The 72,089-nt window shown below is 34.2% G+C and overlaps 2 protein-coding genes and 1 pseudogene across 2 annotated transcripts; 2 read left to right on the top strand and 1 right to left on the bottom strand.

The window, feature by feature from the left end:
* The first annotated feature begins 29,494 nt into the window (after positions 1 to 29,494).
* Positions 29,495 to 32,742, top strand: LOC107931617 (probable receptor-like serine/threonine-protein kinase At4g34500). Its single transcript, XM_016863557.2, has 7 exons — positions 29,495 to 30,243; positions 30,711 to 30,815; positions 30,906 to 31,028; positions 31,396 to 31,566; positions 31,665 to 31,794; positions 31,867 to 32,076; positions 32,411 to 32,742. The coding sequence occupies exons 1-7, from the start codon at positions 29,708 to 29,710 to the stop codon at positions 32,516 to 32,518; spliced, it is 1,383 nt and encodes a 460-aa protein (XP_016719046.2). The 5' UTR covers positions 29,495 to 29,707; the 3' UTR covers positions 32,519 to 32,742.
* A 2,403-nt stretch (positions 32,743 to 35,145) lies between these two features.
* On the bottom strand, positions 35,146 to 41,216 carry LOC107931624 (coatomer subunit gamma-like; annotated as a pseudogene).
* Positions 41,217 to 61,545: 20,329 nt separating this feature from the next.
* Positions 61,546 to 64,355, top strand: LOC107931634 (ras-related protein Rab7). The gene is made up of 7 exons (XM_041082511.1): positions 61,546 to 61,779; positions 61,922 to 61,948; positions 62,063 to 62,162; positions 63,091 to 63,237; positions 63,337 to 63,417; positions 63,519 to 63,664; positions 64,095 to 64,355. Exons 1-7 carry the CDS (start codon positions 61,727 to 61,729, stop codon positions 64,159 to 64,161), a joined length of 621 nt encoding a protein of 206 aa, XP_040938445.1. The 5' UTR covers positions 61,546 to 61,726; the 3' UTR covers positions 64,162 to 64,355.
* Positions 64,356 to 72,089: the final 7,734 nt, after the last annotated feature.

Here is a 72,089-nt window from a genome sequence, read left to right as displayed (position 1 = left end):
GCTGTTGAAGCAGCCAATAAAAATATTAAGAGGATCATTGGGAAAATGACTGGGATGTTTAAAGATTGGCACGAGAAGCTTCCATTTGCTTTGTTTGCATATCGCACATCTGTACGAACATCTACGGGAGCAACTCCCTTCTCTCTGGTTTATGGAATGGAAGCTGTGCTACCTATCGAGGTTGAGATCCCTTCTCTACGAGTCTTAATGGAATCAAAGTTAGAAGAAGCAGAATGGGTACAAGCTCGATATGATCAGCTGAACCTCATTGAAGAAAAACGTATCAGGGCAATTTGTCACGGGCAGATGTACCAAAAAAGAATGATAGCAGCCCATGACAAGAAGGTACAACCAAGAGAATTCCATGAAGGAGAACTCGTGCTGAGAAAAATTCTCCCAATACAAAAAGATCTGCGAGGAAAATGGGCACCAAACTGGGAAGGACCGTACGTCGTAAAGAAGGCATTCTCAGATGTGCACAATAAGCAAAGAGGGGCAGCTGTTGTAGGCCAATTTTGGCCCGTTTACAAAATACCCAGGCCCATTAAACCATTTAACCCATCCTCAAACCCAAAACCTAAAATTAACCTAGCCCAACATCCAAGCCCAATCCCAAAACCCTAAACTCCCACTTGCCTCTTCCCACTCTCCCATGCTGTCTGCCACCAGCACTACTCCCACTCTCCCATGCTGTCTGCCACCAGCACCATCACACACTCCACGTCCATGCCCATGCCCTGAAAACAAGCAAAACAGAAGCAAGAATAGAAAATAATAATAAAGTATGTAAAAATTAGGCCATATAAAAGCCACCCAAACAACAAACGAAAAAGGATGAGGATGTACAAAAAGTTTGTATCAAAAACAAAAGAAAAAAGAAAAGCTTAGAAGGTGAACTTCAATTTTTTTCCTCTGTTATCTCAATCTTTCTGTTTATCTTTGCTTTGTTTTATTTTTTTTTCATTAACTTACTTTAAAACGAAAAAGAATCAAGGAAGAAAAGAGTCTTACCGGATCTACCCCGTGGCCGCTCCCCTCTCCGTTCGGCACGGTGAACCGCCGGCGATGATGGGTGTTGAAACCTTAACTGAAGAAAGGAGGAAGAGATAAAAAGGGGGGGTTTGAGAGCAGTTTTTCAGAAAAAAATATATAAAGGTTAAATGGTTTTAAAATAAAAAATTGAAAAGTCAAAACGAAACGGCGCCACTAACTATGATTTCTATGTTTATGCTTTTAGTGATATTTGTCCCCCTGGTCCCTCAACCTCTCCAGTGCTTTGCAATTTAGTGCTTTAGTTACCTTTTTCCTATGATTTTGCAATTTGGCCACCTAATTCTCTGAGGTTTTCAATTTAGCCCCGTACCAAGCACTGCGTCTTAATGATTGGGAATATTTCTGTTTTCGGTCCTCCCATGTTGTGCGCATATTGCAATCTAGTCCTCTCCTCCTTATTTTCTTTTCAAATCTGCACCACAACTTTGTTTTTAGTTTAATTTTAGTCCTGTTTTCGTTTTGTTTTTCGTTTTTTTATCTAGATATCCTTGTTATTTTCATATTATTAATATTATTTATTATTATTATTATTATAGTTATTATTGTACATTAGTGTATATCTTCATGTATGTATATATATATGTAGTAATGTTTCTATTACTTTATTTTAATATTTTTATTATAATGGCTTTTGTGTTTCAATATTATTATTATATATCTTTGTTAGATGTATACATATATATATTACTGTTTTTAATACCTTTATTTTAATATCATTTTATTATATTTACCTTTTGGTATTGTATTACATGGTTATTATTATTATATTTATTAGTGAATGCCGCTTACCCCCGTATATATTTTTAATACGTATTAATAGTCAATTTTTTTAATATATATTATATGAATAATTTATATATAATATTATGTATATATTTTAATATTATCAGTTATATGTCTCTATACTATATGATTTCTAATACTATTATTTATATATATATTTTCTCAGTACCACATTATGTATATATCATGTATATATTTATTTTTACCCATATTGTATTTATTATTAATTTTAATACATTTATTTTATAATCCGTATGTATATACCTTTCTTATTTGTATTATTTGTGTATGTTGCATTATTGATTTTGTATTTATTATTTTCCCTATTGCTACTTATTATATTATTATTTGGTGTATATATATCTTTTACTATTATTAGTATAAATGTATTTTCCTTGTCCATAGTATTCCTAATATTATTGTATATGTTCAATTACACTATGTGTATTTGTATCTAGTATGTATATATTTAGTAATATTGCATATATATGTCTATTAGGCATTATATTTTCATACATCATGTATATATGTCATATATTATATTTTTGCATATTATCTTATGTATATATTACCTTATATTATTACTAAATGTACTTTATATTTGTTTATGTTTGGTTTTTATTTCCCTTTTAAATATTATTATTGTTTTGCTACTGCTCTAGTATTATGTTAATATTTTTCATTTGAAAATGTCATTGTTTGCATATTTGATTTATTTCAAATTCTTATTTCATGAATATTTTTTATGTTTTAATTACTAATCGAGGCAATACACTGATTTAACGTTAAGTCGTAAATTTCATCGCTATGTTGGATGGAATTTGTCGGCTCGTGTTAAAACGGTATATCCTTCTCAAAATCAAAAATTGAAAGTTCTCGTCTTTTAAATTGGATCACGATTGGAATTTAAATTGAACTAGCATTTTTGAAAATTAAGACAGCACATGTTTAAAAGATACCAATTTTGGGCGTCGCGAGGGTGCTCATACCTTCCTCGCGCGTAACTGACTCCCGAGCCCTACTTTTTCTCTGATTTTAACGTAGACCTAAACTCGGCCTTCTTTTTTTTTAAAAAAATAAATTTATTAGGTGTCCGATCAAACCTATAAAAAGGATCGGTGGCGACTCCCCTCTTTATTTCTGTTTTTCAGTTTATGTTTCAAAAAAAAGCAAACTTCAGTTTTCAAGTTCTCAATAAATTGCCACAATTAGCGACCCCAAACCAAATTTTTTTTACGTCGCTACAGCTGGCGACTCCACTGGGGACAGCCTTTTTGAGAGTCGTGTCTGGAATTAAACACGTTTTGTCAAAATTTTCAAATTTCCTTGTTCAAAATAAATATTTGGTCGTGATCCAAAATCTCGTTTTCAAAATTCATCCATTTGTATCGTGTTGTAAATATTTCTTCTAACTTGCTTATTTGGTTGTTTTTCAGTTTTTAATTCTTATGGTTTTAATTTTGGTTTAGTTTCTTTAAGTAAAACGTAAAGGTTTATGAGTTTTTCCCCACACTCCGAGCACTTGCATTTTCGCATAACATGAGCTCTCTACCCGGGCTCCGTCCGTTTAAGTGAAAGTAAACGCTACGCCTTCGTGAGTTAACTCGTCCCTCCGCACAGGCTAGTGAATACTTTCGGGTTACATATGACTTATGCTTTCGTGAGTTAACTTGTCCCTCCGCATAGGCATAAGTAAATGTAATCCCTCGAATTGAACTCGTGAGCCTGTGATGGGTTATGACCGAGGCTTCGTACTAATCTTAGCAGATGATAGTACGAGCAATTCGAGTACCTGTCTAGGACCGAGACTACATATAATGAACCATACGAGCTATCCAATTAGAGCCATGCCGAACCTCTGTCTGCTTATAGTCACCAAAATAAGTACACGGGGAAAGTGCCTTTTGCCCTTCATTTACACTCTTTATACAAAAGATTTGGATTGGGTAGTTTAATTTGTTTCTCAAATTATATTTGTTATGTTTACTAACCAAGTTTGTTTTTATTTTTTATTTTCATCATGCATCATAGGCATCATATTAGGAAGGTGTTGATTAAAGGTTGGTTGCCAAAAAACGGGTTTCTGATGGAGGAATCAATTACACAAATAATTGAGAAAAATACCGTGGTTCGAGACTGGTCTCTAAAAACTCAGAGAGAAAAGGGGGATAGTCTAGTGGAAGGGTGTGTTGCCAATTTGCCCGAACATATAACTATAAATGTTCGCCAAAATAACCTTGAGGATCTGGTTCAAATTTGGAATCAGTGGGATTCAGACATTAAGGGCATTTTCACTGAGAGGTATGGAGACATAGCTCACTTGATCACCATCCATGTAGACGAACAGTTGATTCAAGCCATGGTTCGATTTTGGGACACAGCTTATCAGTGCTTCACCTTCAATCAAGAAGACATGACTCCAACCATAGAAGAGTATGCTGCTTTACTCCGCATCGACAATGTACAATTCGGCAAAATATATGTGAAGGAGCCTAAGCCGATGACCTTTAAGAAAAAGTTAGTAAGACTGACAGACATGACTGATGCATGGGCCGAAAAACAGATAAAAAATAAGAATGAAACCATTTGCATTCCATGGTCTTCCCTACGAGATTTGGCTCTGAACCATCCCGACATGCTGAAAAGGGTAAATCTATTCGCTTTGGCCATTTATGGTTTGGTCATTTTCCCAAAAGTTCTCGGACATCTCGAAGTTACAGTAGTTGATTTCTTCGAGAGGTTAAAACAAGGAGTCAACCCTGTCCCAACTATCCTAGTCGAGACCTTCAGGTCCCTGAGTAGTTGTCGAAGAAAAGGGGAAGGACGATTTATTGGATGCGCGCAGTTGCTCAATGTTTGGATTTTGAGTCACTTCTGGAAGGTAGAGCGCACTCCGTTCCATATGTTTTCTAAAACATTCTCCCCGCTAGAAGCTTACCTCAAGAAAGAATGGCCGAAGGAAGTCACCGAGCAATATTGGGTATCAGTTTTTCAGAATCTTCGCGCCGAGGATATAACATGGAGAGCATCCTAGATCCGTCCTTCAGTTCTGCTATACAAATGTGGAAGCCAAGATTGGGTACCTTTACTCGGTTTATGGGGAGGAGTTGGATATGCTCCGTTATTAGTTCAAAGGCAATTTTCTTCGCGACAATTCCTACCCGCAACTGGAGGATTAGCACAGTTCGAGTTCGCTTTCGCGGGTGAAGGATATATGAAGAGAGTCCGAGACACTGCAAAGTCTTGGAAGGAAATTCATACCATGGAATTAGCCTTGTATGCTGATACCCTTACCCCAGACTACGACATATGGAGGAAACGACGGGTAAATAGTCAGCAAATCTCGTCAACAAACTACAATATCCAGAATCCTTTCTCGGAGGAAATACCGTCCGAGCTGGAAATAGCTAGACAAGAATTCGAACGAGAAAAAGCTAAGATGTTTAGGGACCTTAGTACCCTTCAAGAAGAAAACTATCAGCTGAAGATTGAAGTTCAGGTTGAAAGGTCCAAAACTGAAAAAGTACAAAGAGAAGCCGAGATCGTGAGAAACGACTTAAGGGAGCTTCATTTGGAAAACAAGAAATTAAGAAACACTATAAAGAATAGTGGGTTGGGCAAGTCGACAGCAGAGTGGAAGGAAGAAATTAGCAACATCAAAGGTGGAATGGAATTTTGGAAGGGAAAAGCAAAGAAAGAGGAGGAAAAGGCTGTGCGCGCTGTGACAGAGTTAAGAAGGAAGAACGCCGAGTATGAAATAGTGACTGGAGAATTTGCGAATAGTCAGTCTGAACATCAAGAATTAAAAAGGAAAGCACGAGATCTAGAAAATATGCTGCAATCTCGTCAACAACAATTAGATAACCTCCTGAAGGCTCTAGAGGAAAAGAATGATCAGTACGATAGGGACATTCATGCGTATGAAGGAACTCTCAAAGAAAAAGAAATGTAACTCGACTTCTTGATCAATGAAATTCGCAAAGCGGCTATGCAAGTTGTTCAATTATCAGATGAAGCAGAAGTTCTCAGTTGCCAATTCCCTCCGAGCCAAAGATCGAGCATATCAGAGTTTTTAGAGCAAGTGAAGAAACAAGGCAATGTGGCTAGGAAATTTGTGTAACCGTTGGACAAATGGAAACTTTGTGTAATAGACTATGTTGATAAATGAAATGCCTAAATATGGGGCTGTCTTGAAATCAACACCAAATTCTTGCATGTTTACTCATAACTAACATTTATGCATCATTTATTCTTTGGACATTCATCCATTCATATACTCATTCATTCATTCATCACGTGTACATATCACCATAATCATCCACCGAAACTAAAGAACCGTATAATCCGCAGTTGCAAGATTTCAAATCTGGAACCACGCCATTCCTATAAAACGCGCCGACAAGCTAGAGTAATGGAAGCTGAATTCAATGAAAGAATTGAAAGGATGGAAAGGGCTCAAAAGGAATTACAAGAGCAACTGGCCAAATCGCAACAAGAGACAAGAGACCTAATGGTGAGATCTCGAGAAGAATCACTCGAGCAAAGAGATCAGATGGCTAAAATGATGGAGATGATGACAACTTTGGTCAAAGGAAAAATGCAGAACCCCGATGTTATGGAACCTCAGTCAAGAATTCACCACGATCAAGATCCACTCTATCCCCCAGGATTCACTCCACCGCCCGCATATACAACACAAAGAGGGTATACTCAAGGGGAACCTACAGGCTTGGAACATCGACCTATGCCACCTGCTCCACCCACTAATTTGGGGCAAGGAATATTCGCGTCAAACCCAGGGGCTAGTCCTGCTGATCCACTAGTTCCAGATCTGGATGACCCAGCAGAGGTAGCCAAGTTAAAATTGGATAACCATGACGCAAAATATAGGAGTCTAGAGGAAAGACTCAAAGCAATAGAAGGCACTGAAGTCTTCTCCGCACTAGGTGCCAAGGAACTCAGTTTGGTACCTGATCTAATTTTGCCCCCGAAGTTCAAAGTGCCTGATTTTGAGAAGTATGATGGGACAAGGTGCCCAAAAGCACATCTCATTATGTTCTGTCGAAAAATGACCGGTTATGTGAACGAGGATAAACTACTCATACATTGCTTTCAAGATAGCCTAACAGGGTCAGCTCTTCGGTGGTACAACCAACTCAGTAGAGAAAAGATTCGATCCTGGAAGGACTTGGCGTCAGCATTCTGCGAGCAGTACAAGCATGTGTCAGATCTGGTGCCAGACCGGATGACCTTGCAAATGATGGAGAAAAAGCCATCAGAAACCTTCAGACAGTATGCGCAGAGATGGAGAGACGTCTCAGCCCAAGTGGAACCCCCACTAACAAAAACGGAGATAACCGTTCTCTTTATCAACACCTTAAAGGCGCCGTTTTATGACAAATTAGTGGGAAGTGCCACGAAAGAGTTTGCGAATATTGTAATATCTGGTGAACTCATAGAGAATGCCGTCAAGAGCGGTAGAATGGAAGGCTCAGAAGGTTCAAAAAGGGCAGCACCTATGAAGAAGAAAGAACCAGAAGCCCACATGGTGGGAATGGGAAGCCGTTATGCCTCTAATCCATATCCGAACCAACCCCGACCTCGAAATTATCCACCTCCAAATTTCTATTATCCCCCTCAAAACCCTTACTACCAAGCACCACCTCCTTCTTATCCCGTTTACACCATGAACAACCAAAGACCCATCACCTCATTCCCACAAAACACGATACCCGCTCAAAGCCAACCCAGAAATGAACCAAGACCAGCAAGGCCTAATCCCGAGAGACCGCAGTTTACTCCCATCCCGGTGTCGTATGGGGAATTGTACCCAAAACTTTTGGAGAAACAGTTAATATCCCCCATTACATGGCACCCCTTAAACCTCCATACCCAAAATGGTACGATCCAAACGCTAGTTGTGCATACTATGCTGGGAATCAGGGGCATTCTACGGAGAACTGTCTTGCCTTCAAAAGGAGAGTTCAAGGACTCATTGATGCGGGCATTTTGCGATTTGATGGTACTGGCAGTACAACCGAGAATCTATTCCCAAACCACACCGAAGGGAATGTGAGCGCAGTAGGAGAGGAAAACGAACAGCAAAGTAGAAGATGGGTTTCTGAAATAAGAACACCTCTGCAGAAAATCTGGGAGGTACTAGTTGAAAAAGAGTTGTTCTATCGTCTTGACGGAGTATTCGAAGGAAAAGATGCAAAAGGTCACAGTTTTTGTGAGTTCCATGGCGTTGAAGGGCACGACATTCAGTCATGCGATGAGTTCAGAGGATTACTGCAAAGTATGATGGATAACAAGGAGATTGGGATCTTTTATAAAAGCGAGGAGGCCGATAAAGGAGAAATATGCGCTTCTGACAATCAATCATTAGGTTTCCCATATAGCGCCGACCGACCGTTAATAATTTATTATGACGCAAAGAAAGAGCCGGTGAAGCCAAAAATGATAATCGAAGTACCATCTCCTTTCCCTTATAAGAACAATAAAACAGTACCGTGGAGATACGATGTTAATATTGTCACACCGGAAGTTGGAAATTTCAAAGCCATAACCGAAGATGTGGGAGAGGTAGGTCATTTTACCCGAAGTGGACGGTGCTATTCTAAAGAAATTGAACCGGCAAAGAAAAGTAGTGACTCGAAGCAAAGAGGGAAAGCAGTGATGCACGAAGTCGAAGTCGAGCAAGAAATTCCACCCGTGCAAGAAACTAAAAAGCCTGTGAACGAGGAAGAAGCTCAGGAATTCTTGAAATTTATCAAGCACAGTGAGTATAGTGTGGTGGAACAATTAAGCAAGCAGCCAGCACAAATCTCAGTTTTATCTCTACTCTTAAATTCAGAGCCACACCGGAACGCTTTGCTGAAGGTGTTAAATCAAGCTTACGTAGCTAACAACATATCCGTTGAGAAGCTTGATAGGTGGGTTAACAATCTGAATGCAGACAATTTTATCTCTTTTAGTGATGATGAGATACCGCCAAATGGTAGAGGCTCGGTGAAAGCGCTGTATATCACGACTCGCTGCAAGGGCTACATAATACCAAACGTGCTCATCGATAATGGGTCAGCGTTAAATGTTATGCCATTGGCCACGCTTTCTAGAATACCGATGGATTTGTCCTACTTAAGACCCTGTCATTCCACGGTAAGGGCATTTGACGGGACAATGCGAGAAGTTATGGGAAAGATTGAGATCCCTCTAGAGGTGGGCCCTTACATTTATGATGTCGAGTTCCAAGTCATGAACATTACACCCTCTTATAACTGCCTTTTGGGAAGACCCTAGATCCATTCTGCCGGAGCAGTCCCATCATCCCTCCATCAAAAGGTGAAATTTATCAGGGACGGTTGTTTGGTCACTGTCAAGGGAGAAGAAGACATTGTCGCATCTGTCTCTGCCGATGCACCATACTTGGAAGTGAACAAAGACACATTAGAATGTTCCTTCCGATCCCTTGAATTCGTCAATGCCACTTTTGTTGTTGAGGGAAACAGAATTTCGATGCCAAAACTGTCGAGAAATACTAGAATGGGTGTCAAATTGACCGTAGGAAGGGGAGCTCGAGCGAGAAGAGGTTTAGGGAGATATCTGCAAGGAATAGTCAAGGCTTTAAAGCCAGTGCAGCACAGGGCCCGATACGGTTCGGGGTTCCAGCCTGACATGCGTCAAAAAAGAAGACAGTGGAAAAAAGATCAGGAAAGAAGGATTGCAAGAACTTTGGGCCAAGAACCAGAATGGGAACCAATAGAGTACTCTCCTTTGTCAAAAACATTTACATCTGCGGGAATGATGTACCCTGAACAAGATGGTCCACGAAACACGCTATGGTTAATTGAAAAGGGTTTTCAGAATATCAGTATAAATGTCATTGATAAAGGAGCTGACGCGAGTAAAGACGTCTCAAAGATACGCCCTTGTCCCCCGGGTTTCATGTTGAACAATTGGACTGCCGAGGATCTTTTTGTAGTTTATAAGTCTTCAGAGTAATGCTCAAACGTTAACATTCTGTTATGTCCTTAGATATAATAGAATTTTTTTGTAAGAGTTTGCATTCGCTCTTTATCATTTAAACGAATATCAATAAAGATGCATTTTGTCACGATTTTTTTTCGCATTATTGCTAATTTCATAATCATTTTCTCATTTCATAGCCTATACTCACATTTGCCTCATTGCCATGAAATGACATTTCTTTGTTGATTCCAATACTTGGATGCCCCTCTATAGCTTCCTTTTCCATTCAACTTTCAGGTGCTCAGATATTAACGACATGAATAAGCCCGTTACGAATCTTGAAATTGATTTTGAGAAGGCTGTTTGCTTAGGATAATTTGAAGCCGAAGAAAATGCTGAAGATTATGTCTCGTCTCCTGAATTGTTAAGAATGGTGAAACAAGAGAATAAACAGATTTTGCCTCATGAAGAATCTATGGAAACAATAAATTTGGGCATTGAAGAGAGGAAACAAGAATTGAAGATTGGGACTTCTATTTCAGAGAGTACCAGACATAGTTTGATCATTTTACTCCGCGAATACAAAGATGTTTTCGCATGGTCATACCAGGACATGCCAGGGCTAGATGAAGATTTAGTGGTCCATAAGCTCCCATTAAAGCCTGAATGCAAGCCCATCCAGCAAAAATTAAGACGGATGAGACCCGAAATGCTGTTGAAAATAAAAGAAGAAGTCAAGAAGCAATTGGATGCTGGCTTCCTACAAGCCTCCAAATATCCAGAATGGGTGGCTAACGTAGTCCCGGTACCAAAGAAAGATGGCAAAGTACGAATGTGCGTAGATTACCGTGACCTGAATCGAGCAAGCCTAAAAGATAATTTTCCCTTGCCACATATTGACACGTTGGTGGACAACACAGCAAAACATTCATTGTTTTCTTTCATGGATGGATTCTCGGGGTACAATCAGATCAAAATGGCCCCGGAAGATATGGAGAAAAATACCTTCATAACGATGTGGGGAACATTCTGCTACAAGGTGATGCCTTTTGGGTTAAAGAATGCATGGGCAACATATCAGAGGGCTATGGTGACGTTATTCCATGATATGATGCATAAAGAAATAGAGGTCTATGTCGACGATATAATTGCTAAATCCCGAGGAGAAGAAGAGCATGTAGTGAACCTCAAGAAGTTGTTCGAAAGGCTGAGAAAGTTTCAGCTAAAGCTTAATCCAGCCAAATGTACATTTGGGGCTACCTCAGGAAAGTTGCTAGGCTTCATTGTCAGTGAAAGAGGTATCGAAATTGATCCAGATAAAATAAAAGCCATCCAAGAATTACCACCTTCGCGCACGCAAAAGGAAGTTAGAGGATTTTTAGGGAGATTAAACTACATCGCCCGATTTATCGCTCAACTTACCAACCAATGCGACCCAATCTTTCGGCTTCTTCGAAAACATAACCTGGGAGAATGGAACGAGGAATGCCAGGTGGCCTTTGATAAGATAAAACAATATTTGTCCAGTCCTCCAGTGCTAGTACCGCCAACTCCTAGAAGACCATTGATATTGTTTTTGACTGTGTTCGAAAGTTCAATGGGTTGCGTACTGGGGCAACACGACGAGTCAGGAAAGAAAGAAAAATCGATCTACTACTTCAGCAAAAAGTTCTCTGAATATGAGGCAAAATATTCGTCCATTGAGAAATATTGTTGCGCTCTGGTTTGGGTAGCTCGGAGACTCAGACTATATATGTTGTATCACACGACATGGCTAATTTCAAAGTTGGACCCAATAAAATACATGATGGAATCGCCGGCACTATCAGGAAGAATGGCATGATGGCAGATCCTCCTTTCGGAATATGACATTGCCTATGTAAGTCAGAAGTCGATAAAAGGGAGCGCAATAGCTGACTTCTTAGCAACTCGAACGACAGAGGAATATGAGCCTTTAAGATTCGATTTCCTAGACGAAGACTTAATGTGCATCACAGAAATAGAATCCGAGTCATCAAAAGAGAAGTCATGGAAGATGTGCTTTAATGGTGCGTCAAATGCTTTAGGGCATGGAATTGGAGCAATCTTGGTATCACCAGACGAGAATCATTATCCGTTCACCGCAAGACTGAACTTCTTCTGTACCAATAATATCGCAGAATGTGAGGCCTGTATCATGGGGCTTCGTGCAGCTATCAAACGAAACATCAAGATCTTGGAGGTGTACGGGGACTCAGCCCTAGTGATTTACCAAATCCGTAGAGAGTGGGAAGTGAGGGACTTAAAATTGATTTAGTACAGCGATTTAGTGGCTGGATTGATTAAGGAATTCAAAGAAATAACTTTTCATTACTTCCCACGAGAAGAGAACCAACTGGCTGATGCCCTGGCCACTTTGGCTTCAATGTTCAAAGCAAGTAGAGAAGCAGAAATAATGCCCCTCAAAATGAGCATATACGAGGTTCCTGCACACTGTTGTAGCATTGAGAAAGAAGTAGACGGACGGCCTTGGTTCCATGATATCTTAGAATATATCAAGAATCAAAGGTATCCCGAACAAGCGAATGAGAACGATAAAAGAACAATTAGAAGAATGGCAGCGGGATTTGTTCTTGATTGGGATATCCTGTATAAAAGAGGAAAGGATCAGATGCTTTTGAGATGTGTGGATGATGTTGAAGCCAGAAAGATACTTGAAGATGTCCATGAAGGAATCTGTAGGACACATGCCAATGGTTTCAGTATGGCCAGAAAGATTATGAGACTCGGTTACTACTGGTTGACGATGGAAAGCGACTGCATTAGTTTTGCCAGAAAATGCCACAAATGTCAAATCTACAGCGATAAAATTCATGTAGCCCCTTCGCCCCTTCATGTCATGACTTCTCCGTGGCCTTTTTCTATGTGGGGCATGGATGTCATAGGGCCTATTTTCCCGAAAGCTTCTAATGGACATCGATTCATTTTTGTGGTCATTGATTACTTCACAAAATGGATAGAAGCCGCTTCGTTTGCCAATGTGACCAAGACTGCAGTTTGCAGGTTTTTGAAGAAGGAAATTATTTGTCGATATGGTTTGCCTGAAAGAATCATTTCAGATAACGCCATGAATCTGAATAACAAGATGATGAAGGAAGTATGCGAGCAATTCCAAATAAAGCATCGTAACTCCTCGCCCTATCACCCAAAGATGAACGGGGCTGTTGAAGCAGCCAATAAAAATATTAAGAGGATCATTGGGAAAATGACTGAGACGTTTAAAGATTGGCACGAGAAGCTTCCATTTGCTTTGTTTGCATATCGCACATCTGTACGAACATCTACGGGAGCAACTCCCTTCTCTCTGGTTTATGGAATGGAAGCTGTGCTACCTATCGAGGTTGAGATCCCTTCTCTACGAGTCTTAATGGAATCAAAGTTAGAAGAAGCAGAATGGGTACAAGCTCGATATGATCTGCTGAACCTCATTGAAGAAAAGCTCTATACTATATGATTTCTAATACTATTATTTATATATATATATTTTCTCAGTACCACATTATGTATATATCATGTATATATTTATTTTTACCCAATTGTATTTATTATTAATTTTAATACATTTATTTTATAATCCGTATGTATATACCTTTCTTATTTGTATTATTTGTGTATGTTGCATTATTGATTTTGTATTTATTATTTTCCCTATTGCTACTTATTATATTATTATTTGGTGTATATATATCTTTTACTATTATTAGTATAAATGTATTTTCCTTGTCCATAGTATTCCTAATATTATTGTATATGTTCAATTACACTATGTGTATTTGTATCTAGTATGTATATATTTAGTAATATTGCATATATATGTCTATTAGGCATTATATTTTCATACATCATGTATATATGTCATATATTATATTTTGCATATTATCTTATGTATATATTACCTTATATTTTTATTACTAAATGTACTTTATATTTGTTTATGTTTGGTTTTTATTTCCCTTTTAAATATTATTATTGTTTTGCTACTGCTCTAGTATTATGTTAATATTTTTCATTTGAAAATGTCATTGTTTGCATATTTGATTTATTTCAAATTCTTATTTCATGAATATTTTTTATGTTTTAATTACCAATACACTGATTTAACGTTAAGTCGTAAATTTCATCGCTATGTTAGATGGAATTTGTCGGCTCGTGTTAAAACGGTATATCCTTCTCAAAAGTCAAAAATTGAAAGTTCTCGTCTTTTAAATTGGATCACGATTGGAATTTAAATTGAACTAGCATTTTTGAAAATTAAGACAGCACATGTTTAAAAGATACCAATTTTGGGCGTCGCGAGGGTGCTCATACCTTCCTCGCGCGTAACTGACTCCCGAGCTCTACTTTTTCTCTAATTTTAACGTAGACCTAAACTCGGCCTTCTTTTTTTAAAAAAAAATAAATTTATTAGGTGTCCGATCATACCTACAAAAAGGATCGGTGGCGACTCCCCTCTTTATTTCTGTTTTTCAGTTTATGTTTCAAAAAAAATCAAACTTCAGTTTTCAAGTTCTCAATAAATTGCCACAATTAGCGACCCCAAACCAAATTTTTTTTACGTCGCTACAGGCATCTTTCTTCTTCGGAGTTAACGGCAATCCTGATACAAAATCCATAGTAATTCGATCTCATTTCCATTCGGGAATCATGATAGGCTGAAGTAGACCCGAAGACACCTGATGTTCAGCTTTTACTTGCTGAAAAACCAAGCATCGCGATACAAACTCGAAAATATCTCTTTTCATTTCGTTCCACCAATACAATTTCTTCAAGTCATTGTACATCTTTATACTACCCGGATGCATAGATAAACAACCATTGTGTGATTCGGGCAAGATCCTCCGAATCAACTCATTATTTTTTGGTACACAAATCCGATCTTTAAACATCAGACAACCATCAGGGCCGATTCTAAAGTCTGATCCTGTATTTGCCTCACATTGTTTTCTTTTAGCTTGTAATTCTTTATCACTTCTCTGAGCTTCATAAATCTCTTGTAAAAACATCGATCTTTTCTTCCAATTTCTTGTCTCAGCCTCTGTTTTTTTCTTCTCTTTAATTAGTTCTTCAGCCTTGCAAGCCCGATCAACAAGTACCACAAATTCTTTCAACTCAAGAATACCCACAAATACCTTGATGTCTTCATTAAGTCCATCCTCAAATCATTTGCACATTTTAACCTCTGAAGGGATATATTCTCGAGCATACTTGCTCAATTGAACGAACTCTCTTTCATACTCGGTAACTGCTATGTTGCCTTGCTTCAACTCGAGAAACTCTTTACGCTTCTGGTCTACAAATCTTTCGCTGATATATTTCTTCCGAAATTCTTCTTGAAAGAATTCCCAAGTCACCTTCACTTTCGGCACCACTGAAATTAATGTCTTCCACCAATGATAAGTCGAATCCCTCAGCAATGATATAGCACACTTCAAGTACTCTTCAGGTGTAAAAGATAACTCATCAAATACCCGAATAGAATTTTTGAGCCAAAATTCTGCTTTTTCAATGTCATCATCAACATTTGCCCTGAATTCTTCGGCCCCTTGCTTGCAGATTCGATCAACCAGAGATTTATGGAATTTCATCAGATCCATACCTAAAGGCATCTGGGGTATAGGTTGAGAAATCGGGGGTGGTGGATGAGGTTGTTGAGCAGTGGGGTTCGTACGAACGAACTCTGTATACCATGCATTCATCATTTAGAGAAAGGCTTCTCGAACCCTTTCTTCTCCTCTTTGGACAACAGTAGGAGGTCGATTTTCAGTCGGCACTGCCCCTTCAGTAGGAGCTGGCGCATTGCTCTCTACATCATCAGCCACAGTTGGATCGGGATCCATTTACTATAAAAAAATCATTTAAAAAGGTCAGGAGTCGTCACACTATCACAATATATAAATATGGCATGTATAGCAAAATCCGTACTTACACCACGTTAGTCCGAGAACAGACTAAACCTGCTCTGATACCACCAAATGTAACGCCCCCGTACCCGAGACAGTCGCCGAAGTCAAGCACGAGATGTTAACGGACTTAATTCATTAATTAAACAGCTCAAACAATTTATTTTAGAATTACCAGACAAGCTGGCTAACTGCATCACAGTCGCTAAAAAATCCATATCTCGAGTTACGAAACTCAAAATCCAATTATGTAAATTTTATTTGAAACTAGACTCATATATCTACTTAATAATTGTTTTCTAGAATTTTTTATCTAGCCAATTAGTACAGTTTATTAGTTAAATTCTCCCCTGTTTCAAGGTTCGGCTACTCTGACCCCTGTGTATTACGAACCAGATATCTCCTTGTACAGAGTTTCAATGACTATACCGTTTGTTTCTCATAAAACTAGACTCAATAAGGATTTCATACATGTAATGTACAACTCTAATTGTTTTTTTTAAATTTATGGTGAATTTTTAAAGTCAGAACAGGGGATTCAGAGATCGCTCTGACCCTATTCCACCAAAACTTAAATATCTCATAAAATATAACTCATTTACCTGTTTCGCTTCTTCCATATGAAAATATACTCATCAATCTTTGATTCCATAACTTATTAGTCATTTAATTCCATTTATACTATTTTTAGTGATTTTTCAAATTCACATCACTGCTACTGTCTGATTCTGTTTTGTGGCAAATTTTACCTTTCCAAGGATTTTCATGGTTTAGTTAAGACATAAAGCATACATGTTATCATATATAAACTTGATTAGCCATTCCAATAGCTAATCATTCTCAAACATTTCCATTCCATCCATGGCCATATCGTAAGATTATACACACAAAATGATTGGAATGCTATACATGCCATATTTCCAAAAATTTCAAGTCATTATACCGCGATTGTCCAGTGATAGTGTGAGCATGCCTCCGACCGTCCCGATCTCCAAATTGACTTGTCAAAACTACAAAGAATGAAAAGGAGGGAGTAAGCATAGATGCTTAGTAAGTCCACATGCAAATAACAAATAACTTAACAAAGCAATTATACCAACCAACATTAGCATAATATCACCAAAACATGTATCACATTTCTATTCATCATTCATCATCTTACCATATTATTGTTGTCGTATCAAGTCTCAACCCGAGGGTTAAGTACATACCTGTCCAAAGTGCTCATTCCACAAAACTTACCAATACGTCACTTACATCTTGAGTATTCTTCCATTTCACTAAAATTTTACCCGTTGAACACATCAGAATATAACTCGGATACATGGAAAGTTTGCACATAAGTGCCACATATGTAGCCAAGCTACCATGTAACCCGCCCATAAGCGAACTCGGACTCAACTCAACGAGCTCGGGCGTTCGCATCCATAAGTGAACTTGGACTCAACTCAACGAGTTCGGATGCCTAGTTACACTTCACGAACTCGGACTCAACTCAACGAGTTCGGACGTTCACATCCATAAGTGAACCAAGATTCAACTCAACAAGTTCGGATGTTTGCATCCATAAGTGAACTCGGACTCAACTCAACGAGGTCGGATGCCCAAATATCCGAATCTATTCCTAAGGTTCAACGGGACTTTCCTCATTCGTACTCCTTTACCATTCTCCTTGGAATACCAATGACGATACTTCAGTAGTCTTTCACATTTTTCACATAATTCATAAAATTTTTGCATGTTGTCCAACAATGACCACACAACATAGAATTGCATGATAACGATCATAATATCGTATAAATAACATTAAATGATTTAAAATAACGGTTATATTACAATATTTACATATGAACTTACCTCGATACAAAATGAGAATAGTCGAGCCTATTCCTCGCAAACTTCATTTTTCCCCCGGTCTCGACTCGAATCTCTTTTCTCTTGATAATCAAGGCTTAAAAGTGTTGAAACCCTAGCTATAGTGGAGAGCAAAATTCAGCAGCAACTTATGGAAAAGATGATCATTTTTGTGTTATTTTTCCCATTTTATTTCATTTAATATCCAAATGACCAAAATGCCCTTCTTTACTAAACTTTCAAAAATTCCATCCATGTCCAATTTTTGTCCATAAACTTAGAAATTGGTCAAATTGCTATTTAAGACCTCCTAATTAATATTTCAAAGCAATTTCATACTAGAAACTTCTAGAATGCAAGTTTTGCAACTTATTCAATTTAGTCCCTAACTTCAAATTAAGCACTTTATGCATAAAATTTCTTCACGAAATTTTCACACAATCATGTAATCATATCATAGACCTCAAAATAATCATAAAATAATTATTTCTATCTCGGATTTTATGGTCTCGAAACCACTATTTCGATTAGGCCCTAAATTTGGGTAAATTTGGGTTATCACAAGGGTTCAGGCCAAAAGAAGCTCTTGAGCCAAGCGGTATGGGTGTGTTAAATGGAGCGGAGAAGTTGATCTGGTTGACTATCATTGGTTTAGTTGGATGGGTTGATATGGTTGGCCTTAATTCTGGTTGACGGGATGTTGTCCACACTCACTGCACCAATTGTTGATAAAGTGATACAACAAGGAGATGTGGTGGTTGTTGCGAAGGTCGGTTCAACCAATTGGGGCGAGAGCTGAAGATTACAAAGAATGAAGGTGAGGAAAGTATCAAGGTTGAAAGCTGAAGATAAGTTGACAGAGTATAAGCTTGGTATTCTTGGAGAGTCGATCTTTTCTTCATCATTCTTGGATGTATTTATAGGCGAGGGTCCTATGTAGGATGATGTTAACGTGTTGGACTTGCCCTCTAGTCATTATTACGAAACATGTAGGACAGATTTCTTCGATGAAACGAGAATGTCTATGATAAAACTAGCTCTGTCATTCACTCTAACTTGATGATATAAGACAGTTAAATCCATGTAGTGTTCAATAATCTAGATGACGAATGACTTATGCTTGTCCGGATAGTCTCTTCGAAAGAAAACCTTATGGGTGACCTTTCAATTTGCCGACAATTGACATACCATTTGAATATCTTTTTGATTTACCGACACGAATAAAAGTATTACAATACGTAATGAAATGATTTACGGGGACTCTTGAGTAATAAATATGAGTATATATGTTTGTTATGGTATGATATGGTTTTAGAAGGTTGCAGCCTTGTGATTTTCAATAAACTAACCGTTATGATTGTCATTCTTCTTTTGCTTTCAGCTTTGGACCAATCAGATTTCTTTTTAGTTTGGCAGCATTCGACGCTACTTTTTGATAATATGTATATGAATGTGGTGATACATCCAACGTAAAGTTGCTTTCCCTGTTGTTGCAATTTTATTCAACAAGAAGGCTTCAAGTTTTAGTTTAATTCGAATAAAGACAATCCTGCTCTCTAACTTATTTTATTTTGGTAAAATATCAATTCCAACAAGCCTCATCCATTCAAATGGTTTTCTTTAAACAATTCATTTAATATTTAATTTTTTTATTGATTTAAAAGATTTACAAAAATATCCTTTTGTGTATAAAATAAGTTTATTATTACGAGAATATTTTTATATTTTCAATAAAAAATCTGCATATGATGAAATTTAAACACATGTCTTTAACATTTATAATACCTACTTTGTCACTCCGACAAAAACTTGAGTTAGTATTTGATATATTGACAATTTATTTTTTTTATTTCAAAAACAAATTTAAAAATTTATAATGTTTCTTTTTTTTTTGAAATATTTTAATATACGTTAACTCCTGATCTTGTTTGCGAGTCTAAAAACTCCACTAGCAATATATCAAATATTTTCTTAAAACTTTATTTTAATTTTTTGTATACATTTTAATTTTATTTTACGAACTTTTTCATCAACATCGTCCTTTGTATATATATATATATATTTATATTAAATCTTTGACTAAGTTGGTGTTACAAGCTAACCAGGCTCCAACTTAATTGAGATATTACAAAATTACCCTTTCACATATAAAGTAACAAATATTAATAACAAATATATTTTTGTGTTTTCATTTTTTTAATAAAATAAAGGGTAAACTATAAAGATAGTCATCCAACTATCAAAAATGTTCATTTTAAGCATCCAAAATATAAAAAAAAAATTTAATTTAAGCACGCATGTTACATGATAAAATTTGAGCTTAGGACATATGCATATCAAAATTTTAACTTTGCCATTTCAACCAAAGCATCATTTGGATTTTATATAAAATTTTAATAAATTTACTTATTACATAATTTTTTTTTCCACATAATGGGTGTGCCATAAGTCTAGTATTGATATCGTTAATTGAGTTAGTGTTACAAGTCAACTTGATATCAATTCAAGATTAATGAGTTTTTTTTTTAAATTAAGTTACCGCTCTTGACTCTACCAAGAATTCAGTTGTTAAATAAATATTTTATAACTATATTTTTAATGTTGTTTTTTTTATGAACATGATAAAATTTTGACATTTTGATAACATGTTAAATGATGTAACATAAATTTTGACATTTTGATAACATGTTAAATGACGTAACATAAATTTTGATATTTTGATAACGTGTTAAATGACCTAACATTAGAGGCAAATGCAACGGGGCAGGATTAGACTGCATTTAATATTTTTAATCACATATATTTACGTATTTAAATTTATTTTTACTCACAGTTTAAACTAATTTGTTTTGTTTTAATTTCGTACATATTATATATATATATTATTATTATTAATTTCAAACCATATGCTTAATTATTTATTGAATGATATTATTAAACGAGCACATGTGTTCTAAACACATGACTTCACGCGTTATAGATTTACTAGTATTGATAATGTCATTGATTGAGTTAGTGTCATAAGTTAACTCAATACCTGCTCAAGATCGATGAGAATTTAAAAAAATATATCACTCTAACTATTATTCAATTATTAAATAAATCTTTTATAGCTAGATTTTTAATGTAAGATTTTTCTTTCACAAATATATTACATTATAATTTTTTTCAGTTTTTCTTCTCTCTATTAAACTCTAATTTTAGTTTCTCACTTAAACTTAAATTAGTGTAGGTTATTTTAATATTAGTTACCCACTTAAACTCTAATTAGAGTAAGTTATTTTAATATTATTTGACCTACAAATTTGGCCTATAAATAGACCATTTTCCCACTCTAGAAAGATAACACATAATACATTTAGGTATTAGCTTTTCAAGCTTTTAGAGAATTTAATGTTTAATTCTCATTTTCGGGTTTCGGGGGTTTAGTTTTATCTCCATCTTTATACTCTTAGTTTTGCCGTTATAGTGAAATTATCTTTATTTGTGATTTTTTATCCTTTTCGGAAGAGTTTTTCCACGTAAAATATTTATGTTTGATCTTTTCAATTTCTTTATTATTTTACTTGTTTATTGTTTAATCACCTTTATTTGATATTTATTTAAAAAAATTGAAGTTAATTTAGTGATGGTTGAGTTAATCTTGAGCCAATTAAATTTGAGTATTTTAATTTTTAGATTAAGTAGTTTACGAGCCTAATTAAAGATTCATATTTTCAATTAATATTTCTTTGGAGCATGAATAATTGAATTTAAAAGCAAGCATCGAATATAATCTCATTTTATACTAAATAAATGAATCAATGGTTTTAATTTAGCCAACTCAAATCATTTTAGCATTTTAAATTAAATTCCGGGTGTATTTAGATAGACAATGCGTTTTTCTATGGTAAGTGTAAAAATAATGATGGCAGTAAGATTAAATATTGTAGCAATACTAAAACGTAAAACAAAAAGTAAATTAAACACACCCTACTTCGCCTCACCTCACCGTCCATCGAAACCCCACCTCCATCTTCAAAATGAAAATAGATAGAATTTGACCTAAAGAACTAAACTTCAAACTTTAAATTTCAACCCGAGTCTACACTTCTTAAAATTTGAGTTTAGTTCAAATTATTGGAACAAGTAGACTAACTAAAAAACAAATGAAAAATAAAAAAATCGATTAATTGAATTCACGATTAATTGGACAATTTTTATTCACAAGTAAAAAAAATTCACTATTAATTGAATACAATTTTATTTAATTTATAATTATTTTTAATTTATTATGATGTAAAATTACATATTTTATATTTAAAATAGTGAGAAAATACTATGTAAAAATTATTTCTCAAAATATATTATTCATTATTGATTATATACTTGAATAATAAATTTATTTAGAAATATTTATAAAATATTTAAATTTTACTAAAAAATCATAAAATAAAATTCATTTTATTAAAATAAATTTAAAAAATTAATATGAAAAAATTGAAAATCAAACTGAAGTTAAAAAATTAAAAAAAAACCACTGAATTAAAAATTAAAAGAAAACTCCAGTGAGCTGAACTCAACTCTGGTAAACTACTATTTACAAGAGAATTTAATCTCAGTTTTATGTCTTAAAAATCTCAATCGAAAAAACAAAAATTATGGGATAATTATTTGATATGATTAAAGAATGAAAAAATATGGTTTATGATTTGATAAATAATTTTTCGAATTAATAGCTATAATTTTGGAATAATTGAAAATGGACCACTTTATAACAATAATATTACAACAAAAGGTTAAGCTTTAATAAATTGATTTTATTGTCTTAAATGAAAAAGAAAAGCTTAATTTTATCACCGGCATGCGACACGTGATAATCATGAATTATAATTATTTTTATTATGTTCTCATTATTTCATGAATCAAAAATTTTCAAAATTTCTTCCACGCGTATTTGAGATTCATTCTTAAAAATTTAAATTTAATATTAATTTTATAATTTAAAAATATTTGATTTGGGGTAATTGTATACAATTAAATTTGTTGATACATGCTATCAACGGAGACAGAGAAGGGGAAAAGAGGTGATGGTGTCGAGGAAGATCGGTTCATCCATTTTAAGATTGAGAGTCAGAAAAGTAGAGAGGCTCAAGTAGTGACGAATCCAAGAATACGATTTAGGAGCAAGGGCGAAGTTAGGAATTTTTTTGGGAGGGACAAAATTAAATTATATATTTTTATGACAGTAAAAATGTAATTTCGTCATTTTAATAGCCTATATATTTATAATTTTTAAGGATTAAATTAAATTCTTATCATTTTTAGGGGGCCAAAGTGTAATTTTACTATTACTATTTAAAATTTTATAAATTATAAATAGCCTAAATGAAAATATTTTCATTCTAAGGGGATATGAGCCCCTGCTAGCCCCCTTTAGATTTGTCCTTGGACTCAAGAAGAGCTAATAGAGGGTTTAGTGTATTAGGGCTTTTGAGAGAGGAGAAAAGTCCTTCTACAATGTTGATACCTTTAGATATTTATAGGTAAGTGTGGGTTCCTACCCAACTATGCCACTTAATGGGCCCTAGGTGGCCAATGGAGGGTCCAACCGAATCCAAATTGAGGTAAGGATATAACAATAGCTCCCCCCTATTCAAGAGGTAGGTTATAAAGTGACTGAACCTCGAGATCATCTATAAGCTGCCCCCTGTTGATGGTAGTTGTAGCAAATAAAGTAATGAGACGAAGGGTACAATTATATACTTGACAACCCGAGAATATACGATGCCTTGTGAGGCTATTCGAAATTCATGCGTACCTTTTTTAATAATGAGCTTTCGGATGATAATTCTATTGAAAGTTGACTCGTAGAAATTTTGCTTTGTGATTTAGCGGGTGGTATGCCTATTGGCTCAATAATTCAAAAATGTATAATGTATACTCAAGTGACGTAATTGTCAATTGGAGGAACCAGAGTTATGCAGTGGAGATGTGTTGTATGTATATCGCGGACACTATTATTGAAAATATAAAATAGATGAAGTTCAAGCCATTCATTAGCAATATAAAATGTGAGAGATGCAACCCATTCATTGGTAATATGAAACACAAGAAATGCACACCATCCGTTGGTGATATAAAATGTAATAAATGTGCACTATCCGTGCATAAAAAATGCATAATGCTCGTTAAACCATGAGTGGGAGGATTATTCTCTGTCATAAATAATGGTAGCAAATGTAGCTTTTAGCCTGAGTTTTTGACGAGAAATATTAGATAAGTGCTTATGGAAGGTGGTATTATAATGTTGATCTGAAAATAACTGTTGATCTAGAGAAATAAAGTGCGTGTGCTTTTAGTTATAAAATTTATTTGTTAACTTAACTCTAATCTTTATGAAGATGATATGCCTTACCTTCGTCGAGAGCTAGAACGGTTCATGGAGGGGCCCGAATGTTGAAGATATGTCTCACTTTCATTGAGAGCCTGAATGGTTCATGGAGGGACCCGAGTGTTGAAGATATACCTCACCTTGATCGAGAGCCCAAAAGATTTATGGATGCCTCATCTTTGCCAAGAGCCCAAAGAGTTCATGGAGGGGCCCGAATGCCCTACTCTTAGACGTATGGAGGGAGACTTACGGAATGAACCACAGGTTGGTTGCACTACCGTTGCTCTTGCAGCTTGAAATTACGTGGAGAATAAGGTCTTGCCGCATCGAACCACAACCATCAATCAAGTCTACTCGATTGGATTTACATGATAAAAATCATGTTGAATCACTACCATTGGCCAAACCAACCCGAATTTAGGTGATGAAAATCATGTCAAATCATAGCCGTCGACCAAGTCTACTGGGCTTGGACTTATGTGACGAAAACCATGTCGAATCACTATTGTCGACCCAGCCGGCCTAGATTTATGTGATGAATGTAGATTCATAAGTACAACATGTAGAATTTATATATATGACATAAATATAAACAGTGGATGAGATTCCCTCCCTAACAATATACACTATAGGAACATACACATATATATAAAGGGGTATAACCACCCATGGGAACCCCTCGTGGGTTCTCTTGCCCAAACTCATATAGACATGCACGTACAGGCAAGTATAAATAAGCATACCAAATGTTTACCGTCCGTGGGGTGTAACAATCTGAGGATGTGTGTGAATGGAGACCTTGGGTGGTAGCTGCCCATGGTGTGTACGCGCTCATGTGAGCTTTATGAAATAGAAAGGTACAACAATAATTTTGGATGATTACAACAAAGGTTAGTCGGCAAGGTGCAGCTGCGGAGCACGACCAATCATTATTTGGGTCAAATGTGAAAATACTCCCCCTATAAAGAGTATGTGAGGATCCATTTGAAAGACATTAACAACCATTGGTATCTAATGATGTCAAACCTCTTAATTCATAACACCTCACATCCAATTCATAATATGTAACAAGCACATGCAAACACAATGAGTCACATTGCTACCCCTTCAAAAATAATAAATGAAATGCACATTTTAATATTTCAAAATAATATTTTTAATATTCTAAAATCGATTCCAATGATTTTCTTTTTGTTGAATAAATTCAAAAGAAAATTCAGTCAAATTTATGGGCAGATTTTATGCTGATCATCAATTTGGTCAACGATTAAGAAAAGAATTAGCAATTTCATCAAAATAATTACTATATGTGTTTCTATTACCCCCCATTAAACATAGAGATCATGAACCAAAAGTCTTGCTTATAACAGTAGTAATAGTAAGGCAACTTCATCAATACTCTTTTTTCGATTTTCTTTATAGACATTTTCACAAACATTTTACAAGCAATGCCGAAAAGAAGTGTTAAATGCCCCCACGCGTACACGAAAATCAATGGAACAGGAGAGGTAAAAGTACCAGGGAAACCCTGTAATTAGGGGTAGATTGCATTTAGGTCCCTCTACTGAAGAAATAGACAAATTAGCCCTTATACATTTTAAAACGTGCAAATTAGCCCATTCGTAATTTTTTTTCTGTTAAATAATGATGTGGACATGCTGAAATTTTTTTATGGGTAAACTATAAAAATAGTCACCTAATTATGCTTTTTGTTCTATTTTGGTCACCCAACTATTAAGTTTTTTCAATTTAGTCACTAAAATTTTCGAAATTAAATATTTCAGTCTCCTTTAGCTTATGTGGCCATTTTTTATTGGTCTAACACCAAAATTAGCCTTTTAATGTTTACACACTCTATCAATTGGATCTTAAATATAAAAAATTTCAACAAATTTAGCCCTTAATATTTACAAAATTTGTCATTTTAGTTCTAATTCTAAAAAAATAATAAATTTGACCCTTAATATTTACAAAATCTATCAATTTAGTCCTATCTCTAAAAAATTAAAAGATATTTTAAAAAAATCATTTTTAGTTCTTTATAATCTTCGACTAATCCATGTGAGATATTATAAGAAAAAGAGTATACTCTCTCAAACCACTTGCAACGTAACTCTAAAATTTGGGATAAAACACAAAAAAATTTAAGATCCAAAAGAAAATAAAGGCATTAAAAACGTTATTTGTTTGGGTAGTAATGCAACCAATTATTCCAAATAAGTTCCAAATCAATTGGTTCTGTCCAGTGTGAAGCCTAAATTATAGTAAAAGAAATTGTTGCAAGTGACTTAAAAGAGGGTTATAAAGGACTAGCAATGATTTTTTTAAATATATATACTTTTTAATTTTTAGAGTTAGGACTAAATTGACATATTTTGTAAATATCAAGGGTTGAACTTATTGAATTTTTTAGAATTAGAACTAAAATAAAAATTTTTGTAAACATTAAACTCTAAATTTATTGAATTTTTTATATTTAGGATCAAATTGATAGAATGTGTAAATATTAGAAGGCTAATTTTACTACTAGACCAATAAAAAAAGCCTACATAAGCTTAGAGTAACTAAAATATTTAATTTTGAAAAGTTAAGTGACTAAATTAAAAAAAATAATAATTAAGTGACCAAAATAGAACAAAAAGCATAATTAGATGACCATTTTTATAGTTTATCCATAAAAAATAATTTCAGCATGCCCTCATCATTTAATAAAAAGAAATTTAAGGGAGAAACTAATTTACATATTTTAAAATGTAAAAAAAAAAATTACTCATTTTTCAGAAAATGAATCAAAATGTAATCTGCCTTTAAATATAATGGCTTTACTGATACTTTTACGTAACAGGAGGTTACGAAAACAGAGAGCCTAGCCTTCATTAAATAGCCCTTTGTTCTGTTCTTACTCTTTTTGAACCTTCCACGTTCAAAGGCGGCCAACATTTTCTTCTTCTTTTTTCTCAGTGGCGGCAAGTGCAGTTCTTAGATCATTCCCTATTCTGATAACATTTCTTATGCTTTTAGAAAAATTTGCGTTATCCCAAGTGGAAAACCAGTTCATCTTCAATGGTATTTATAATCCATTTTCTATAATCATAAAACGAAAATGATCAGTATAATTTCCTAATAAAGCTGGAAATTTTCACTAATCAAATATTTTAAATAAAAACTTAAATAAATCATCAGATCATCAATTATGTAAAATTGGCAGAGATCAAAATAAGAATTGAATAAAATTAAATGAGAAACTGTAAATCAAATAATAAAGTGAACACCATCACCAGTAAATAGATTAGAGTTTCGTCATCAGCGTTCAGTCTATGTTTATCATATCATTGTTAACACACGTTATAAATAATGATAGAGGAGGAAAGGGGTGGGGTTGAGGAAGGCCGATTTATCTATTTTAGGGCTTAAAGCTGAAAAAGTAGAAAAATTCAAACATAGATAGTTGAGAGTTTAGTGTATTAGAACTCTTGAGGGTGGAGAAAAATCCTCTACAGTATTGATACATTGGGGTATTTATAGGTAAATGTGAGTTTTTACTCAATTATGTCACTCAGTGGGTCTTAAGTGATCTAATGAAAAATCCAACCAGATCCAAATTATGGTAGGGATATAACAAAAATTATTTTAATCCAATTTAATATTAGATTTGAAATTAGCTTTGCTGATTTAATTTTATGCATGTTCGAAAATATCCATCAATGAGATCTTTGTTTGATGGTAGGTATAAGGTCTTCAAAACTTTAAGATTTTAAGTTTGAATGTTATATTATCTAAGTTCCTCACTATGTGTAGGTTTTACCTAAATTTATAATGATGTAGGTTTGAAATAGAGGCGTAGCTAGAGGGTTGGCAGGGACTCCGATCCCCCTAAAATGAAAATTTTTTTATTCTAAGTCTTTTAAAATTTTAAAAATTTTAAATTAATAAAAGTAAAATTACATTGTGGCCCCTCCTAAAAATGAAAAAGAAATTTGATTTAATCCTTTAAAAATTATAAAGATATAGAGTATTAAAATGGTGAAATTGAATTTTTACTATCATAAAAATTGTAATTTAATTTCTGCTCCTTAAAATAAATTTCTGAATTCACTCCTAGTTCGGATATATATTTGTTATGTATTTGTTTATTTGTGTATTGTAATGATTAACTCTAATTAATTTAGATTAAATTACATCTATGCAAATATATTATACATTTATCCAACTACTTTCATATTAAATAAATATAACATAATGATTAATGTTAGTCGTAGTTATTTGGAGTGTTTATTATAATTATGATTTCATTTGTGGATTGTAATTATACAAACATATTATAAGTATATCTAACTATTTTTATGCTAAATAAATATGTAATAAGTAGACATATCTAAATGATGCAGCGTAGGTAATCTATTAGGTAGCAAGTTTACGTTAAGACATTCACTTTCAATCTGGTCAAGTGTTTTAAAGAAATGGTTATTGTTCAAATCTCCAAAGAATTTTGGTCGGCTTATTTGTGATTTACGTAAAACCCTAATTGGCCATTGCCCCAGGAAATCAAATCTTCTTGTTTTCTTTGATTTCTGTTTCCAAATTAATCACAAACACACCTTTGTATTTATTTCTCATTTTAACATCCTTGGATTTTAACTATAAGAATAAAATATTAGTTTTGCGAGTGAAAAAAATTTATATAAAAATTATATATTAAAATCAAGTGAGAAATTTGATAAAATGATTTTTAAGTTAAAAATTTAAGAAAATAAGTGTAATAAGTTGAAATCCTATTATCATTAAAAAAAATTTAAATTTTATGATAGTTTTGTTTTGCTTAAATTATGTATTTTTTGAATTTTTGATTAAAATAGTAGCAATTAAATCCCTTTGATTAAACTTAATTATTGGTCTTGTACTATGTATATAGTTATAGATTTAATCCACATTCTCTAATTAGATTATTTTTAGACTCTATACTTTTAAAAATTTGAAATTTCAGTTTTAATGCAAATGACAGACGTTAATCCATTAATTGAATTTTTAGTGAGTATACATATGATAATATGTTTGCCATATCAGATTTTGAAAATAACAAAACATAACTTAATAAATTTAATAATTATCTTTGCTAAAGACTTAAATTTTAAAATTTAAAAAGTACAAAAACTAAAAATAACTAAATTAAAAGAACACGGACTAAATTCATAACTTTTGGTAAAGTACAGAGACTAATCGAAAATTTTAACCTATTATTTTACTAAGAAAATATGAAAAAACAAAAATACACTTGTATTAATGTTTACTTATTTATAAAAATAAAAATTATAATTTTTAAAAGAATTGAAGAGATTAATATAATTATAGATATAGATAAATTGAGAAAATGTTGATTCCAAATTCTGGAACTTTAGGCGTTCGATGCCATTTCCAGTCAAGTAGAAGTAAATAGATAGAAAGTCTACAGTGGCATTACCGTAATAAACCCGCATAAGCAAACCCAATTTGGTTACATCTCAACATCTCTCATGTCTACTTCACTCTTTTCCTTTTTCTTTTGTTTTTCTTTTTATCCGTTGAAGCTTGAAAACTCCTCTCTCTGTGTTTGGTTTTTTTTTTTTTTTTTTCCTTTCATTTCTCTTTAAAGCACAAAAACCCCTTAGTTCCCTAACTTTTCCCTTCTCTCTGATCTCTATTTCTGCTAACATTTCCTTCAACTTTCCCTAGAGAATTCCATCCCTCGCCGGAACCAATGCCAGTCACCGGCGAAACCGATGATGGCAACAATAACAACTCTATATCTCACATTCTTTCATACAAAACGCCCCTGTTCAACCTTAAGCTCTACTTAGTAATCTCAATCTTCCTGGTCTTTTTTCTTCTTCTATTCTCTTTTACGATCTTCCTCTGTTGCCGTTTAAACAGAAATGCCCGGAAACGGAAAGTGAAGCATAGCTCAGGTCTGATTCCTTTGGTCTCCAAAGAGATTGTGGCGATCAAGGCGTTGGATCAACATGCCGATTGCTTTAGAGACGAGGGCAAGATCGGAATCCTGGTTCCCAATAAGAGTAACGAAGGTGTCAGCGACGATGCCTCCGGAGCTAGTGACGTGTCGGCGGATGCTCAGAATATCGGGTGGGGTCGATGGTATAGCATGAGGGAGCTGGAGATGGCGACTCATGGATTCGCCGAAGAGAATGTGATCGGTGAAGGTGGTTACGGTATCGTTTTCAAAGGCATTTTGCAAGATGGTTCGGTCGTTGCTGTAAAAAATCTGCTTAATAACAAGTACGTAAAAAGAGCTTCCTTAAGTTATTCTTCTCTCTGTTTGTTTCTGGGGAAAAGACAACAGCAGTTTCTGGTAAACTCATTATATTGTTTATTCTTTTTTTTTTAATTTTTTTTTATACCTTCTAGATCCAAGACAGACTGTTAAAAGATCATGCTTTTGATTTTTTAAATTGCTGTTTTGACTTTAATCTACCTCTTTCAATCTACTTTTTAAAATTGTTAAGTAAAATTAACTACATCTCTTTGTTGCGTGGCGCAGTATTAGGAAAAGTAAAAAAAGAAATGGCTACTTTGTTCTTTATTGCTTTAAAATAAAATAATCAAACTGTTTTTCGTTTTCTTTGCTTTTACTTTGCCTCTCATTTCTTTTAATGTTGACTAGGAAACGGTAAGTAATATAAGATTTGTTTATTAATTTTATTTTAGTTATTGTTTAAGCGAAATCGCTGTTGCATTGTTAACAGGGGCCAAGCAGAAAAGGAGTTCACCGTAGAAGTTGAAGCCATTGGCAAAGTGAGGCATAAGAACTTGGTAGGATTAGTTGGGTACTGCGCTGAAGGTGCTCGAAGGTAAATTTTTTATATGCAACTTGACATAGACAAACCTTTGTATGTTTAAGTGAAAATGAACTGTAAAATACTAAATTACTATTTCTTCAGGATGCTTGTGTATGAATACGTCGACAATGGGAACTTGGAGCAGTGGTTACATGGCGATGTAGGTCCTGTTAGTCCACTTACCTGGGATATAAGAATGAAGATTGCGATAGGAACGGCAAAAGGGTTCGGAGTTCCCTCCCTTTTTTACCTTGCCCAGGCTCATGAAACATTATTTCTATTGCATCTGCCTGGAAAAATAAAAACTTTTACATGTGCAGTTGGATATCATCTTATGTGGGCATTACTTGCGTCCTTTGTGTCTGCTTAGAAATCTTTTTATGCTTAGTATCATATTGATTGAGAAGAAAAAGAAGCTAAAAGCTAAAAGCAGGAGAGGTTTCATCAAAACCTCCTATGCCCTGATTTTGTATCTTCATATTGTAAACTTTCATTAGTCTCTAATCTCAAAGTGGCATCTAGTTTTTGTCGTACTTGCATCCTTTTTCAGGTTTACCCTCCACTAATTATTATGTTATTGGTTACTTTGCAGGTTAGCCTATCTACATGAAGGGCTGGAACCTAAAGTTGTGCATCGGGATGTAAAATCAAGTAATATTCTTCTTGACAAAAAGTGGAACCCAAAAGTATCAGATTTTGGACTAGCCAAGCTCTTAGGATCTGAAGCTAGCTATGTGACGACTCGTGTTATGGGAACATTTGGGTTTGTTCTCTTTTTGTCTATATTTTTGCCAGATGGGAACATAATCATACCCTACTCCATTAGTTCTTATTGTGTTGTATATTGGGTTTTCTTTGCAGTTATGTATCTCCGGAATATGCAAGCACAGGTATGCTTAACGAGGGAAGTGATGTCTATAGTTTTGGAGTTCTACTCATGGAGATAATTACAGGGAGAAGCCCAATTGATTATTCTAGGCCACCTGGAGAGGTAAGAGTGTTTCTCCTGCAATAATACCACTAAAACACCACAATAACACCATCTTTGTCTGATGTATTTCAGATGAACTTAGTTGATTGGTTCAAAGGTATGGTAGCGAGTCATCATGGAGAAGAGATTGTGGACCCATTGATTGAAGTTCAACCCTCACCTAGAGCTTTGAAACGAGCATTGCTTGTTTGTCTCCGCTGTATAGATATGGATGCCAATAAGCGCCCAAAAATGGGGCAGATTGTTCATATGCTTGAGGCAGATGATTTTCCCTTCCGCACTGTAAGTCCCATCGCATGCTTTCTTCACAACCTTGTATAATTCATCCCTGAGTACTGAAATTCTGAAAACATACTGAGTCCTTAATATATGATACCTTTTGATTACACTGAGTGAATGATTTCATGCTGAATTTTATGCACACCGAGCATTTAGGGACATCAGGTGTGCCAGAGGCCAACAGTTGCTGATGGCTGACATGTTTATAAAAACCTTTAAACAGGCTGATGAAGTAATCTAATTGTCTATTACCTTTGGACATGAGATCCCGGTTCCGTTTTCCCCTGATTTCAGCTGTTTTCAGTTAGTTACCTGTTTCCTTTTATTTTGTCTGCAGGAGCACCGACAGGCACAGGAGAGAGATACTGTTCCACCCTCTGTGCCGAAAGTTGGTCATCCGAAGCGTTTCGAGAATGTTGACATAGAGAAATCAAGATGGAGATAAAGTTATTGTTTGTTAAAAGGCATTATGATTGATGGTTCCTGAGGTCAGCTTATGTTGTAGAATAAGTTTTATATGAAAAGATCTTACACACCTGGGATGTGCATACGCATATACATATATATTATTTTTCTTACTGCAGCATTTTAGAATTCAAGGAGCCTTGTAAATATGTAGTTGCCATTTTTAATATTTGATATTATAGATTATACCAGTCTGTTTAAGTACATCGATCCTCTCCATTCCTACATGGATGAAAAGCATGATATTGTGTCTGTCAAAAACATGTTACATAAAAAAAATAAAAAATAAAAACAAAAAAAGCCTGATATCTTAGGTTAAGGGGGTGTTCAAAAATGGTAGCAGAAGTTAGAACATTATATTATATAAAATTGAATTTTATGTTGATTTGATTAAAAAAAAGTTAGATTTAAGATAGTTAATCTGATATGAGTCAGAGTCAGTTTTGAAGAAATTTAAAATATAGCCATGTGAAAATGAGGTTGAGATGGTTGGGTCGTGTTACATCATTTTTGGATAAACAGTCATTGTTGAGTGTCATGTAAAGGAACCGAAAACATGTTGAATCAAAGACACAAGCGAATGCTTATTGCCAAAGGCCTGCCAGCCGTCTGATTTTCTTTATTTATTTATTAAAATTATATATAACTTCAAAATGAGGATTTTGAAATTTTAATTTATACAATGCACTTTAGGTATGATCTCATCACCCGTTTAAAATCTAAAATACAATAATAAATTTGAAATTCTCGACTTACGAAATTGGCTCATATAATTAATCTCGTCGTTCATTCAATGTTAAAAAGATCTTTCTATTTATTTTTCAATCGTCCAACTACCTAAATTAAATTGATGAACCAAGCTTGCCGCTTATAGGTAAATGACAAGGGTGAATGTAAAGGGGCATGCAGAGGACTACCCCAAATTATAAATTTATATATGGTAAAATTGTTTCTTGACCCTCAAAATGAGAAAAAAAGTTATTTAATTCTTTTCGAAAATGATGAAATCATAAACTAATATATGATAAAATTATATTTTGACCTTTAGAATAGTCTTCAGACTTCCTAATTAATCCAATTTGAATTCTGATTAATCTAAACTTTTTACCAAATACTTTTCTTCACTATTCTTAAACTCAGATATTTGGGAAGTGGACTCCAAACTAAAACAATGAACACAAGGTAACTAATAGATCTAAAAACTAGGTTTTTCAATTTTGCTTCTCTTCTAGTTGGCCACCACCTCAAAATTATAGATCTCATATTATAATTGCTTTGATTAGCAACAAGTATAATCACTACTTAAATATAGAATTTAAAACTTACAAAGTTTTAAATTATTTTAAGTACAAAAAAATTGCACAAAATAAATCTTTCTATAAAAGAGTTTCTCCCTTACGCGTCTGGAATGGCCAGCCAACCTCTATATTTATGAAGAAAACATATTGAAGAGTTTAATATTAATTCGAAATTTAAAAATAATGAAAACACCAGAATCCTTGTACAAGTAGTACACTAATCAGCTACCGAGGGGCTAAGAAACCCCTTAGCCGACTTTGCCTTGGTCAAATAGGGCTTGCTTGGCGACAAGCTATTGGTTATGAGCCTTGGACCTTAACTATTTGACATTGTAAAACTTCATCAATTCAGCTCCTTAGTTAACGAAAGCCATTGTGGAACTTGCTTATTTGTTAGATTTTTAAAAGATTAAAAATTAGTAAAAGTGAATGGATTTCAAACTAAAAAAGAAAATTAATGAAACTAAAAAAAACAAACAAAAGCACAACGAACCCAAAATAAAAAGATTCTGAAGTATCATCCAATCCAATTATTCACAATGATTTTTAGATTTCTTTTCGTACAATTTATTTTTAAAGTTAAAAGTTGGTGAAAATAATTATGTAGTAAATTTAGAAAAAGATAAACATAAAAGCCAAATATGGTTGTGCTTTAAATGATAAAATTAGAGTCAGCTTAATAATTTAAGTTTTAATTTCATTATATGAATGTACTTTCTGAATTTTATATAAGATAAAAATACCCTAAAAATATTTATTACTTTATCAAAATAATAATTTAATAATTTAATAATTAAGGTGAAACCCAATTCAGAGGTGACACTTAGTCAAAATCTTTATACATAGATATATTTTAGAATACAAATAAATGTTATAATTTGAATAGCACAATATATAAAAACAAAAAACTATATTATTTAATAAAATTTAAATTAATTTATTATGAATTAACTGAAAGTTATAAATAATTTATAAACAACCCCTTTTAGTTTGTGATAATATCTAACACGTATAACAGCTATCGCCTAGAAACCACAACTCTTGCAAAATCCTTTTCAAGAACCATTTTCACCCCCATATAATTTCCTGTATTCACTTATCATCCCAAGGAATCGATTAGAACCAGATTTTTAACAGGCCACAACTAGCATTAGAAAAAAAGTCGGTTCTTCTATAAACTATTCTTTAAAAAAAAAAAAAAAAAGAAAGCCGACTTTTTTTGAAATCACATTTTCCAATGAATACTCCCGGGTGATTTCAAAATTACCAAACGTTCCTTAAAACAAGACCAAAAGAAAAAAAGCCGCACTTCAAAATTCATAACATTGAATTATGATGTATCCTATTCTTAATCCCATATAAGAAAATCTATATCTAAAAAATAGAACAGTAAAATCCTTCCCATGAGCGTCACTGGCATCATAGAGTACTAATGCAAGATTAACATATAGCGACCTGGTAAATGCAAGTGAAAACCAAGATTAAGAAGCAATCAATCCTTCCTACAAGCTTATATTTTTCATTTTTAACGTGTTGTGTAGCCATAAGCCTCCCGTGTCTCATATAAAGCCACAAATAGTATAAAAGCCGGACTATATGCAAAAAAAAATTAATTAAAAAAAGTACAAACAAACAAAAAATGGACAACCTACCTAGCCGCTAGCTACAATCTCATGAATGACATCACTAACAGCTTCGTCCTCGGATCTAACAGCAAGTTTCATAGCTACATCCTTTGGACCGTCAATTCCAAATTGCAAACGCACTAGCACCTTCACATTCCCTATGTATACTCCTGATAGTAGACATGTGTGTGACCTTGAATTGCTTGGTACAACCTCCGTCCCCTAGACTCCCCACACCAAAAAGAAAATCATAAAATTAGAGTGGAAACTTGACAGTGCAATGCAAGGTAATCAAGGTAAAACACACTGCATATCCTTCACAACAGCATATAGCAGAAAAACACTGTGCAGTTACCTCACAGGGTTGCATGCCAAGAAGATTTATGACAGCATTAACAGCTTCAGCCAGGTTTTCCCTTGGGCCAAGGCCGTATTCATCTACACGCTCACAGTCTGGACCCATGCTTTCCCATGCATTCCTGAAATTTGAGACACCCACTTTCAACATGTAATCAGCGGCAACAACTTCAAGCTCCTCTAGTTGGTACTCATCCTCTACTCCATCATCCTCAGCCTCACCAGTACTTGGATCAACCTAGAAGAATATCAGTGCAAGCATGACACATGGAAAACAAACTCCTTCAATTCATGCCAAAAGGCTATATAGATAGATATATGCACAGAAGGTTTCTTCACAAACGTGTGATCATTCAGAACCAATTTAAATGTGTAGGCTTCACAAAATGGGTTGTCATTCAGAACAAATTCAAAGCTGATGCATGGCCATGAAACAATCCAAATAAAGGAACACTATTGAAGGCCATAAATTCTGCCAAAGCCAGAAAGGAAAGAAGTCATACCTCTTTTACAATGAACCTCAGCATATTTGAGAATTTTCCAACAGCTGGGACCCCCTCTGGCTTCTCAAATGCCACAAAAGTCTGTCCAGGTGAATCATATGGAAGTGATCTTAAAGGCTTTGAAGCTACTTCAGCAAATTCCTCAGCCTCTGAAGCATCCACAATAACAGTGACCTGGAAACGAGCAGATTAAGATCTCAACATAGAGTCTATCATAGGTTTTGAGTAATTTATAGATGCTTTGTGTAATTTGATCATTTACATTCTCCAATAATTGCTCTGGAATAGTATTGGTGCAGTTGTACTGAAACACAACATGGCCATCAAAAATATGTTTGACGACATTAACTGCATATTCTGTTTCTGCTTCTGTCAGCTCCACGGGTGCAGAGGACTGGCCAATAAGAATTAGAAAAGATGTAAGCTTAAAATAATGCCTAAAACACTATACACATGGAACACAAGTCAAAGTCAAATGAAGTACTTTGAAAAGTTTGCCAAAGTTTGCGAACTCGGGAATTGACAAAAGAAGCTTCTCATAAGCATCAATAGTTGAGGGGGGCCGGGAGGAGGACCACCAAGACCAGTTGGCTTTTTACCAGGAGCTTTCTTCTCAGCAAGTGGCTGAATCTTGACCTCCTTTGGTACAGAATTAATGTCAAAAGACTCTTCAGATGGCTCCTACACCCAAACAACCAAATTAAAAACACGTGAGATGATCAGAAAAGAAGGAATAAGTGTAACAGAAATTTAGAAACTTACATAATTTTTTAGACTTCTCTCGAGGTTCACTAGAGGGATATCTAGGGAGCCAAAGAGAAACTCCTTCACATCTTCACCAGTTTCAACAACTGCACCATCGGCGCCAAGTGTATTAAGATAAAGCGTAGCCCTGTCACGAACCTACAGAAAAATTTTAAAATGCTCAGATTGTTTGAATATGAAGGAAAAGGCATCAAATTTGACTTCCTAAAGCTGGAGTTAAGCATGCATCAATAACAAAGGAAAGGACAATAATGCATGCATCCACATATACTAAAACTGTCCAAATACAAACAAAAACTACAAGTGCAAACAGTAAAAAAGGGGATTATTTGACTCACCTCATCATCAGTGTCAAAGAGACATCGTCTTAAGAGAACAAATATGCGAGGCTGCAAAAGAATGCATGGCCAATAAGTCACAGGTTAAGTTTACTACAGAAATGCAAAAGAGAAAATTTAAGATTTCACACCTTCAATGAATCAACCATAGCACCAAATTTTGCAAGGGTGCTGACTGCACCTGCCCGGACAGTAGCATTCTCAAGATGTACACGGTTATAAATGTATCGTATATATTTACTTGGATCTGAGGTTTTCGGGCCTTCAATTCCCAGAAAATGAAGTATCTATAATGCAGTGTTGAGAAAATTTTAATATAAGTCAAAAATGGGAGAAAATGGGAACAAAATGCATAAAGAGCATGACAGAGATGATGAAAAGTAATAGATGAAAATGCTACCTGTGTGGAAAGATATGTGAATTCACAATCTTCGATGAACTCACACAAATGGAGCAATCCACTCTCCTTTGCTTCAGGTATATCTCTAATGAGAATCACAATCGAATCTACAATGGCCTTTTTATACTCAAACCCACCTTCTTCCCTAAGAATATTGCTTAAGAAGTTCATCCTGAAGACAAAAGAGGATAAAGAGAACTCAAGGCACTAGAAAAGAAATATCTAGTAAAGCCTACTGACCAATAATATAGAGCCAAGTATCCCTTACAAAGATCTGTGCTTCAATGGGAACTTTAAGCATAATGATCTTATGGCTTCAATGACAACAATTTTGAACTCATCAGCAATATCCGACATAAAGGTAGTTATCTGCTTCATTAGGCGATCCACACTAGACTCATTTCCAGTCTTGAGAAGGGTAGTGATTGCAAGTGTGGCAATGCTTCTATTTTGGTCAGAAATTAAACTCTCCATGTCAATATTGCAGTTAGTGACAGCAATGGGATGAGTCATTGCAACCTGAAGAAATTTAGTCACATAGTCAGAAATCAGAATGCACACAAAATGCATGCACTCAACCTAGAAAGAAACAAAAATCATTTATGATCGAAACGTGTGTATATGCTTTATAGACAATATAGCAACAAATTTCCAACAGGCTCCATAAGTGCGTTTGAACTTCTGAAATTTGCAGAAGAAACCATCTCAGCCCCTTCACTAGAGTGTTCAGTTTGCATTTTCGTAGAACCAACAAAATAGATGTCTGTATAATAGCATAACATACTACTTACTGAGAAAAGGAAAATAAATCAACCTTGTTCAAAGTACGAACTGCAGCAAATCTCAGCACTGGCTTAGTAGAGCTCAAAAAGAGCTGAAGAACTGTAATTGCTGGTGTCAGTTCTCGGCTTGTCACACCATTGAGCTCTGTGATTGCTCTAGCAGCCTCAAAAATTACCATCTCAGCCTTATGGCGCAGGCAACCCTCAAGGAAGTCATAGAAAGGACGATCCCCTGTTTGAGTATTACTAGCTGACTCACGAATAACCTGCAGTTTCACAAATTACTCCATAATGTTTATGAACAAAAACCTTGGAACAATGACAGATATATTAGAGAAGGTGAGTACCTGACTAGTATAACGTATCAACAGGCATTGAGCTAAAGGTGAGCGGACACTTCCCTTAGTCAAATTACTAACCAGCTTATTAACAGCTAGTCGATCGTTTTGTCGTATCTGCAAGTATGAAATCACATACATTCATCACAGATGCGAATCGATTTCACAGAGTGAAAGTTCAATTTAATGATCACTATCCCCCAAATCCAACCATGCATATAAACATACAAGCAAGGATGCAAAAGTACCTTGGTTCTACTGCATCAGAATACTTTTATTACATACAGTTTTTCTACCACTTGCAGCAGAAACCTATAAATACTGTTCTAACTTGGATAATGATCCAAGCATGCAATGTCTTAAAATCCCGTAAAAACAAAATCAACAAGACTGCTAAAATCAATCAGAAGATATGAGAAACTATGACCGCAAATTATTTTCAAGGAAGACTCTTATCTTCATAGACATGAGGCAATCAGTTGGACCTGAATCTACCAAAATGATTTCCACAAGCAAATAATTTCCAACCAAGACATGTAACATACCTGGTGGAGCAATGCCAGAGCATGAAACTGCACAAGGGCTGCCCTTGATTGAACAGCTTCTTGAACCTCATTACTCCATCGTTTCACAATCTCAGGATTTGTCTGGAAGAATATTTATGGTATGTTAACAAGTCATCAGAGATTTGATGACTAATCTAAAAACTATATGAAAACAATACAAAATCCTAAGAAAAGAGTAACACCTGAAGCAAGTGTATACCACTGACTAAGGCTGCACTTGCAACAACAGGATTTTTGTCAACGATTGCTTGTTTCAAGTATCGCTCAATCTGGGTTAGAAGAGTCCCATCTGTTATCCGGCAAAGCACACGAATAGCATTTGCTCGATACATATCAGTCTTGCTAGTCATGTCCTTCATAAGAGAGCTTGTGACAATAATAACCTATACTCAATGGGAACAATAATTAATTAGTATGTAAATTTGCACGAATGCATGCACAATCAAAACTTTATTCAAGAAACATGGAATTTCAAAAGATATATACCTCATCTGCTGATGGAGATAGCTCCTTTATTATCACGTAGACCATTCTCCTCAAACCTAAATCTCTCGATTGGAAGAGCTTTGTCACAGCAAAGAAAACTTCTGTAGCTTCTACCTGTTCAAATAACAGGAGAAAATAGTCATTACTCATTCACAATGGAAAATTTCATGACAATGCAGCAGTTCCTTCAACATACAAACTTACTACAGTAGAAATCCATACAACATGGTCAAATGTTTGTAAACTAACATTTTAGTCTTTCTGGCACAATTAAAAAGACAGACCTTAGTAAATGTTTCTCCTTGGTTCAACAGATAGAGAAGCTTTGTGATAACCTACATAGAAATATCTAGAAAGATTCAGTCACTACAAAATGCAAAAACAAACACACCAAATAGAATAAGAAGATTGATTAAAATGCAGTAACCTGAGAGCATCTTCGAGGGTCAAGCTGATGATCATTGAAAACCCTAGCTTCTTGAAGAACCGCACCCTTCTCAATCCCCAAAAACGGAGAGTAGTCCGCTGCTCATAAAACAAAATTACAAAATTAACAATAAAATACTTATCAGATCACCTAAAATGCCATGAGAACTCAAGAACGATACAAACAGAACTCTAAATAATAGATAAAAACCGTGAGATCCACATCAAATCAACAAAACGTTAACGCATCAATTGAAATTAACAAGCTAAAATGCCCTTTCTGGAATTCAAATCTAGTGGAGCAAGAGTAAAGATCAGATCAACTAGAAGCTAACCAAATTCAGCTAAAACTATAGCGTAACTCCTGGAAATTAGATAAATTAGGCAATGCATCTTTAAATCAATCGAAATGAATCAAAACCGTACAGATCTAGAAGCTAAAAACTGCCAAATCTAGTACTTGCATTAATTAAACACGAAGCGGACAATCATTTCCAAATTAGCAGAGAGAGAAAATAAATGAATGAATGGAAAAAAAAAAACAAAGGAGTGAAGAGGAATCGAAGAAGAAGAAGTTTGAACTTACCTTCATCGTCGTGATCGTCGTCTTTCTTCAGAAAAGGCTGCGCCATAGTTAATTGAAAATTTGAATCTTTGAGATCTACAACGAGTGATATAGTTTCTCCTCTTATATATCTGCAGGGGTGAATATTTCCCTCCTCTCGCTCACTTCTGTGCTGTGGTTTTTTTAACGCATTGGTACTTTTCAAGAGAACTTAAGAAATGTTAGAAAAGGGGTGGAGATCTGGTGGATCTGGTCATATTTACACAATTACTGTTGATTTCTTTTACTAATAGAACTATGCCACGTCAATGAAAGTAATTTAATTACGAAGTGACTTTTTTTAAATAAAAACAATATAACTTAGGTGCCATCCGTACTAGTAATTACATTAAAGTGTAATTATTTATAATTGTGTAAATACAAAAAGTCTTTTTTGCACTATTTGAGATAATAGAATCAGACATAAACACCAGACAATAATCGTATACTTTTTAATTTGAGATATTTAAAGTTTCAAATAGTGGTTGAAAGGATATTTATTGTTTTAAAAAAGAAATTTTCTCATATAAACAATATAACATTAGTATAATATAAAAAAATGGTTGAACTGTATTAATATGCTGCATATTTCATAATTTCATTTGTTGGTAGAATTATTCATATTTTAAAAAGTATATGGGAGAAAGAGATCTTAATAATATTAGTGATAAATATTCAGATGATAATGATAAGGATAATATGTTAAACGTTAAAAGAGAATAACTCAACAAATACGAAATGCTAGAACAATTAGATAAAAATGCATATGATGTTTATTTTTCTTGTTATTTTTATTAGTAATCGTATTATCAACTATTTTTTTGGACTAATATATTACATATGGTTATTTGATTTTAATTTTTGTTACTCGTTTAGAAATTTTGTATCGTATTGATAATTTCTATAGTAATTAATATTTATTATGTAACTGGGTAATTATAGTTTGTACTATCAAACATGACATAGGGAATTATTATATAATTATACTTTATTAGCCAAACATATCTAATTACTCTGTGATGTCCAAACTGACCTTAAAATATTAGTACTTTAAAATATATTATTTCAGAATGTTAGTGTATCATGTGTTTGTGTTTTCGATTAGAGACCACTCTCCAAGCATTTGTGAGTTTGAGAATAACAAAAAAATATTTAGTGAAAAGCTTGGATTAGTCAGAGATTAAAATTAGATTGATCGAAAAGCTCAGAGACATCTCAAGAGGATCAATACGACATAACTTATCTCCCTTAGCATTGGACATATTTGTACATAAATGCTTTGATTAACTTTTGTTATTGTAATAGATATAACGAAAAATTCCTATTTATTAAAATTTTTAGAATTCTATTGCACAAATATTTTATATATTTTGAAAATCAAATCTAACCCTAGCATGTTGAGCAATAAGTTGTACAATCAATTTATCAAACTAACCATGAATATTCTTTACAACCATATCATTGTCACCTAAATGCCATTTATATCCTTCCCGTCCTTAAAGAGCATGTCAAATAATGCAAGCAATATTTCCACCATACAATACTACTTACCGTAAGGTGTAGTCGAGGTAAAATCGAGTCAAAGTATTATTATGTTATCATTTAAAGACCATTAATGGAGGTCAAAGGTATTGTTTATGGACCTTCTCTCATTCAATCATTTAAAAACATACGAGGTTTTAAATTCCAATTTCATGGATTAATTATTATATGTGCAGATAAGATCAAATGACATTATTTCCTAATTTATATGACTTGCTTCATCATACATGCATGACATGTTTATCAATTTTATCATCATTCAATCAAACGTAATATAATAATTATCTAATCCATAATTGAAAGATAAAACCGACTTTGACTAGCCAAAAATTCCCATGGTTTCATCTTAGAAAAAGGAAATAAATAATTAAATTAAAAAATACAGGTTTTTTTTTTCCAAAGCATTCTTTGGGCTTTCAACTTTTCTAATTTTTGAATCCTTGAAAAAGTAAATTCTCAAAAGTGCTCCAAAACTCGGAGAATCGAGGTCGTTGCACGTGAAGCCCGGAACAAGTTGCCAACACAGTGTGCTCCCAACACCCTCTCGTATGCATCATCCGCATTAGGGTGCAATACTTGTGTGTCATGGTTCTATCACTTCTATTATGGCATCATCCCCGCGCCTCCTGCGTGTTGCCGCTAGGTGGGGGAGCAATGCCTCAACCCTTTTTAACTAGCACTGATCATGTAATGAACCGAAAGTTACGGTATCGAAAATTGAGTCTTAAGTACTGTTTCCGTGAAATTTATCCATGAATATTTATTAGAAATATTTATGAATTATAGTTGAATGGTTATTTAGTGTTTAATTAAGTGAAGTAGCTTGAATTTAGTTTAAAGGGCTAAATTGCATAAGGAATAAAAGTTTAATTATAGATTAAAGAAGTAAAAGGGACTAATCTAGTAATTAGACCCTAAGTACCATGTGTGTGTCAATATTGAATAACGTGTGGAATAGTTGGTATATATGTGTAATAGCTATAAGATATTTTATGTTATAACTATTACACATGTTAGTTTTATATTTATTATAGGTTAATAATAGTATAATAAGTAAAATTGATAAAATAGAAAAAGAAGATAGAAAGACTAACAAGAGCAAACGTGAAAGAAAGAAGAAAGAAAGAAATAAATAAAAAAGGGAAATTTGAGGATTAAGGCCCTAAAGTTTGATTGGTAAGTTGTTTTAGCTCATTTTCTTATGATTTTTATGTTTATGGATGCCTAATTCAAAGTTTTACATGTATGAGGTTAAAATGAAGAAAAATAGAGAATTTTTAGATATTGATTTAGTTGAATAAATTGAGGTTTTATGGGTTAAATTGATAGAAATTGAAGTTAGAAGTGATTAGTTAAAGGAATTTCTAAGTTAGGTTTAAATAGGGACTAAGTTGAATAGAGCTCAAAATTTATGTTTTATAATGAATTTTATGAGTTAGAAATTGTTAATGAGTTGATTAAAAGAGAATATGAAGCTTAAGTTAAAGAAAAAAAGATTAGTAATGGAAAAATGACGAAATTGGAATTTTTGTAAAAGTTTGGTAGAAAGTGAAAATGTGTTTTATGAATTAATATATTGATGATTTTTAATTGTATGATTGTTAGTAGCAAACGTAGCACCGGATACGTCATCAAATAAGGGAAAAGAGAAAGTGAACGAAGATATCGATTAAATTCGATAAATATTGGTTTGTATTTCTATAAACCGAGCTTAATCGTTATTGCTATATTTGATATTTATATTGTATGAAAATGTGAATGAGGTAAGTATTTTTACCATATTGAAATGAATGTGATTTTGAATACCTTATTAACAGTGTCGGGCTAGTCGGATATAGTTGACATGTCATAGGAATTGGAAGTATTGGGATATTCCGACATTGAGTCGATGAGACACTATGTGTCGACTACTGTTAAAGTTTCAGATTTGTTCCAATGAAGTACTTTGTGTACTATAATGTTAAAGTTCCGGATTTATTCCGATGAAGCACTATGTGCTTATCCCGGAGTGTGGGTTGGATCCGTGTATCCGTCAGTGTCCGAGTTATGTTAATAAGGGTAAATAAAGTAAAGGTTATTAAAGTACTGATTGATATTGAATAATAGCAATAATGTGTTTGAATTATAATGTTTTAAAGTTGCTTAAGCTATTGTTTATAGAAATACCAATGAGAGTATTCTCAGCGTACGGTTTGTTTCCGTGCGTAGGCTAGGTACGAAAGTATAAGGACTCAGCATACAAGCCGATCCCCAAACTCAAATTGGTGAAGTTTCTATCTTTTTGGAAAATGGCATTGTACCTAGGATGTCTTTTGATCATTTTGAAAGTATCTAAGTTGTTAAGTGATATTTTGGTATGTTTTGTAAATGTTACCAAAACCTTAAGTATGGTATGTTTTGATATGTTAGTGAAGAGTAATAAGAGGAAGTGTTGGTAAATATTGTAGAGAGAAGAAATGAAGATGTTATAAACTTAGTTATCAACATTTTATACTAAAACAGATTTGGACAGTAGCGGTAGTCCAACTTTGAAATTATACCAAAAATAGTATAAAGTGAATTAGATAATGAATAAAATTTTTAATTTAAGCTTAATGAATCTATTTTTATATGGAAGAAATAAAATAGGTAAAAGAGTTGTATTTTATGAGATATTTACGTTTTGGTTAAACAGGGTTAGAACAATTTCTAGATTCCCTGTTCTGACTTTAGAAATTCACCATAAATTGTGTATTAATAATTAGGACTCAAACTTTATTTGTATGCATTCCTTATTGAGTCTATTTTTAATTGAAACAAATGGCATAGTCATTGGATTTCTGTACAGGAAGAAATTTGATTCGTAGTGCACAAGGGTTAGAGTAGCCGAACCCTGAAACAGGGGAGACTTTTTCTAATAAACTGTACTAATTGGCCTGACCAAAAATTTTAGAAAAAAATTAGTAAGTAGATATATGAGTCTAGTTTCAGGGAAAATTTACGGAATTAGATTTCGAGTTTCATAACTCGAGATATGATTTTTTAGCGACCGTGACGCAGATGGATAGTTTACTACGAAAACTGTTTAAGTGCTAAGATAAGTTTTGTAATGTCTCCTGCTCGAATACTATCCGAGTATTCGATGAACTATCTTGCACATCTGATGAATGCCTAAAATGTGCCATATCTCTGCTACGTGATTCTGCCTATTATTGGTGGAATACATTGGTTTCTGTTGTGCCCAAAGAACGGGTGACGTGGGAATTCTTCCAGATTGAATTTCGAAAAAAATATATCAGTCAGAGGTTCATTGATCAAAAACGAAAAGAATTTCTTGAGCTTAAACAGGGTTTCATGTCAGTTACTGATTATGAACAGAAGTTTGTCAGACTCAGTAGATATGCTCGGGAATGTGTATCGTCTGAGGCTATTATGTGTAAACGTTTTGAAGATGGGCTGAATGAAGATATAAAGATGTTTGTTGGCATTCTTGAAATACGAGAGTTCGTAGTACTTGTCGAACGAGCTTGCAAAGCCGAAGAACTTAGTAAAGAAAAAAAAGAAAGCTGATGTTGAAGCTGGAGAATTTCGTAAAAGATCTTCAGGAAAGTCTTTTCAGCAATCATCAAAGAAATTTCGAGATGATTCAGGCCGATCAAAGAATATTTCGGGTTTTTCCAGACGAGACCACGATCGACCCCCTGTGAGTACACGAGCCATTTCAGTTGCCAGTGTTGGAAACGAACATCGGGACAGAACCGAGTGCAAGTATTGTGGTAAATGGCATTCGGGGAGTTGTAGATTTCATGACCGCTCCTGTTATAAATGCGGGTCAGCCGACCACTTTATTAAAAATTGCCCGAGATTATCCGAACAAAATGTGAATCAGAGTGGGAAACCGAGTAATACTACAGCACGAGGTAAACCATCTAGGAATACGGGGAATGCTAGCGGCGGTCAGAGAGGGTCTAGAGATGTTACAACCAGATTCGAGGCTCGTGCTCCTGCTAGAGCTTATGCTATACGCGCACGCGAGGATGCTTCATCACCAGATGTTATTACCGGTACTTTTACTCTTTTTGATACTGATGTGATTGCTTTGATTGACCCTGGTTCTACTCATTCATATGTATGTGAGACTTTAGCATCCAATAAGACTTTATCTGTTGAGTCTACTAAGTTTGTTATTCGAGTGTCGAATCCCTTGGGTCGTTATGTGCTTGTTGATAATGTGTGTAAGAAATGCCCCCTAGTAGTCTGAGATTACTGCTTTCCGGCCGATTTGATGTTTTTACCATTTGATGAATTTGATGTTATCCTCGGTATGGATTGGTTGACCGTACATGATGCAGTTGTGAATTGCAAAAGTAAAACCATTTATTTGAGATGTGCAAATAATGAGATAATCTGAGTTGAGTCTACTGATTGGAACAGATTGCCAGCAATAATAATATCCTCGATGTTAGCTCAAAAATATGTAGCGTATCTTGCATACGTACTTGATAGTAAAGAATCAGAAAAGAAGCTTGAATCAGTGCCAGTGGTTTGTGAATATCCGGATGTTTTTCCCGAAGAATTACCGGGGTTACCACCTGATCGGGAAGTAGAGTTTGGCATTGAACTTGTACCTGGACTACACCGATTTCGATAGCTCCGTATCGTATGGCACCAACTGAATTAAAGGAATTGAAAGCTCAGTTGTAAGAGTTGACGGATAGAGGTTTCGTTAGACCGAGTTTCTCACCTTGGGGTGCACCAGTGTTGTTTGTGAAAAAGAAGGACGGAACCATGAGGTTGTGCATCGACTATCGTTAGTTGAATAAAGTGACAATAAAGAATAAATATCTGTTACCGCGTATTGATGATTTGTTTGATCAACTGAAGGGAGCCTCAGTGTTTTCAAAAATAGATTTAAGATCGGGTTATTATCAGTTGCGAGTTCGAGACTCAGATATACCTAAAACTGCTTTCAGAACGAGATACGGTCACTACGAGTTCTTAGTGATGCCGTTTGGGCTCACTAATGCCCCTGCAATATTTATGGATTTGATGAACTGAATTTTCAGACAGTGTTTGGATCGGTTTGTAGTTGTGTTTATAGATGACATCTTGATTTATTCACGTGATGAAACTAAACACGCCGAGCACCTGAGATTAGTGTTGCAGATTTTACGGGATAAGCAGTTATATGCTAAATTCAGTAAATGTGAGTTCTGGTTTAGAGAAGTTAGGTTTTTGGGTCATGTGGTATCCGATCGGGTATTCGAGTTGATCCGAGCAAAATTTAGACCGTACTTAACTGGAAGCCTCCAAGAAATGTTACTGAAGTTCAGAGCTTTTTAGGACTTGCCGGTTACTACAGACGGTTTGTAAAGGGTTTTTCGATGATAGCCACACCAATGACGAAGCTACTGCAGAAAGATGTTAAGTTTAAATGGTCAGAAAAATGTCAGAAGAGCTTCGATCAGTTGAAAACGTATTTGACTGAAGCTCCAGTACTAGTGCAGCCCGAATCCGGTAAAGAGTTTGTCATCTACAGTGATGCATCCTTACTTGGGCTGGGTTGTGTGTTGATGCAAGAAGGTCGAGTTGTAGCTTACGCATCGAGGCAATTGAAGCCGCATGAGAAAAACTATCTGACCCATGATCTTGAATTAGCTGCCATCGTATTCGCTTTGAAAATATGGCGACACTACTTGTTTGGAGAGAGGTGCCATGTATATTCGGATCACAAAAGCCTCAAATATTTGATGACTCAAAGAGATTTGAATCTGCGACAAAGACGTTGGCTTGAGTTGTTGAAAGATTATGAACTTGTCATCGACTATCACCCGGGAAAGGCTAACGTGGTTGCTGATGCTTTAAGTCGTAAATCACTGTTTGCTTTACGAGCGATGAATGTACACCTGTCTGTTTCATCTGATAATGTGTTAGTAGCAGAATTAAGGGCCAAACCATTATTGATTCATCAAATACGTGAAGCTCAGAAAGCCGATGATAAATTGGTTGCTAATCGAGCTGAATGTGTTTCAAATTTGGAATCAGAATTTCAAATTGATGACGACAATTGTTTGAGGTTCAGAAGTCGATTGTGTGTTCCAAGAAATTCAGAACTTATTTCGGTAATTTTGAATGAGGCTCATAGTAGCCGAATGTCAATTCACCTGGGGAGTACAAAAATGTACAATGATCTGAAACGTCAATTTTGGTGGCCCGGTATGAAACGAGACATTTCTGATTTTGTTTCGAAGTGTTTGATATGTCAACAAGTGAAAGTGGAACATCAAGTGCCTTCAGGGTTACTTCAATCGATCATGATACCCGAATGGAAATGGGATCGAGTCACGATGGATTTTGTATCTGGGTTGCCATTGTCGTCAAGTAAGAAAGATGCGATTTGGGTTGTTGTTGATAGACTGACTAAGTCGGCTCATTTTATTTCCGTACGTACGGATTATTCACTGGACAAACTAGCTGAATTGTACGTTTCTCAGATTGTAAGGTTATACGGGGTACTTATTTCTATTGTGTCGGATAGAGATCCGAGATTCACATCGCGATTTTGGAAGAAATTGCAAGAAGCATTGGGTACCAAGTTGCATTTTAGCACCGCTTTTCATCCTCAGATTGATGGTCAATCAGAGCGGATAATTCAAATACTCGAGGATATGTTGAGATGTTGCATCCTTGAGTTTAGTGGTTCATGGGAACGGTATTTACCTTTGATTGAATTCGCGTACAACAATAGTTTTCAATCAAGTATTAGGATGGCACCTTATGAGGCTTTGTATGGTCATAAATGTCGTACACTGTTATTTTGGACCGAGCTTAGTGAAAATAAAATCTTCGGGGTCGATTTGATTAAAGATGCTGAGCAAAAAGTAAAAGTAATCCATGAAAGTCTGAAGGCAGCTTCGGATCGTCAGAAGTCGTATGCGGATTTAAAACGAAAAGACATTGAATATCAGGTGGGAGACAAAGTATTTCTTAAAGTTTCACATTGGAAAAAGGTGCTCAGATTTGGCCGTAAAGGCAAATTGAGTCCGAGGTTCATCGGGCCGTATGAGATATCCGAACGGATTGGGCCAGTTGCATACAGATTGATTTTACCCCCTGAACTTGAAAAAATTCACAATGTTTTTCATGTCTCGATGCTTCGACATTATAGATCCGATCCATCGCACATAATTAACCCATCAGAGGTTGAAATTCAATCTGATTTGAGTTATGAAGAAGAACCGATTCGTATCCTAGCTCATGAGGTGAAAGAGTTGCGAAACAAAAAGGTTCCGTCAGTAAAGGTGTTATGGCTCAAACACGGGATCGAAGAAGCTACATGGGAAACCGAGAAATCTATGAAAGAATGATACCCAAATCTATTCACTGGTAAGATTTTCAGGGACGAAAATTCCTTAAGTGGGGGAGAGTTGTGACAGCCTTAATTTGGCCCTAGTCGGAAAGTGGTTTCGGGACCACAAAACCGAGTCATAAAAATAATTAACCGTTATAATCTATGCTTACTATATGTGTACATGCACGTGTGAAAGTTTAATGTTTTAATTTGGTCAATTGTATGTGAAATTATTAAATAGGACTTATGTGAGAAAATTCTGAAATGTGATAGGTTAATCTTAAGTGGCCTATTAATGCATGTGACAAAGAGGATGGACTTGCATGTCAAATACTCATTTTATTTAGGTAGTGGCCGGCAATGATGATATGTTATATAGAATATATGTATTATTTAATTATAATAGCTTTATAATTTTAATTTAGTAATGAATTAATAAAAAGAAAATGGGTGATGAAAACAAAGCTTCACCTTTGTTCTTCTGGGCCGAAATGTAAGAGAGGAAAGGGGAGAAAACTTCATTCGGTTACCATAGGCTTAAATCAAGCTCAAGAGCAAAGAGGGTCGAAGTTGGATAGGGGAAAAGAGAAAGTAATTGAGTAGCCTTTCTGCAACCGTTCAAGTATATCCGAGGTAAGTTTTGAATAGTCACATTTAATACATAATTGATAATGTCTTGATATGTGTATGATAACTGTACTGCGATCTATTGATTCTATTTGAATATAGTTGAGTGACAAATAATTTATGTTTAAGGCTTAAAGCCGAATAGACATTAGAAGTTAAGCTTGGAAAGTAAATGGACATATATTCTTATGTATGTTATTGAGCCAAAAGTTATATGAATGGTGCCCATGTTATGCTATTATTCGAATGGAATAAATGAACTATGATTGTGAGATGTTATGTGAATTGAATTTTCTTGCGAATAAGTATGCATGACATTCAGTGATGTATATCTGGACTTAGGGTCCACAGGCTATATGCTGGAATTATATCCGGAATTAGGGTCCGCAGGCTATGTGCTGGAATTATATCCGGACTTAAGGTCCGCAGGCTACATGCTGGAAATATGTCCGGGCTAAAGTCCCGCAGGCTTCGAGCTGGTATTATACCGGGTTTAAATTCCCGCAGGCTTGTGCTGGTAATTGGTTTCAAGTCCTAAGACCTAACAGGCTTAATGCCTGTAAGTTAAGTAAGATTACGATATTGAATGTTCGCAGTAAACCATCGTCGAGTAAGTACTATACATTTAAAATGTTCAGGTACGTATTACTTACTCATCGGTGAATTGATTTCGAAGTGAATCATTAGCATCAAAGAAGAATATATATATAAATATGATTGATGGTTATATTTATGAATATGAGAATGATTTAATCGGTCATGGTATATTTGTATATGAATTATATGTTAAAATTTCTTTATGTACTCATGTACATTCAGTCAATGATTTTTGTGAATTATTAGTACTAAAGAATGATACTTAAGTGTGAATGAATGTTTCGATTTTCGATAAGTCTTTAATTGTTTGTGATGCTTAAAACTTACTAAGCTTTTAAAGCTTACTCTGTTCTTTATTTCTCTGTTTTATAGATTGTTGATTTTGGCCACCGACTCGGGGATCGTCAGCAGTTCATCACACTATCGATCTTTTTGGTATAGTTATATTTTGGACTCGATATGGCATGTATAGGTTAGGCTGATGATAACTATGTTTTGAAATTGTAAATATTTTGGCCATACGAAAATGGAGTATAACTTAAATATCAGTATGTATTTCAGCTCGATCTCTGTTTATGTTTATTGACACTGTGAATGAGATAATTAAATGTTTAGTTCGGTAATACCTCTTAGCCTTAATTCGGCGTTCGGATTCAGGTTAGGGGTGTTACAAGTAATGTTTGATCGAATCAGATCAGCACAGTTAGAAGATGATAAGTTGTTAAAGAAAAGAGAGATGATTCGGAATGGTACAACAAAAAATTTTAGCATTGATGGAAATGGCTGTCTAAGATTTCAGAATCGACTTTGCATTCTGAATAATTTTAAGTTGAAAGAGTTAATTCTTCGAGAAGCTCATAATAGTCCATTTGCATTTCATCCTGGAGGTATGAAAATGTATCGTGATTTGCGTGAATTATATTGGTGGTCAGGAATGAAAAAGGATATAACTGAATATGTGGCAAAGTGTTTGACTTGTCAACGAGTGAAGGCAGAACATCAAGTTCCAACAGGATTACTTCAACCCATCAATATTCCTGAATGGAAATGGGACCGAATAACGATAGACTTTGTGACGGGATTACCGATGTCTACAAGTAAAAAGAATGCTATTTGGGTAATAGCTGATCGACTTACGAAGTCAGCTCATTTCTTAGCTGTGAGAACCGATTGGTCGTTAAAGAAACTTGCTGAGGTTTATGTTCGGGAAATCATTAGATTACATGGTATTCCAAAATCAATAATTTCTGATAGAGATCCAAAGTTTACGTCAAGGTTTTGGAAGCAATTACATGAATCTTTCGGTACTCGACTTCACTTTAGTACAGCTTTTCATCCACAGACTGATGGTCAATCTGAAATGGTAATACAAATTTTAGAAGATATGCTTTGAGCCTGTATGGTTGATTTTGAGTCTAACTGGGAATATTATTTGTCATTAGCCGAATTTGTGTATAATAATAGTTTCCAGTCAAGTATACAGATGGCACCGTATGAGGCTTTGTATGGACGAAGATGCCGATCACCCGTATGTTGGACAGAACTGAATGAGAAGAAGATGATTGGACCTGAATTGGTTTAAGAAACGGAAAGTACAGTTACGAAAATTCGGGAAAGATTGAAAACTGCTTTTGATAGACAGAAATCGTATGCAGATTTGAAACGACGGGATATTGAATACTCAGTCGGGGATAAAGTTCTTTTAAAGGTTTCACCTTGGAAGAAAATTCTAAGATTTGGTCAAAAAGGAAAATTAAGTCCTTGTTTTATTGGGCCTTACGAAGTTATTGAGAGAATTGGACCAGTAGCGTATCGATTGGCCTTACCTCCTGAACTATAGAAAATGCACGATGTCTTCCATGTTTCTATGCTAAGAAGATACCGATCGGATCCTTCACATGTTATTACGACCGAGAATGTAGAGATTCGACCTGACTTATCGTATGAAGAAGAACCAGTTGAGATTCTAGCACGAGAGGTAAAAGAATTACGTAATAAACGTATTCCTTTAGTAAAAGTGCTATGGTGAAGTCACAGTGTTGAAGAAGCTACGTGGGAACCGGAAGAAACGATGAGATCTCAATACCCCCATCTTTTTTCAGGTAAATTTCGAGGACGAAATTTATTAAGGGGGAGAGAATTGTAATGAACCGAAAGTTACGGTATCGGAAATTGAGTCTTGAGTACTGTTTCCGTGAAATTTATTCATGAATATTTATTAGAAATATTTATGAATTATAGTTGAATGGTTATTTAGTGTTTAATTAACTGAAGTACCTTGAATTTAGTTTAAAAGGCTAAATTGCATAAGGAATAAAAGTTTAATTATAGATTAAAGAAGTAAAAGGGACGAATCTAGTAATTAGACCCTAAGTACCATGTGTGTGTTAATATTGAATAACGTGTGTAATAGTTGGTATATATGTGTAATAGCTATAAGATATTTTATGTTATAGCTATTACACATGTTAGTTTTATATTTATTATAGGTTAATAATAGTATAATAAGTAAAATTGATAAAATAGAAAAAGAAGATAGAAAGACTAACAGAGAGCAAACGTGAAAGAAAGAAGAAAGAAAGAAAGAAATAAAAAAGGGAAATTTGAGGATTAAGGCCCTAAAGTTTGATTGGTAAGTTGTTTTAGCTCATTTTCTTATGATTTTTATGTTTATGGATGCCTAATTCAAAGTTTTACATGTATGAGATTAAAATGAAGAAAAATAGAGAATTTTTAGATATTGATTTAGTTGAATAAATTGAGGTTTTATGGGTTAAATTGATAGAAATTGAAGTTAGAAGTGATTAGTTAAAGGAATTTCTAAGTTAGGTTTAAATAGGGACTAAGTTGAATAGAGCTCAAAATTTATGTTTTATAATGAATTTTACGAGTTAAGAATTGTTAATGAGTTGATTAAAAGAGAATATGAAGCTTAAGTTAAAGAAAAAAAGATTAGTAATGGAAAAAGGACGAAATTGGAATTTTTGTAAAAGTTTGGTAGAAAGTGAAAATGTGTTTTATGAATTAATATATTGATGATTTTTAATTGTATGATTGTTAGTAGCAAACGTAGCACCGGATACGTCATCAAATAAGGGAAAAGAGAAAGTGAACGAAGATATCGATTAAATTCGATAAATAGTGGTTTGTATTTCTATAAACCGAGCTTAATCGTTATTGCTATATTTGATATTTATATTGTATGAAAATGTGAATGAGGTAAGTATTTTTACCATATTGAAATGAATGTGATTTTGAATACCTTATTAACAGCGTCGGGCTAGTCGGATATAGTTGACATGTCATAGGAATTGGAAGTATTGGGATATTCCGACATTGAGTCGATGAGACACTATGTGTCGACTACTGTTAAAGTTTCAGATTTGTTCCGATGAAGTACTTTGTGTACTATAATGTTAAAGTTCCGGATTTATTCCGATGAAGCACTATGTGCTTATCCCGGAGTGTGGGTTGGATCCGTGTATCCGTCAGTGTCCGAGTTATGTTAATAAGGGTAAATAAAGTAAAGGTTATTAAAGTACTGATTGATATTGAATAATAGCAATAATGTGTTTGAATTACCATGTTTTAAAGTTGATTAAGCTATTGTTTATAGAAATACCACTGAGAGTATTCTCAGCGTACGGTTTGTTTCCGTGCGCAGGCTAGGTACGAAAGTATAAGGACTCAGCATACAAGCCGATCCCCAAACTCAAATTGGTGAAGTTTCTATCTTTTTGGAAAATGGCATTGTACCTAGGATGTCTTTTGGTCATTTTGAAAGTATCTAAGTTGTTAAGTGATATTTTGGTATGTTTTGTAAATGTTACCAAAACCTTAAGTATGGTATATTTTGATATGTTAGTGAAGAGTAATAAGAGGAAGTGTTGGTAAATATTGTAGAGAGAAGAAATGAAGATGTTATAAACTTAGTTATCAACATTTTATACTAAAACAGATTTGGACAGTAGCGGTAGTCCAACTTTGAAATTATACCAAAAATAGTATAAAGTGAATTAGATAATGAATAAAATTTTTAATTGAAGCTTAATGAATCTATTTTTATATGGAAGAAATAAAATAGGTAAAAGAGTTGTATTTTATGAGATATTTACGTTTTGGTGAAACAGGGTTAGAACAATTTCTGGATTCCCTATTCTGACTTTAGAAATTCACCATAAATTGTGTATTAAGAATTAGGACTCAAAATTTATTTGTATGGATTCCTTATTGAGTCCATTTTTAATTGAAACAAATGGCATAGTCATTGGATTTCTGTACAGGAAGAAATTTGATTCGTAGTGCACAAGGGTCAGAGTAGCCGAACCCTGAAACAGGGGAGACTTTTTCTAATAAACTGTACTAATTGGCCTGACCAAAAATTCTAGAAAACAATTTGGAAGTAGATATATGAGTCTAGTTTCAGGAAAAATTTACGGAATTAGATTTCGAGTTTCGTAACTCGAGATATGATTTTTTTAGCGACCGTGACGCAGATGGATAGTTTACTACGAAAACTGTTTAAGTGCTAAGATAAGTTTTGTAATGTCTCCTGCTCGACTCCGACAACGGTCTCGGGTAGGGGGACGTTACAGATCAGCTGGGCCATGATTCCCTATCCATTCCTCGTCTAGCGTGCCTGCGGAGGCATGATGCCCTAATGATCTGATGCCAAATATAGTAGTTATTTTAGGTCATTTCTACACTTGATGAGCTTGGTTATTTTAGCACGTTTATAATTAATTATTGCATTTTCACTATTAGTAGGTTAGAAATAAAATATTAATAAAATAATTATTTCTATGTATTTTCTGTTGTTTCGATGACCCGTAACGCCGACTCGGACCTCGTGAGTGACTAATGGTCTATTTAAGTGTGTAGAATGTCAATTTAGGTCCAAGAATACGAGGAATGATGATTGAGACGTGAGATAAGGAGCCCGACAAGGCAACAATGTAACATCCCGAAATAGGGCCTAAACGGAACAGTGGTTGCGAAACCACAAATCCGAGGTAGAATGTAACGGCCTAATTTTCAGTGGTGTCGAAAATGGTGATTTGAGATCACTAAATCGGACAAATAAGATTGAACAAGATAGTAACTTAATATTTATGAGTCAAGTAAGAATTTAGAAGAATTTGTGAAATGGTGAAATTAGTGAATTAAAATAATTTATTAGGTCAAACGGGTCAAAAATGAGATATCGAGACCTCGAATTTGAAAATTGAGCTATAAATATTTTTATAAATATTTATGGAGTGTCATTGAGTTAGTATTAAAGTTTCGTTAGAAAATTTTGATGTTTGGATAGCTAATTAATTAAAAAGGACTAAACTGAAAATAGCTCAAAATTTGTTAAATTGTGTGTAAATAGCTTAAGTATTTAAAAAGATGGATTTAAAGAGCAATTAGACCCAAAGGTTAATGGCTGGACGGTTTGGGTATGAAATAAGCAAGAAAACAATGTGAACGAGGGACAAAATTGGAATTAGCATAAAAGTTAATAGTTAAAAAAATGATGTAATTGAAAATCTAGACATTTCTTCATCTTTCTCAGCCAGAAACGCCGTAGCAGGTCTCCTATGCTGGTTTTTCATATTTTTTGCACCATGTAAGTTCAATTTTTACTATTTCTTAGTAATTTTTATGTTTTTGTGACTTTTACAATTAGGTCCAATCATCTAATTCATTAGTTTTTGATTTGGTGGGTGAAATTGGAAGTTATCCTGGCTGAGTAAGGGCAGTTTATGATGAATTATTATGAAATTGAAGTTCTAATTTCATATTAAGGTTGTTTTATTAAGTCATTTTGATAGAAAATGGTATTTAGGACCTAATTGTGACCAAAATTGTGAATTAGATGTTGGTGTTGAAATTCAGAATATCAAAGGTTGTGAAATAGTTTATAATGATAAAATAAAAGTGTTAATTGAAAAAAAATTAGTTCAATTTATGGGTGAATTGAGTAGGGACTAAATTGTAAAAACTGTAAATTTTGGGGTAAAAGTGAAATTTCAAAATTTGAACAGCATAAATTGTGAAGTGAAATAGAAATCAAATAAATACTAATGAGTAGAAATATTTTATATTATAGATCAAGAATCCAAAGAAGAACGAGGAAAAGAAAAAGTAAAGGACTAAATTGTAAGGTTTAGTCACATTTTGTATCAAGGTAAGTTTACAGTAAATAAATGCAATATTCTTTTATTTACATTATTATTTTCAATTTCCAACATTTATATACTTATTTTTTTAGAGTATTTAAAGTCGAATTAAAGGCGAAGTGACAGAGAAAAAGCATCAGGAAACCCCGTTTGAACCTTAGGAATGTTAGGATATTGGGGTTGACAGGACAGGACAGGACAGAAATGAGCCATGTAAGTCCATATCAAATATATGGCTTTGGAGACAGGAATGAGCCATGTAAGCCCATATTAGATATATATATATGGCATTAGAGACAAGAACAATTCATGTAAGTCCATGTCGAAGACATGGCATTAGCAGGATATTGATAGACAGGAACGACCCTAGTATTCTTAGTATTCTGAGTGGTTCAACGGGTCATTGTACACGTTAAATTACAGTGAATTATCAGCAAAAAGGGAAGGTAGATTATATTTATAAATAGTGAGAGGTCAGGTAAGAAAGAAGGCAAGTGAGTAAAGAAGAAGGTAGAAAATGAGAAGTAAAGGAAGTTTATGAGGCTAGGTGACATTATGTATATTTATTCAACATGTTGAATGTTGTAATTTATTTGCTTGTAAGCTTACTAAGCCTAGTGCTTACTCTCTTTATTTTCTTTTTCTTATAGTTTTTATCAAGCCACTCGGGGATCGAAGGAAACGTCGGAGACCGATCACACTATCGAAGAAACCACATTGGTATAGTTAAACGTTTCGTTTTGTGTATGGCATGTATAGGAACTTGGTTTCTTTTAATATGATATGATCAATGAATGATGTGTAAATACTTTCTAGTAATTAACTAATAGAATGGCTGATGATATACATGTTTAATAGTATGTATGATTAAGTAGTAACTATCACATGAAAACTATGAAAAATGTGAAAGTAACTTAAAAACAGATTCAAGTATCGGAAATAACGTGATTTTGAAAATCACAAGAAATTGTAGAGACATGGGTTGATGGTGAATAATATATGAAATTAAAGCTCATTGTGTCTATTTTCATATGGAATAAGCAAAACAGGTAAAGGTTTTGTATTTTATAAGATATCTGGGTTTTAGTGAAATAGGGCCAGAGCGATTTTTGGATCCCCTGTTCCAACTTTAGAAATTCACCATAAATTTTAAAAAAATAATTAGGTGGTGTACTTTATATGTTTAGAATCCTTATTGAATCTAGTTTTAATAGAAACAAACGGTATAGTCATATGAATTTTGTACAGAGAGAAAAGTGGTTCGTAGTAAGTAGAGGCCAGTGTAGTCGAATTCTGAAACAGGGATAACTTTAACTAATAAACTGTACTAATTGGCTAAGTCAAAAATTCTAGAAAAAATTAATAGATAGATATATGAGTCTAGTTTCAGGAAAAATTTACGGATATTAATTTCGAGTTTTGAAACTCGAGAAATGAATTTTTAAGCAACCATGACGCAGAAAACAGTTTATTCTGAAAATTAAAATAAGTGATTTAGAGTTGTTTAAAAGGTAAGATAAGTTTAGTAACACCTCAAGCTTGACTCCGGTGACGGTTTCGGGCGTGGGGGCGTTACAAACAAAGCTGTCAAAGCCTAGAACACACTTGACATCGTGGCGAGGAGCTTTCTCTCGTCATGACGACATGATGATCATAGGAGGAACTTCACGATGGCGACGTTGTGACGAGGAGCATTCCCACATCCCGACGATACGACGATTGCAGGTCAAGAAATTGATGATTCCTTAGACACCACTTTTAGGATATTTCCATATTTGGACCCTAACTTTTAGCAAAATATTTTAATTTTTTTGTATCTAAGTGTATCTAGTTTTAAGTGATCACCAAGTAGCCCGTTTCTTATATAAGCAACCTTATGGTCATTGGAATTGTGTGTAGACTTAGACAAACAATTTTTCTATTCAATTTTTCTTTGTATTTTCTTTTTATGTTTGTTTAGTCGGAATTTTTCTATTCTGATGTGAAGATAATTGTGAGCAAAGATTGCTCCAGGATCGCGTTTCAATATATTTATTCATGAGCATTCTCTTATCTCTTATCTTTTATTCTTTTATTTAACTTCCATTAAGTTGGTTGGTTAATCATTGTATGAATAAATGAATAGATTATTGTGCTTTATTTATATTTTGCATGTACCGATTAATAAACTAAATTATTTGTTAAGTGATTTATTTATTCGAAATTGGTTATTTATTCAAGGGTAGTTATTATATTAGAGAGTAGCGCCCCTGATAGAATATCGAGATAGGTGAGATCAGAAGGGTATCGTATCGTGTATAACTTTTTCCAAGCTGTGAGACCTGGAAAGGTATCCATATGCCTATGAAGAGACCGGAAGGGTGACCTAGGTGGTAACCTTTAGTGAAAATGAACCTGGAGGATAGTCTTAGCTAAGTGTGATAAATAACTCAATTTAGGATAATTAATTATTTAATTAGATAGTTAGGGATTTAATCGATCATAGGCTAAAAGCTCACATTTTCAACATTAGGAATAGGAAAGTCCATTAGGTTAATTTAGGTTAGTTAAATTAATTAGTTTAATTAAATATTAATTTTGATTCCCACTACTAATTCGTGACTCGGTTAGATTAGTAATTATTTTTTCTAATTAATTTAATAACAATTTCTCCAATCTACAATCCCTTGGGTATGATTATCGGAATACTTTTCAGTGTTTCGTTGTAAACTTTATTATATTACAAATTGACCCATACACTTGTGGAAACCGCTGGTCTAATTTATATATTTTTGGTGTGATATTTAACTATAAACGATAACATATTTAACTTTATAGTCACAACTCCATTGGTTTGTAAAATCTCCATACGACTAACTCAATTTGGATTGTTCGTACACCGACCTCTAAAAACGAATATTCATAATTAAATCTGATAATCGACAAGGTAAATAAAAATATTAAAATAACTTTTTATACTAAAATAAAATTAATTAATAAAAGTTATAACACTATCTAGCTCGTTTGTCTTTCGATTAATATTGTTTTAGCAACTTAAGTGTTCGAATGGACTCCCACATAAGCTGAGCAAGCATACATCCGAGAGGTATGGAGATTCGATGAACGAATGGGATGACGACGAAGTATATGAGGATGGAGTATATGAACAATGAGAGATCCTGGAGAACCAAAGATTGCTCATGCTAGAATTTCTTCAACGAAGAAACGAATGATGGAAGAGATATATGAACGACCTTTAGGGACATCCAAGTATTTAGCCAAAACTCCTTGTGATTCGTATGACTATACGTCCTAGAAGGAAAGCTGTAAGCGAGAATTCCAAGCTAAATCAAAGAAAATCCAATAATAGTTAAATCAATCAGAGGAATTTTTCTGGCAAAAATCCCAAGTGAGCAATCCATTAGAAGAGGTCGTGCATGATATTCCTAATTTCTCATATAATTCGCATGAAATATTGTTGTGCGAAGAAATGGAGCAACCTTTTTCCACATGTTTCGAACAATTAGATAAGAAAGCCGAACAATTGGAGGATATGATGTCGTTCATGATCAAGGAACTCCAACAAACTTACAAAGTAAAGACTCCATTAAAAGAGGTCGTACATTATGTCTCCAATTTCGACCCGAAGGACCAATGTATCATCGACAACAATCCGAAATTAAATCTTGAAAGTCAACAAGAAGAATTGAATTTGGGTAAACTATAAATTTGGGTAAACTACCAAAATAGTCTTTTTTGTTTTTCTCAGGTTACATTTTAGTCACTTATGTTTGAAATGTTACGTTTTGGTCACTTACGTTATTGTGTTGTCATTAATGTTGTAATGATATGCTGACGTGGCACATTAAATCATCATTTCAAACAAAAATTTAGGTTAAATTATAAAATTGGTCCCCATGTTTTTTCATTTTAAACAATTTAATTTTTTTCTTTCACATTAAAAGAGATGGGGAAGGGAGGAAAATAAAGGGAGAAGCAGAAGAGAATAGAAAATAAAGAGAAAAAAGAAAAGTTAAAAGAATATAAAAGAAAAAAATTGCTCAAAATGAAAAAATACGGGGACCAATTATACAATTTAACCTAAAATTTTTATTTGAAATGATGATTTAACTTACCACCTAAGTTAACAGCTCAATGACTAAAATGTTACAACATATTAATGACTAAAACGTAACATTTCAAACATAAATGACTAAAATATAACCTGAGAGAAATAAAAGTGACTATTTTAATAGTTTACCCATTTAATTTTTATTTTCCTACAGAACTGCAGAAATGAGAAATGCTAGACAGTGCAGCCAATTTTCCTTGGGAAGTTTCCCTTTCAGACAAACAAGTCCACGAGCCCCTTATTCACTCTCTCTCTTTCTAGATATAAAAATATTTAGCTTTCTTTTTCCTTTACATCTATAGATCCGTCGGTTCCTTACCTTTCCTACGATGCCATCTCGCCGTAGAACCCTTTTGAAGGTCATCATCCTCGGCGATAGCGGGTTAGTATGTTTCTAGGGTTTCCAGAACGGATCTTTTGATTCAAATCATAACTTGTTGTTTGTTTCGCCTGCGATTTTCTTTAGTTTTTCTTTTTGGTTTTCAAATTAATGTTTATGACTGTGATTGATCTGTGATTTGCAGGGTAGGGAAGACGTCTTTGATGAATCAGTATCCTGCAGCAGCCGTTGCTTAATTAAAAATTAACAAGTATTTAATTATTAATTAATAATAGTAATTATGATCTGAGTTAGGGTATTGTTTGCCTTTACATTTTGCTTTTAGATATGTTAATAAGAAGTTTAGCAATCAGTATAAGGCAACAATTGGGGCTGATTTTTTGACAAAGGAAGTGCAGTTTGAGGATAGGCTTTTCACCTTACAGGTTAGTTTTTGTTGCTGAGCTCTCTATTTGATTTGGTATAATGTTAATATCCTTTTCCTTGTGCTTGGAAACTAGCATTTATCAGTTATCTTATGAGCTTGCTTCAGATGTATGCATTTGTTTTTTGGGATCTTAATTTCATGCCGATTATGGTGTCTTTTTTTTTACTGAGAAAGGTTTGGTTTTGATCTCTATCTCGTGAATCAAGCTTAGGTTTGAACTATCATGAAATAGAGTTTAACGAGGGGTTCTTAATTACATTTCCATGTTCAGAACCATGATTTAAAAATTTGGATTTGGGTTTCATTTACTATATAAATTACAAGAATCAAATGCTTATCTTATTTATATGTTAGGGAAGGTTCAACATGGTTATTTATTGGAAAGGTATAAAAACATGAATTTCAATTTCACCATGAATTGGTCATTCAATAATCCATGAATTTGAAAAATAATCATTATTGTTGCATTTACATGTGTTATTCCACAATTTATTTTACTTTGAAATCGAAGTTTCCAAACACGATATTAAGATCTCAAGTAAATGCATCTTACTTTGCACTTTTCTCATTAATTCAAAACTGCCAGTGCACTCCCCGTTTTCGTTTATTGGCAATCTTGTCAAAATTTTCTTTTTTCCTGGTTATAGTGTTGAGGAGCAGCTAGTTTGCAATGATTTAGAATGTGATAATTAACTAGGTTATGATGTTGTCCCACACGTACAAAGACCTAGGTGGATCACTTGATGAATTTTGTCTCATCAAGGTCCTATGATTTAGCATTTGACAACTTTATGGAGCAGGACCACCATTGAGTACTATCTAGTAATTTGCAGCATTACATTCTATTATAGGTTTATATTAGCTTTTATATGTCATTTTGAGCTGGCACCATGTTAAAAGTTCATCGTGTTATTATCTTTTCCCAGATCTGGGATACTGCTGGCCAGGAAAGATTCCAGAGCTTAGGTGTTGCTTTCTACCGTGGTGCTGATTGCTGTGTTCTTGTATACGATGTCAACTCAATGAAATCATTCGACAACCTTAACAACTGGAGAGAAGAGTTTCTTATTCAGGTATACATTCTAAACTCATGTGAATGCTACTGTAAATAATTAAACCAAGTCTCCGAAATTTATTGAGTAGAGAAATTATGATTTGAAAACCTCTTGCAGGCAAGCCCTTCAGATCCAGAGAATTTCCCTTTTGTTGTTTTGGGAAACAAAGTTGACGTGGATGGTGGAAACAGTAGAGTGGTATATATTTTTGTTAATTTTTTCTTCTTCTAGTGGCATTATAATTATATGTACTCTCTCCCCCCAAAAATGCAATTATCTCCTTCTTGTGGACTCTCTAGGTGTCCGAGAAAAAGGCTCGAGCATGGTGTGCCTCAAAAGGAAATATCCCATATTTTGAGACCTCTGCTAAGGAGGGAGTTAATGTGGAAGAAGCTTTCCAGTGCATAGCAAAGAACGCCCTGAAGAGCGGTGAAGAGGAAGAAATGTAAGTTGATGAGCTTTATCCATGCGCTCATTTTCATTCCTATTTAATTTTGAATAATGTGAAAACTGTTAGGCTTTAATTTAGTACCGTCCTCTTCTGAAAAAAACAATTTCGTACCGTCAGCTATAGGTTGCTGCATATAGATATGCAACACCATTTTGATGGACAAATTTGAGTAGCAGCAGCTAAAAGTACTACTCTCAATTTTAACTTATTCCATGTTCAATTGTCTGTCTATGTATATTTCATCGCAAATCATATCCATTTTGAGGACCCATTTTTGCTGACGGAAAGTTGTTAACAACTTAGATTCTGGAATTATTTTTCAATATCTTTATTTCATTCACTTTGTATTTATTTGATTAATACCTTAATTTCTTTCTTATATATTTTCTTTCATGTTCCTCTTGTGGATATTCCATCCGTAAAGATACTTGCCTGACACCATTGACGTCGCCAGCAGTAGCCAACCAAGGTCAACTGGATGTGACTGTTGAAGCATATGATGTGATAATTTTTTTCCTGTCGGTAAGCATTATGAATGATTTGGCCAAACCAACCATTGTTATGGATTCACGTGGGAGATATACTGTACATTAGTGTATGTGTGAGGAACAAAATAGTCTGTTAATTCTCTTTTGGTGCCCTTGTATTTGTAACGTCTTAATTTGTTTAGTTTTCTTGTTTTTTAGTCAGCAGCACCCAAAGTATGGTTATTTCAAAATATCAATCCAGGGAGCAACTTTGCTTTCTTGCTAGACCTGTCCATGCGCTGGACAACTTGATCCGGCCCAAAAGCCTACTCAAAATATGGAATTTGGAAATATTTTATTACATAAAATAAATTTAAAAATGAACAGTATATGGAATTTTGTTTTATGGATATCAAATATGTAATAAAATTCTGGTCCATTACAATTGAATTTCAAATATATGAATAGTACAAGAATATAGAGTATATTGCAATCTTTAAAATTTTACCCTTTATGTTTAGTTAAAAAAATAAGTATTTAACCCAACAAGAAGCATGAGTAGAAATCATACTAGTAAATAAATAATTTAACGTTGCAAGAATTTGAATAATTTTTATATTTTTAATAATTACTTTTATATCTTTTAATTTTAAAAGTTTATGATTAGGTTTTATTTTATATGTTTACAGATTGGTTTTTAAATGATTTTTTATATAATATTAAGAATGACAAGGAAGAAGGAAGCCAACAGAACTCTTGTCAAATGAGTTTTGAACAAGAGTTTTAATTTATTTAATTTTAAAAGTTTATGAATAGGTTTTATTTATATATATTTTGGTTCTTAATTGGTTTTAATTTATTTAATTTAGTCATTGCCTTTAATTTAATTTGTTATATTATTGAACTTGATTTATACTTATGAATGTAGGTTTAAATGAAAACATCATAATGCTTTTTTTTCTAAAGTACTTTTTTATCTAATCATTTACTCCGGTTAAAAGAAATTCTTAGTTAATCTTATTATGTCACATGATATTTTTAACTAAAATAAAAAATATATATATTTATATTAAATAAAAATTAAATCAAACCATCATATTTAATACTTCCATTTTCATCCTATTTTGGATTTTGAGATTAATTAATAGATTATTTTATTCTTTGGAGCATATGTATATATATATATAAACTTCAAAATTCGATAAAAGCATCACAATTTTACGAATTTAGTATCAGTTCCAAAAAGCTAATTTTGAATAAGAGATTTAGATTTTTTTTTTTAAAATAGTAAAGAGTACCAATAACTACTGTTTTTTTCTCTAATTGAGTAGACGGTCCAAATTATATTTTTCCCAATCTTCCAGACCTCAAACTTGACAAAATGCCGCTACTGCTATTGTGACTACAAGTAGTATTATCCAGTCCAATCTTGCTTCTCAACTGCCCATTAAACTCAATGTTAGTGCTAACTTTCCAAATTGGAAAAAGCAAATGATCATGTTACTTGATAGTCGTGGTCTAACGGATCATCTAACAGGTGTTACATCTCCTCCTCTAGTGAAAATTTCAACAAATAATGTTAACCAAGAGAATCCTACTTATGTAAAATGATTTTGCTAAGATCGTCTTATCCAACAGGTTATGCTTGCATCGTGAAAAACTCCTTGATCATGAAACGTTTTCCAACATGAAGATAAACCTCACTCATCCACTATTACAGTAGTTGTGGCTACAAAAACTCCATTCAAAAATCCTCTCCATAGTCAAAACATTCGTCATAGTCCTCCAAATACATCATGACCACCCTCTAACTAATGATGCACTCCCATGGGACAATAGCAAGGTTTCAATGTCAACTTTGTTATTATTTTAGTCATACAATAACTTGAAATAGTCTCATTAGAAGTTATTGCTAGCTATACCTCACAATCCAATCAATCATCTCTCACTTAGATTCTCGACATAGGTGTATCTTATCATATAACTGATGACTCCAATAATTTACAAAATATCGAGACATCCATTGATATGGAAGAAATAGCTATAGGTGACAATAATTTGATTCCTTTAAATACATCAAACTCTAAATATACACTTTCCAATACACTTTATATTCCTTATATCAAACAAAATTTAATTTGTGTTTCTAAATATTGTCAAAACAACTTGACATCTTATGAATTTTTATGTTTTCATTTTTTTTTTGAAAGATCTTATTACGGGAGCTCTATTGGTGTGTGACAGGACTAATAACAGATTCTATGAATGGTCAGAGCCTCAAGCACTATAATGTTTTCTACATCCATCCAAGCTTCTTTCCAAGTTTGGCATAGACAGTTAAGTCATCCAAGTAGTCGCTTCTTAGTTTTATTTTAAATAAATTTGCATTAATAGTTTTAGATAAAGACCATTTCTCTTATTTTAATGCATGTTCCTGCAATAAAATGCATTGACTAATTTTTTGTCATACTACGTTGTCAAGTAACACACCACTTAAAAGAATTTATAATGATATTGGGAGACCTTCATTAGTCTTATCAGTAGACAAGATATTGTATTACTACATTTTGTGGATTAGTATACCAAATATACTTGATTGTACAGACTCCGAACAAAAGATATGTCCAATCAATTTTTAAAAATTTTCAACCATTAGTAGAAAAACTATTTTAACAAGAAAATTGTGTCATTTTACATTGATAGTGGCGGTGAATTTTCAGGTCTGGATCTTTATCTCCAATCCCAAGGTATAGAGCATCTTCTTTCCCTACCTTTTACCCCCACAATGGGTTGCCCTTGTCGAAAGAAGACATAGTCACATTGTTGAAAAAACCAAACTCTTCTCCATCAAGCATCTATAACTTTAGATTTTTGGGATTTTTACTTATCTGCATGCCATTTATTTCATTAATAAGCTAGCCACATAAACTCTCCAAAATGAATCTTCCTACAGAAAGCGGTTTGGAAAAGATCCTAGTTACATAGATATAAAAACTTTTGATTGCTTGTGTTGCTCTTTGATTCGACCCTATACTAAAAATAAGCTCGAACCTATATTCAAACCATGTGTTTATTTGGATTTTCCCTTAATTCATCATTGCCATCAGTGTTATTACCCACATACTTCAAAACTATTTCTTTCTAGAGAAGTCAATTTTACTGAAGAAAAAATTTCCCTTATTTTTCTTTTCTAGAGTAAATTTTTTTTCAAAAATTGATTAGGTTTATCCATTTTATAGCAAAAATCTAGTGAAAAATCCTTATACAATGCTACTTCCTCAAGTATCTCTCAAGATACTTCCAAATTTGAACTTCTTTCTATAATTTTGATTGAGTCTGTTACCACCCACCTAAATCAATTGAATAATTTGTCTACTCATACCACGCCTATAGGGTTTTTTTACTAAAAAAGTACAAAAAAAATTAAAAAATTTCAAAATAATAAAGCAGAAAATGTTTTTACTAAAATGGTATGTTTAGGGTGGTCACGCCACTCTGACAGGCGGCACCACCCTGAATTCTGACACTCAATAGTGAAAAAAAAATGCTGAAAACAAAAAAAACTGAAAACAAAAAAAAATAAAAAAAATAGGTGATGTGGGTGTGTTGCCTCTGGCAGAGGCGGCATTAGTTGTGTGGGTCCCACAAGCGGCACTTAAGCACTATAAAACCAAGTAGAACCAGCAACTTCGAGAGCAAGAATCAGCAACAAGGAGAAGAAAGGGAAAGAAAGGAGAAGAGAAGAAAAAGAAGAAGGAAGAAAGAAAGAAAAGAAAAAAAGAAGGTATAATTTTTTTTAAATAATGGATTTTTATATTGTTATTGTGTTTTTGCTATTATTATTATTGTCGATTTTTATTATTTTTTGTTGTTAGTTATTAATATTGTTAGTAAAAAACCCTAATTATTGTTAGTTATTATTATTGTTGATTTATATTAATTTTGTAAAAAAACCCTAAAAAAGCTTATTTATGTTATGTAAAGAATGTATTATTTTTTTTATATAACTTATTTGTTATATGTGTTTTAGGTAGGTTTTTTACCCTAATAGTATAAAAAATAAAATAAAATAGCAAAATAAGTTGTTTGAACGATTAAGTACCATTTTTGGCACTTTTGGCACTTAATCTTTCAAACAACCTATTTTGGTATTTTATTTTATTTTTTATATTATTAGGGTAAAAAACCTGTTTTAGGTTGATTAGATAATATTTATGAAATTTATTTGGCATGTTATAGATATTGTTAGAAATGACAACATATTTGGTATTGCCTGATGAAATAATAACTTCAGCACAAAGGGAGAAAGTTTATAAGATAATGAGAGAAGTGCAAGATTACAGAATGAAACCAGAAAATGACATAGTTCAACACGTTATGACAGTAAATAAAAAGATGCAAGAAGTGTTGTGGAAAGGTCATGAAATGATTAGGAAGAATAAAGTTCAATACTTAACCATTAGAGGGACATTAATAGAACGGGAATATCAAATCATTTTAGACCAACTTTGGAAGACATTGGTACCACGAACCTATTGGAATCTAGTTATATTCTTCGTAAAGTTTATAATCTCTTATGGAGCAAGGAAAATAACGAGACAAAGTATAGGTTCACGAAAGTTGACTGGGAAGCAAAATGTGATTGACATACCATGGATGGATAAATTAGATGTTAGGAAATTACCAAGAGAATTACTAATTTCAATACCCGTTATAAAAATTGAAGAGGAAGAAGATCCCAAAGAATTGCCAAATTGGATTGTAGAAGATGAATATGAAGAGAATCAAGAATATCTAAATTGGACTGTACAGTATTTCCCAGAAGAAGATACAGGGTCAGAGATGGAAGAAAACATAGAATTGAATTTAAATGGTTAAATGTAAAGATAAATATTGTTTATGTATAAAATGAGAACTGAAAAACTATGAGCTTATGAATGAAAAAAATTGCATATTGAGTAATTAAAATTTTTATTTAAGTAGTTTATTTGGTGTTCGAAATTTTTTTGAGAAAGTTTGTTTATTTTTTAACAGATTGAGCATTGAAGATAGATAATCAGTTTTTCGTATGCGTTTATTTCGATGGAATTATCTTAACAACAACCGTTGGATGCATATTTGAATGTCGGCAACAAATAGCAATGAGATTTAATAGAAATGTCTCGTTGGATGATATGAAAGGAAGAATTAGCACAAAAATTGCTAGACGTTGTGGGAGAAGGATCTCGAAACTTTTCTACAAGTTTCCAGTTTCGACAGATCCCATCAAATTCATTGAAATGGAACTTGTAGACGACGAAGACGTGGAGACAATGATCTCTCTTTACTGTGGGAATGAGAGTGACACAAATGCACCGATTCATTTATTTGCTGAGTTAGCCGGTATGGAGGAAAATGAAGGTCTCACTGCATATGGTGAAGAACATAGAGCTCAAGAACCATGCATGGTGGCTCCAATATCGTACGTTGATAGTGAATCGACTATACGTGAGATCGATATCGATCTTAATGTTACACCCGATATGGATGTGGTTGGTGATGATAGTTACGATAGTAGTGATCCTTGTTATCAAGAGGTCGATAGTGATAATGATCCCGATGTGCACGATGTCCCCGATGATGTTGATGATGAAGACATGAATGACGATGGAAACATTAACGCATCTTTGGTCGGGAACCAGATGCGACATGTTGTGATTCACAATAATCTTGAGCCACACATGTCGCTCATAGACCCCGCCACGGCGCATGTAGCCGAGTTCCCAGAGTACCCTGAAATACTTCCTACTCACCGACTGGCCGTAAATTCTAATCCAGAGGAGTTATTCGTCGGCCAGAAATTTGAAAGTAAAGAAGAGTGCGTATTTGCTATTAAGCGGTATAGCATGAATATATCAGTAGATTATAAAGTTGTAGTGTCTAAACCGACATTATATATTGGGGAGTGTTGGAAGTCGGCGGAAGGCTGTAATTGGCAGGTACGAGTTGCATTTATTCAAAATTCACAGATGTGGGAGATACGTAAATTTGTTGGGCCTTACACATGCACATCAACACGTATGACAAAAGATCATTGAAAACTTGATTCTAAAACTATCTGTATATGTATCATGCCAATGGTGAAGGACATGCCGACCATTAAAGTTTCGGTACTAATTGCCGAAATACAGGCACGATTTCAGTATCGAGTGTCATATCGAAAGGCATAGATAGCAAAACAGATGGCAATGGAGCAATTGTATGGGGATTTCGATGCATCGTATAACGAGCTACAGGGATGGATAGCCGCAATGCGGGAGTACATACCGGGGATCGCCATTAAGTTACAGACACGACCTTATTATGGCCTGGATGACCAACTACAGCCGGGAAAAAGAATTATCCATCGGATGTTTTGGATGTTTGATCCATGTGTGCGCGCATTTCCCCACTGCAAGCCATTTGTGCAAGTAGATGAGACCTGGCTATACGGAAAATATACACAGATCTTACTTCTTGCGGTTATTCAAGACGACAACAGGAACGTGCTCCCGATAGCATTTTCCATTGTAGATAAGGAGAACATGAAATCGTGAGAATTCTTCCTTACCAACCTGCGGAGGTATGTTATTAGCAACGATAATATGCATTATCTCTGATAGAGGGAAATGATTAATTGCCGCCATTAGATGTTCAGGTGTACTATAGAGATCCGTTTACTGCATCTGTCACATCGCAGCTAACTTCATTAGAGATTATAAAAATACAGACTGGAAGAGACAATTTATGAAAATGGGTAAATGATTGCCTTATCTTTTCAATATAAGTTTTTAGGGCAATACTGTAACTTATCTTTTCTTAATACATATACAGCGTACGAGCTAGAGCCACACATTCTTCGCCAAAGAATGACTCAACTTGAGAGTGACATGGAGGGTCAAACAAATACATCTTTTCAACAGTGGTTGGGTACTATGGAGCTGTGGCAATGGGCTCAAAGTTTTGACGAGGGCTTTCGTTATGGTCAAATGATCACAAAATTAGTGGAGGGGGTCAACGCTGTATTGCTGAAAACACAACATTTTCCGATTTCAACAGTCTTCTAGGCTACATTCTACAGGTTGGCTACCTTGATGCCAAGAATGGGTCAGCAACAAGTTAACCAGATTGAGGCAGGACACGTGTTTGTCGAAGATGTCAGGGATGCAATGGTTGCGAACCGTCGGATGGCGAGGTCGATGAATGTAGAAATATATTCACGACGTCTTGAAACGTTTCGAATTACGGAGACCATTTGTCGTCAACCCGGTATACCACCTAGGTCCTATGGAGTTGATCTCCGGAATAGACAATGCGATTACAGGAGATTCTAAACATTTCATTATCCGTGTGCGCATGTCGTGGCAGCATGTGCTGAAGTGAACCTTAATGTTGAACAATTTGTCGATGTTGTGTACACACTCAATCGCACGTTACGTGTATGGGAAAATGAGTTCCCTGGCCTTCCCGATCTGTCTACGTGGGAAGTGCCTCCGACAAATTTCGAACTTGTCCCAGACAGAGGGCTACGCAGGAAGCTGAAAGGTCGTCCGCAATCAACTAGAATCCGTAATGAAATGAACATTAGGGAGAAATCCGACGGTACGCGTTGTGGATTATGCAGGTTAGCTGGTCATAATCGGAGTAAATGCCCGCAGAGAAACTATCATGTCGGACAATTGTCACGATCAAGTAGGAATTGAACTTATGTTGTAATGTATTTATTTTATATGAAAAAAATTATATTGCAATATTCCTCTATTTGTTCAAAATCCAGTCAAGCTGTTTTCTGGAGTCGCAGTTACGAATTTATTTATATCTGGAGCTACAAAACTCCAAATTAAGATCCGCTAATTTCTCTAGAAACTAAGCTCACATATCTTCTTACCATAAAATTTTTAGAATTTTTTATTGAGCCAATTAGTACAGTTTAT

This window comes from Gossypium hirsutum, chromosome A12 (assembly GCF_007990345.1).
Source record: "Gossypium hirsutum isolate 1008001.06 chromosome A12, Gossypium_hirsutum_v2.1, whole genome shotgun sequence".
NCBI lineage: Eukaryota > Viridiplantae > Streptophyta > Magnoliopsida > Malvales > Malvaceae > Gossypium > Gossypium hirsutum.
Note: the sequence above shows the minus strand (reverse complement) of the source record. Positions and strands in the feature narration are given on the sequence as shown.

Coding starts and splice junctions, on each gene's coding strand:
- LOC107931617 (XM_016863557.2), top strand. CDS start 29,708: ATGCCAGTCACCGGCGAAACCGATGATGGCAACAATAACAACTCTATA. Junction 31,567..31,664: donor CGTGTTATGGGAACATTTGG/GTTTGTTCTCTT, acceptor TTTTCTTTGCAG/TTATGTATCTCCGGAATATG. Junction 31,795..31,866: donor ATTCTAGGCCACCTGGAGAG/GTAAGAGTGTTT, acceptor GATGTATTTCAG/ATGAACTTAGTTGATTGGTT.
- LOC107931634 (XM_041082511.1), top strand. CDS start 61,727: ATGCCATCTCGCCGTAGAACCCTTTTGAAGGTCATCATCCTCGGCGAT. Junction 61,780..61,921: donor ATCATCCTCGGCGATAGCGG/GTTAGTATGTTT, acceptor TGTGATTTGCAG/GGTAGGGAAGACGTCTTTGA. Junction 63,665..64,094: donor AGCGGTGAAGAGGAAGAAAT/GTAAGTTGATGA, acceptor CCATCCGTAAAG/ATACTTGCCTGACACCATTG.